This window comes from Haliotis rubra, unplaced genomic scaffold, assembly GCF_003918875.1.
Source record: "Haliotis rubra isolate DU_JTF1 unplaced genomic scaffold, ASM391887v1 Scf107, whole genome shotgun sequence".
Taxonomy (NCBI): Eukaryota; Metazoa; Mollusca; class Gastropoda; order Lepetellida; family Haliotidae; genus Haliotis; species Haliotis rubra.
Genome location: NW_025764970.1, coordinates 163,269 through 235,357, shown reverse-complemented (window position 1 = coordinate 235,357; position 72,089 = coordinate 163,269). Strand labels below are relative to the sequence as shown.

Genomic DNA, 72,089 nt, shown 5'->3' with positions numbered 1-72,089 from the left:
TTGGTGCTACATGATATGCTTCACACTGTCATTGTACCTTTTGTTTCACAAACTGTTTTCATTATCTACATGTGAAGGGCAGGATACTGGCACTGACCAACGGTCTGACATTCACACGAGACGGATTATTCAGATTGATTGTGTTTAGAGTTTTGAACGCTAATATCACCTGTAGCTATATACAGTTTATATCATACCACACAAAAAGTATATCTAGATCAGGGAATTATCAAGAATCCCAGACTTTAGCTATATACAGTTTATATCATACCACACAATAAGTGTATCTAGATCAGGGAATTATCAAGAATCCCAGACTTTAGCTATATACAGTTTATATCATACCACACAATAAGTGTATCTAGATCAGGGAATTATCAAGAATCCCAGACTTTAGCTATATACAGTTTATATCATACCACACAATAAGTGTATCTAGATCAGGGAATTATCAAGAATCCCAGACTTTAGGTACCCATACAGGCAAATTGTGAAAACAATGGAATTTCATTCAAAATATAATTAGTTAAAGTCCTTATTTCTTAACTTCAAAGGTATTTTACATCACATTTTAACACTGCATTAAATGTAATAATGTTCAACTAATCATGAACTTGTCTTCTTCTTTCTTGGTACCATTATCAGAGAAACAGACAAATGCTTATTACACAAATTCCACAATCAAGGTGCAGGACTATTAGGGAAACAGTCACTTCAACCAAGTCATGAAATTAGTTACATCTGTAGTCAAATGCATTGAGAAATCTGGATTCCAGTTTGGGCAGTAAACTAACATTAGGTGTCATTTCAGGGCTTCTGTCTGAGCCGGTCTGTATAACCCCTACGTGCTGTATGATATTGCAGGCTTCAGCTAGCCTTAAATAAGTCTGCCACGCAAGCCTGAAACAAATTTTTCCAATACTGCCAATGCAAGTCTAGAATATGTCACAAGTCCAGATTTCTGAAAATGAAAAAAGTCTCCACGCTCTGTATCATTATATTTTATCCATATAATTTAGGAACTGTTTTGCTGTGAAAATATGTTCATTTCAGAGAGTAGATGTCAGTCTAAGCTAGCCTTTGGAGAAGTGTACCACTATGGACTGCTTATTATGGGGACTACCTGCTTCATATTGTAAAAGGTGTTGCTGGGAGCCTATTTTTAAAATGCCAGTCATGTATGATTTCCACTCTTTAACTTTATCAAGATATTGAACATTTAAACTAAACTGTTTATAATTCATCCTCAAGTTGGGAACATATATTTTACTTTCTTGTTAACATGTCATCGATCACAGAAAATTTAATATTCTTTCAACCCCTTGAATTTGCATAACTGAAAAAAATATTTGATCCAAACAAGGGCATAAGTATAAGGTATATTTTTGCATTAAATTCACATCTCATTTGCAGCACTCCAGCATTAATGAAACCCTTGTATCGTGACTGCATTATATTACTACAACCAATTAAACCCTTGTATCATGACTGCATTATATTACTGCAACCAATGAAACCCTTGTATCATGACTGCATTATATTACTGCAACCAATGAAACCCTTGTATCGTGACTGCATTATATTACTACAACCAATGAAACCCTTGTATCGTGACTGCATTATATTACTACAACCATTGAAATCCTTGTATCCTGACTGCATTATATTACTACAACCAATGAAACCCTTGTATCATGACTGCATTATATTACTACAACCAATGAAACCCTTGTATCAACCCTTGTACTGCATTACATTACTACAACCAATGAAACCCTTGTATCATGACTGCATTATATTACTACAACCAATGAAACCCTTGTATCATGACTGCATTATATTACTACAACCAATGAAACCCTTGTATCGTGACTGCATTATATTACTACAACCAATGAAACCCTTGTATCGTGAATGCATTATATTACTACAACCATTGAAATCCTTGTATCGTGACTGCATTATATTACTACAACCAATGAAACCCTTGTATCATGACTGCATTATATTACTACAAACAATGAAACCCTTGTATCGTGACTGCATTATATTACTGCATATTACTGAAACCCTGTTGTAACAGTGTATAACATTTCTCTTTTGTTCAACTGTCTTTAAAATACAAACAAAAACAGCCCTGAAAGCACTTCCTTGTCAGAAATTGAAACTTATCATTAAAACCTAAGGCTTATGGCCTTGCTTGGGAGTTTTCAGATACATGTAATTTTGTTTTAGGGTCATGTTAAATCCATTAAAGAGATTTTTTTCTCTAAAGATCCTCTCCCTGCATCAGATCAGACGGATAGGCTTCAACATGGATATTTGAAGTACAAGCAGGATGTGAACATGAAGGCTGGTCATTAAGTGCAACAATATGTTATTAAATATATAGTCGTGGTATTATCCCATTGGTAATCTGGGACATATCATGTTATAAACAAAATATGATGTCAAACCATTAAATAAGGACATTTGCATGCACTTCACACATCATAACACATGCTTAGTCGATAACTTAGTGTCATAATGTTTCGTAACAGCTTTCAATACTTTCTCATGCCTGTTTTTTCCCCATCGCATTGAGGATATAATAAAACAACTATTAAACATAGTGCAAGATGTGAAAGTAACTTGAAATGTATTGATGTACTCTGTGTTCCAAATTATGATCAGGGTTTATTCTATTTTCAAACATTTCTGTTCGATGATTCAAAACTATCAGCATTAAACTCACCTGAAATTACGCATATGGCAGTATAAACAAATGTCATGCATTGTAATGCATAACAATGAGATCGCATGACTTATATCTAATCAATACCAACATTTCACGATCCACCTAACAGCAAGGTACCAGTAGTTATATCCTAACACAGGTGTGGTCCACAGAATGAGAGAGGCTTCAGTGAGTTTTAGATTTGAAATAAAAATATAATTGTATAATTATTTGCAAATTATGTAATTGTAATACGAAAAAAATATTCACAAATTTATCCGATCGTGAGCATCCTTAGATGGCGATCTATAGCTCAGTCAATCACACTTGACAGTTAAAAAAATATTGTTTTCTTGTAACCGTCAAGGTCTGTGGCCACTCCTTCATAGAAACGTACTTACAAGGGAAATGTTTTACCATTCCGACGGTTTTTTTTATCAAAAACATCTGTTTTAGACCGGCGATGTTAAATATCATACAGCTGCCGTTCTATCACAGAATGCATAACACAAGCCCTATAAAAGCAAGCCAGTTTGTTCAATAAATTTCATGGCAATCAAGAACCTTCAAGACAATTAATGCACTTTATAACACTATTCACAATACCAAACACCGAGCCCTATTTCCGGAAAGGGATGGACACCAAGCTTGTAATAAACACAATATCATAATTTAGGGAATATACCATATATCGCAACAAGCGGGATAAAAATAGATTCCAGCGTGTATCAGTGTCACTGTGTGGATCACGCGATTCAGTCACCGTCGGCTGTGAGCGACAACTTGAAGTAACACAACAAATCATTATAAACAAGGTAATTGCCATCATACACAATGATTGACTTGGGACCAGTACAGGTGTGAATAAAATTTGTGTCACCTACCTTTGGCGGCCTCCATTGCTGTAAATGCAACGTGCTTTTGGACTGACTACGCATGCGCGTCGTGACCAAGCCAGCAAGTGTAAACAGACCAGCTGTTTTCATTACAACAGCAGAATCTACACTCCTTGTCAGGCTTGCGACATTTCCTTCTCAGAACATTTGTTTAAAGCATGTTCTGAGTCTGTAAGCGGCATTAATTGTACTACCAATGGAACGTGATCCAAGGAAAACTGGTGGATAATTCTACAATAACTAAATTTAGCAATTTAAATGCAGGCGTGTGTGAGATGGAAATGGATAAAGGAAGGTTATTTTATTGTTGTAATATTCATAAACCGCATTTACGACCAGGCTTTGATATTGAATAAATTCCTGTATTGTTATATGGTCAGATTCAACTTGCAGATATGAATTACCTGTGACAATGACCAACTAGGACAATATAGGACCACCCGTAAATTACCTCACAACACCATTTTCCTTGTATTACACACAATTGTTTTATTCAGTTTGGTTCACGACCATGGAGGACTAGGTTTGTTTGACTGGCATTTAAGAAGTTGATGAATAATAAGAGAGGTATGATAGCCTACTTTATGGACGACAGAATCTATTATATTGTGATGCGACGTTTCGGTATAGATTTCTTTAAAGTTGTCAAGCAAATGTCAATGTCACTGAAAATGATTTGTCCACTCTTCTTGACAACGGTGAAAGAATCTACACCGAAGCATAATATAATAAAGAAATTGTCATCCATAAACATAGGCGGATCCGGAAATTTTCAAAATGGGGGAAGGGGAGGGGTCAACTCCTGAACCCCACCTTGGCTCTGCCATTGCAAAACATTAACTTCAATGTGGTCTTTAGTTATTTTCAGAGAGGGGGGGGGGGACCTCTGACACCCCCACCCCCGATAAAGTATCATATCTTTCTTAAGACTATGTTTGTTTGCTATTTTTGGGCGGTCCAGGCAAATGTTTTGATATAAGCTTTTCATGTCCCTCTTGATTGTCTTCACCAAAATGTATTATCACCATAACAGGATATTTAACACAAGAGACGGATGTATGAAATCCTTCAGGAAGATTGTTTTAGATTTGTCAAGCATGCGTCCTTTTATTGTATCCTGGTTTTAAACTTATCGGAGTGGAATGTAACAGGATGATAGTTTTGTGTAAAATGGACTTGAAAATATTCCGTCACCTCTTTGAATAAACATTTAACAATAACTAATGTTAGTTAGTTTAGTTTTACGCCGCTCTCAGCAATATTCCAGCTATATGGCGACGGTCTGTAAACAATCGAGTCTAGACCAGACAATCCAGTGATAAACTGGGATATAATGACATGTGTCAACCAAGTCAGCGAGCCAGACCACCAGATACCGTTAGTGCCTCTTACGACAAACATAGGTTACTGAAGATCAATTCTAACCCGGATCTTCACGGGTGATGATAACCAGAAAATGTGAATGGCGTGTGAGGGAGTGGTAGAGAACCTGACGAGACTGTGACGGAAACATGTGTTACATCAAATGTGGAATGGAGGAAGGTGGTCCACAGAATGTTATACAATCCTAACACCAATGTTACCAACCTTAATTTGACAGTTCAGAAGTTGAAATCAGTGAGTGAATTTAGTTGTACGCCGCTTTTAGCAATATTCCAGCAATATCACAGCGGGGGACACCAGAAATGGGCTTCACTCATTGTACCCATGTCGGGAATCGAACCCGGGTCTTCGGCGTGACGATCGAACGCTTTAACCACTAGGCTACCCCACCGCCCCTCTAACCAGTATACTCTTAATCGTTTGTATTCTCACACTCACTTGTATATTTAGATATGACTTTCAGAATGTGTTCCAACCATGCATGTACTGGTGGTATATTCGCATTAGCCTTAATCTCGGCAGGTCTTCGTGGTCTTACAGCGTGGACCTCAGGGTCAGTGTCACTCACTACTATGTGAGTCAACTGGGCGTGAAGGATACAGTGGCTTCTGAATAGAATAGTGTACATATACCATGAAAGATGGCGACACTTGGAGACTAGAGCACAGTCTGCTTGCTACAGAATGACGTCATGGCGTCCACCGACTGCACACTATCCACCACCGGTTTGTGAATCACAGTTTGATATGGTTAGCGGTACACAGCGGTGTGTAAATATTAGAGTATGGACCAGACAATCCAGTGATCAACAGCATGAGCAATCATCTACGCAATGACCTGTATAGTGGAGCAGCAGTCTTATAAGTCGCTTAGGTTTTGACATACCCAAACCAGCACAACCATATTTTCTAATGTTGTCAGAAATGTTTCTCTTCCAACTGTAATGAAAACCCATGATGACATTTATCAAAACGATGGCGTTTTGAGAAAATGCTAATTTCTTATCCCTACCTCATATCAGGTTACGCCTTTATGAGACCCGTGAAGATTCGGGCTAGAATCGGTCTTCAGCAACCAATGCTTGTCGTTGGAGGCGAGTAACGGGATCGGGTGGTCAGGCTCGCTGACTTGGTTGACACAGGTCACCATAAGTCAAATGCGTAGATCGCTGCTGTTGATCACTGGATTGTTCGGTTCACAGACCGCTGGAATATTGCCGAGTGTGGCCTTAAAGAACCAAGCCTCTATGTGTGTGTTCCAACACGAAATGGTCGGGATGTATTGGAATCCACAAGCATAAAGACATAGGTATGGTTATCCACATCAAGCAGAGGTATATATGACTACTTCCTGTGTTTGCAGAGCAATAAGGAATCATTGCTGTTCTATGATGATTTGATGCAACAATTATAGAAATGTTATTTTGCAACTTTTGTACAATCTTATTTCCTAAACGCTTGTATCTTTTTGTGGAAGCATATGAGTGTCCTAATTCTTAGGGGTGAAACGGTATACCTCTGTATTAGTAGAACCGCGGTATTTTGCCTTCGGTTCGGTTTACCGAAATGCAATCCAAAAATTCGATTTTCGTGCCGTCATTTTGTTAACCTGTTTAAACCTTTTCTAAAATGTCTAGAAATCGAATCATTTTGTCAAATGTATGCATTTCTTTGCTGGGTGGCGGCTATTTCCCCAGAAGTAAGTTCTCATATACCGAAACGCACAGAACCGAAGGCCTTGTACGGCAATACATACCGTACTGTGGTAAGAGCGTACCGTATCAACCCTACTAATTCTGCTAGACGGGAAAACTGAATATATATACACTCAATAGAGCAAACAGTATAAAAAGTCTGATTTTAGGCATATTATACGTTTTGAAATTATATCTGCTCAACACAAAATGAAGCAAAACACACCCAAAACATTTACAAGGCTCCCAAAAGAAAACGCATCAGTATGCCAGCCTTCGAGTCAGTACTTTTGAAAGTTGCAGTTGAAAGGCTTGTTATAATCAAACAACTTCCTGTCCCCTGCTACTGAAAAACGAAGGACATGGCATCCATATTTAAGAAACACCAAATATTGTAATGTTCCGGTCGGAAATATCAAATAGTGTTATTATCATTTAACTCTATATATCTATAAACTACTGGACAAAAGAAAGTTAGCACTTTTAAAGTAATTGTATAAAAACAAACAAACGCTGGTACTGGTTTGAACCCAAACAGAAAACATTCGCCAAAACGTAATATGGTCCCGATAACAAGGCAGCTGTCCGTAAACTTCATACACATCTTGCATTTTTCAAAACGTGAAAAAAGTAATTGTGTGAAACTGGTCCAAATGAACGTACATGATTATTGCATAAATACCGATGTTGAACAAAGCAAACATGCAGTAACCTAAAAAACCCACCACGAATATGTCAAGACGTTCGCAAGCGCAACGAGACAGGACGATCGGCATGGTCAATAATTGGGCTTCACAACGTCAGCTGACAAGAACCTTCAACTGCAGTAGGCCGACATCAGCAAATTGATAAACCGCTACCAGCAAACAGGCCAGACCCAAGACCACCCATGATCGGGAAGACCTAGAGTCACGACACTGGTCGAAGTTGAATGCTGTCGTGATGGACTTAACTGTGAAGACAACCAAAACCAATGTACTTAAGGGTGCGGGAGGGAGAACTGGCTGGACACTTAGAGGTTCAGCTCTTGTCTGATGATTTCTGGTTTGTACCATGACAACACGGGACTCCACAAGGACCCAAAATGTTATATCTCATGCTGGCTAGATTGACACAAACAAGGCACCTCGGTACCATGCAGAAGGAGCGTCTGCGAAGAAGGTGGAATACAGATATGAAATAAATGTCACGATGTTTCAGAAAGCCAGAATTGATCCGTTTGAGCCATTTGCAGAATCTTCTACTCATCTGGCGAACTTTGCAACTGGAGCAGTTGCCCCTCCACCAATGAAAGGCAGCACGTGCAATGCCTAATAAAACAGTGCCCCCACAGCAAGTTTCATTGCTGATCGCTTCATATTTCCTAAAGGATGTCAGCAAGAATAGCCAATATGATCCAATCTCTAGGTCAGCAACCAAGACTATGTCAGACAATGGTTAAACAGAGGGGCGATGCAACTTAAAGTGCTTGCAGTGAATGCAAACAAGAAAGTGCCTCTCAAGCAAGTTCTGTCCTTTGAAAATGTTCCAGTGCTCCATGTAAGGTAGCAGAACTGGATTAACAATCATCCGAAGATGTGATGCCTTAGTAGTGTGCTGGGCATACAGATGCTGTATACACCTATCTATCAGCATACACAGGATATCTACCAGAGACAAGACAGAATGTGTTTGTTTGACATCATGAAAGGTCACTCCCGTTAAAAGATGGGTGAAGACCAAGGCCATCTCTACCATTTGAAAGCAGATGGCGGCACAAAACAAAGCCAACTTGTAACGGTATTACAGTGGGTTTATATGACGGACTCCAGAGCTACTAGAGGAAGGGCAGATGTTATCTGTCAGTGGCGTCCAGGAGGTAAAATCCATATCTTTCACAGAAGGCGTAATAGATGTTGACTTTCTTTTCTCTGACCAGGAAAAAAAAGTGGAAGAACAATACTCCTGCGGCGGAAGATGGTGCTTGGCGCTAATGTCTGTGTCCTGTTGGTACACCATCGACCAACAAACAAAGTAAAGGAAGTTTTCTTCTTGACAGGAAGCCACTGACGAGAACCACACCCAACTGACCTGCTACATCCTTGTACACATAAACAATATATGATCTGCACAGCATGGCTTAACAGAAGGTGCTACTGTCAGTCTATTGTATGACTTAATGTGACACTGTTAGAATCGATCTTCAGTAACCCAGTAACGGGGTCGGGTGGTCAGGCTCGCTGACGTGGTTGACATGTCATCGTATCCCAAATGTGTAGATCGATGCTCATGCTGTTAATCACTGGATTGTCTGGTCCAGACTCGATTATTTACAGACAGCCGCCACATAACTGGGATATTGCTGAGTGTGCCATAAAACTAAAATCACTTGGGAATGGTACACTGGAACTTGAGGTTGGCGAAAGCTGTTTTCGCGTTGCGGAACACATGTCTAAAAATAGATTGAAACATAAGTTTATTTGCTATTTTGGTCCAGTAAAAATATATTTATTGCTTACTGATCTCTATATGAACTGACACTTTTATATTCCACTGCTTTGCCATGAGTAAACCCTGTACATGATGTACACAAATGTACTTACAACTGATATGCCCATCTACAACTGATATGCCCATCTACAACTCATATGCCCATCTACAACTCATATGCCCATCTAAACCACAGACAAAAGGATTCATAAGTATCTATAGGGTAAGGGTGAAAAACCCTGATCTTTTTTCAAAACGCCATCATTTTACAGAATGTCATTATGGGTTTTCAGAATCAGTAATAAAGGGCATCAAATTGTACCACAAGAGAAAATGAGGTTATGTTACTTGGGTATCCCCTCTATAGGTGACCCTTGCTGCTCCACAAACAGGTGAGTACATTGTTGATGATGTTGATGAAGCACGACTACAAAAAGAAACATGTAGGCAGTATTCTGTTACTCTCAGCGTCCTCGCAAGTGACAGGTATCAATTATTTTTTTGCCTATCCTTTCCATATCAATGAGAAGACAGTGTCCACCAATCACCGAACATTTACTTTGAAACTGATTTCCTACGAATGAATGAATGCATGAATGAATGATAATTGATTTGTATAGCGCTTGGTTTCCAGACTGGACATGACTGCACAACGGCGTTTGTTGAAGTGAGGGGGCGGTGGGGTAGCCTAGTGGTTAAAGCGTTGGCTCGTCACGCCGAAGACCCGGGTTCGATTCCCCACATGGGCACAATGTGTTAAGCCCATTTCTGTTTTTCCCCGCTGTGATATTGCTGGAATATTGCTAAAAGCGGGGTAAAACTAAACTCAGTCAGTCAGTTGAAGTGAGCGGAAAAAAGATATGTCTTACGAAGTTGGCGATCTTCTGTTTAACTGGCGGCGTATTAAAGTTGGTAAGTAACAGTAATGGCAAGACAGTTTATTGATGATAACTTTTATATTATTATTTTGTTGCGACGTTTCCATATTTTCCTCATACCGTTGTCAGGTAAGAGTGAAATATGACAGCACGGATCAGACGTATCAAAGGAACAATAACAAACAGACAAAACACACAACCAAACAACATGAGGTAGTGGAAGGAGAGGATCGGTGACAACACCGGATGACGGCTGGTTGATCCAGGAACGACAGAAAGAAGTCACCTATACCATCAGGGTACACCGGTAGGTGGCGTGTTGTTTTATCAGTCGCTTCATCTCCTCTCCTTCTCAGGACAATTAATGGCCGACCTCGGGCTGCTGCGAATTACGATGTCATAACAAGTTGTGTTACCTTTACCAGGGATACTCTACAACATATATAGTCTCCCTGCCCTTACGTAACTGCAGCTGGCGATGACGTTATACGCATCCAAGTAAAGACGCCAATACAAGGAGGTGATTAATCTCTTTGGTCTGCAGAGTGGAATCACATTACATTATTGTGTTACACCATTGCTGGCCAAAACGGCATATCTGAATACCTACTCACACGTAATTAATGCAAATTTACGGCAGAACTTCTGTCAGTGTGTATCATATTATCGGGTTAATGTCTCGCCACCGCGTCACGAAAGCCACTCAGTGTTTGCTATCCTTCAAAGCCAAGGTTTATGTACTCGCAAATAACACCTTGCACGTACAAACTGGTAGTGATGATATCTTTAGCCATCTATATTGCCTCTCTATATTGCAGCATCCGTGTCAAAGGTCATGCAATTAAATTGTCCCAAGTCAAATAATAATCTCAGCTCCCTCAGAAGTAAATTTTATGAACAATACTTGTTGACTGTATGACTTCCATGTTTAACCTGTATCTTTACATATTGGGAGGAGCGGCGGGGTACCCCACACTGAAGACCCGCGTTTGATGTGTACTATGTGTGAAGCCCATTTCTGGTATCCCCTTCCGTGATATTGCTGGAATATTGCTAAAAGCGGCGTAAAACCATACTCACTCACTCACTTATATATTATCATCACGTGTTTAAATACAACATATCTTCCTAGTTTTGGGCGTGATATGCTAATGATGGATATCAGTTACAAATAGGTACAATATCGTTTGGAAATCCCCGTTACAAAACAGTCACATGAGAGTGAACCGTCGGTTCCTCATTTCGTCATCGCAGCCGTTGCTAAGGAACAAAGCTGAACACTCGCTTGTGTTATCTTTGTCGTGTACATGTATTTATAATTGTTTTGATAACGTTTGTATAAGAATGCCATTGTGTAATCACCTTGTGGAATCACTTTGCGCCATGCATGCCGGCACAAAACGACCTCTCAGGGCGTGTTACAGCTTGATATAAAGATATGTACCAAAACTAAAGTGGAATATTTATAACAAAATATAAGTATTGACCTGAACACTGACCTCATCGTCACACCCACCTCATATCCCGGGGTTTGGCCGCTCTCTAGGACACATTGTGTGTTTCATTATGTTTTGTTTGGTGTTTAACGCCTCACTCAGCCATATTCCAACCATCTGGAGGCGGTCTGTGAATATTCTAGTCTTGACCAAATATTCCAGTGATCATCAGCATGAACCTCGATCTATGCAACTGGGACACCACCACCCGATCCCGTTAAGCGCCTCTTACAAGCATGAGTTACTTCACGGGTGTTTCATTGTGTAGATGTGTCACTCATGAAATATTACTATTTTTAAAATTCAAATTAAATATGAAATATTCCAAATTCAGCATTCAGCATGGTGACATTCAGTATGAAACATGGAGGTATTCAGTATGAAGCATGGAGGTATTCAGTATGAAGCATGGAGGTATTCAGTATGAAAAAAGGAGGTATTCAGTATGAAGCATGGAGGTATTCAGTATGAAACATGGAGGTATTCAATATGAAGCATGGAGGTATTCAGTATGAAGCATGGAGGTATTCAGTATGAAGCATGGAGGTATTCAGTATGAAGCATGGAGGTATTCAGTATGAAGCATGGAGGTATTCAATATGAAACATGGAGGTATTCAGTATGAAGCATGGAGGTATCCAGTATGAAGTATGGAGGTATTCAATATGAAACATGGAGGTATTCAGTATGAAGCATGGAGGTATTCAGTATGAAGCATGGAGGTATTCAATATGAAATATGGAGGTATTCAGTATGAAGCATGGAGGTATTCAGTATGAAGCATGGAGGTATTCAGTATGAAACATGGAGGTATTCAGTATGAAACATGGAGGTATTCAGTATGAAGCATGTAGGTATTCAATATGAAACATGGAGGTATTCAGTATGAAGCATGGAGGTATTCAATATGAAACATGGAGGTATTCAGTATAAAGCATGGAGGTATTCAATATGAAACATGGAGGTATTCAGTATGAAACATGGAGGTATTCAGTATGAAGCATGGAGGTATTCAATATGAAACATGGAGGTATTCAGTATGAAACATGGAGGTATTCAGTATGAAACATGGAGGTATTCAGTATGAAACATGGAGGTATTCAGTATGAACCATGGAGGTATTCAGTATGAAGCATGGAGGTATTCAGGATGAAGCATGGATGTATTTGAGTTAGTCTCCTGAAGTATAAACGTCTGGTTCGAGTTAGTCTTCTGAAGTATAAACGTCTGCTTCGAGTTAGTCTTCTGAAGTATAATCGTCTGGTTCGAGTAAGTCTCCTGAAGTATAATCGTCTGGTTCGAGTTAGTCTCCTGAAGTATAATCGTCTGGTTCGAGTTAGTCTCCTGAAGCATAAACGTCTGGTTCGAGTTAGTCTCCTGAAGTATAAACGTCTGGTTCGAGTTAGTCTCCTGAAGTATTAACGTCTGGTTCGAGTTAGTCTCCTGAAGTATAATCGTCTGGTTCGAGTTAGTCTCCTTAAGTATAATCGTCTGGTTCGAGTTAGTCTCCTGAAGTATAAACGCATGGTTCGAGTTAGTCTCCTGAAGTATAAACGCATGGTTCGAGTTAGTCTCCTGAAATATAATCGTCTGGTTCGAGTTTAGTCTCTGCTTCGAGTTAGTCTCCTGGAAGTATAAACGCATGCTTCGAGTCTCCTGAGTAATCGTCTGGTTCGAGTTAGTCTCCTTAAGTATAATCGTCTGAAGTCTCCTGAAGTAAAACGCATGGTTCGAGTTAGTCTCCTGAATGGTTCGATATAATCGTCTGCTTCGAGTTAGTCTCCTGAAGTATAATCGTCTGGTTCGAGTTAGTCTCCTTAAGTTAAATCGTCTGGTTCGAGTTAGTCTCCTGAAGTATAAACGCATGGTTCGAGTTAGTCTCCTGAAGCATATACGCATGGTTCGAGTTAGTCTCCTGAAGCATATACGCATGGTTCGAGTTAGTCTCCTGAAGTATAAACGTCTGCTTCGAGTTAGTCTCCTGAAGTATAAACGTCTGGTTCGAGTTAGTCTCCTGAAGTATAATCGTCTGGTTCGAGTTAGTCTCCTGAAGTATAACGCATGGTACGAGTTAGTCTCCTGAAGCATAAACGTCTGGTTCGAGTTAGTCTTCTGAAGTATAAACGTCTGGTTCGAGTTAGTCTCCTGGCTAGCTATTCTCGAAACGTTCGTAGCCCTACGAACTTCTTAAGCCCATTCTTAACACATTGGCTACGAGCAAAGTTAAGAATTCTTAGGGCTACGAACGTTTCGAGAATAAGGCGCAGAAGTATAAACGTCTGGTTCGAGTTAGTCTCCTGAACTATAAACGTCTGGTTCGAGTTAGTCTCCTGAAGTATAATCGTCTGGTTCGAGTTAGTCACCTGAAGTATAAACGTCTGGTTCGAGTTAGTCTCCTGAAGCATTTTCATCATGTTTTTGCAAACGATTTACATAAACTTGTTTGCACCACTGTCGCTTTTTCCTTGCATATACGCCCGGAACTGTTGCCAAGGTATTCCACACTCAGAAATGTTAAATTAACTGCAGGCGTGCAATGAATCAAATTTTAATAATGGATAGCAGATGAAACAGTGTACAGATACCCTGTAATTCTTATTAATTATGAATAGTTCGCGGGGAAGCTGTACCGGGTGACCGCGACCGCACCCATTCATTGCCATGAACGAGGACAGTAGGTATCAATTTCTATATTATATATTATTTCAGAAATGTACTATATACTACAACAAATACTGTCAGCTTGATAAAAAATGTGTCTTTTTGTCGAGTAACCCCGAGTGTTTCCCGAGCGCAAACGTTGCCAGGTTACAGGTAGCTCCGTCAATATCACTGCGTCCATTAATTGTACTGTATGTATCAAACACCTGTCCTTCAAACCAAACACTATCTCTATCAAACACCTGTTCTTCAAACCATACACTATCTCTATCGAACATCTGTTCTTCAAACCATACACTATCTCTATTGAACACTTGTTCTTCAAACCATACACTATCTCTATTGAACACTTGTTCTTCAAACCATACACTATCTCTATTGAACACTTGGTCTTCAAACCATACACTATCTCTATCGAACAGATGTTCTTTAAACCATGCACTGTATGCATCGAAACACTATCTCTATTGAACACTTGTTCTTCAACCAAACACTATCTCTATTGAACACTTGTTCTTCAAACCATACACTATCTCTACGGAACACCTGTTCTTCAAACCATACACTATCTCTATTGAACACTTGTTCTTCAAACCAAACACTCTCTCTGTCGAACAGATGTTCTTTAAACCATGCACTGTATGCATCGAAACACTATATCTATTGAAAACTTGTTCTTCAACCAAACACTATCTCTATTGAACACCTGTTCTTCAAACCATACACTATCGCTATTGAACACTTGCTCTTCAAACCATACACTGTATGCATCGAAACACAATCTCTATTGAACACTTGTTCTTCAACCAAACACTATCTCTATTGAACACTTGTTCTTCAAACCATACACTATCTCTATTGAACACTTGTTCTTCAAACCATACACTATCTCTACGGAACACCTGTTCTTCAAACCATACACTATCTCTATTGAACAACTGTTCTTCAACCAAACACTATCTCTATTGAACACTATCTTCTCTATTGAATCACACTTGTTCTTCAAACCATACACTGTATGCATCGAAACACTATATCTATTGAAAACACTACACTCTCTATTGAACACTTGTTCTTCAAACCATACACATGTTCTTTAAACCATGCACTGTATGCATCGAAACACTATCTCTATTGAACACTTGTTCTTCAACCAAACACTATCTCTATTGAACACTTGTTCTTCAAACCATACACTATCTCTATTGAACACTTGTTCTTCAAACCATACACTATCTCTACGGAACACCTGTTCTTCAAACCATACACTATCTCTATTGAACAACTGTTCTTCAACCAAACACTATCTCTATTGAACACTTGTTCTTCAAACCATACACTGTATGCATCGAAACACTATCGCTATTGAACACTTGTTCTTCAAACCAACACTATCTCTATTTGTTCTTCAAACCATACACTATCTCTGAACACTTGTTCTTCAAACATACACTATCTCTATTGAACACTTGTTCTTCAAACCATACACTATCTCTCTGTCAGACACTTTTTAAACCATTCAAACCTATTAAACACACTATCTCTATTGAACACTTGTTCTTCAACCAAACACTATCTCTATTGAACACCTTGTTCTTCAAACCATGTTCTTCTAAACCATATCTCTATTGAACACTTGTTCTTCAAACCATACATCACATGTTCTTTAAACCATGCACTGTATGCATCTCTATTGAACACTTGTTCTTCAACCAAACACTATCTCTATTGAACACTTGTTCTTCAAACCATACACTATCTCTATTGAACACTTGTTCTTCAAACCATACACTATCTTCAAACCATGTTCTTTTAGAAGCCATGCACTGTATGAATCATATCTATTGAACACTTGTTCTTCAACCAAACACTATCTCTATTGAACACCTGTTCTTCAAACTATCTCTATTGAACATACACTATCTTCAACCAAACACTCTATTGAACACTATCTTTATTGAACACTTGTTCTTCAAACCATCTTCAAACCAAACACTGTATCTCTATCTCTATTGAACACTTGTTCTTCAAATGTTCTTCAACCAAACACTATCTCTATTGAACACTTGTTCTATCTCTATTGAACACATGCTTCTTCAAACCATACTGTATGCACTTGTTCTTCAAAACCAACACTCTATATCACTATTGAACAAACCATCTTGTTGTTCTTCATCCAAACACTATCTCTATTGAACACTTGTTCTTCAAAAACACTATACTACAAACACTATCTCTAAACACTATCTCTATTGAACACCTGTTCTTCAAACCATACACTATCTCTATTGAACACTTGTTCTTCAAACCATACACTATCTCTATTGAACACTTGTTCTTCAATCCATACACTATCTCTATTGAACAACTGTTCTTTAAACCATACACTATCTCTGTTGAACACTTGTTCTTCAAACCATACACTATCTCTATCGAACACTTGTTCTTCAAACTATACACTATCTCTATTGAACAACTGTTCTTTAAACCATACACTATCTCTATTGAACACTTGTTCTTCAAACCATACACTATCTCTTTCGAACACCTGATTCTTTAAACCATACACTATCTCTATTGATCACTTGTTCTTTAAACCATGGACTGTATGCATCGAAACATGTCCTTCAAATAATTCATTGTTTGAATAAAAAAACTGTTTCTTAAACCATGCACTGTCTGTAAGAAAAAACTGTTCTTCAAACCGAGCACTGTTTGTATCGAACACCTGTCCTTCAATAAATGCATTGCATGTATCTAAAAACTGTTCTTTAAATCACGCACTGTCTGTATCGAATACCTATTCTTCAAACATGCACTGTCTGTATCGAACACCTGTCCTTCAATAAATGCACTGTCTGTATAGAACAACTGTCCTTCAAACCATGCATTTTCTGAATCGAACAACTGTCCCTCAAACCATGCACTGTCTGAATCAAAAGCATGTTCTTCAAACCATGGATTGTGTGTATCGAGCAACAGTTCTTCAAACCATGGATTGTGTGTATCGAGCAACAGTCCCTCAAACCATGGACTGTGTGTATCGAGCAACAGTCCTTCAAGCCATGGACTGTGTGTATCGACTGGACTGTGTGGACTGTGTGTATCGAGCAACAGTCCTTCAAACCATGGACTGTGTGTCGAGCAACAGTCGACTGCAACAACAGTCCTTCAAACCATGGACTGTGTGTATCGAGCAACAGTCCTTCAAACCATGGACTGTGTGTATCGAGCAACAGTCCTTCAAACCATGGACTGTGTGTATCGAGCAACAGTCCTTCAAACCATGGACTGTGTGTATCGAGCAACAGTCCTTCAAACCATGGACTGTGTGTATCGAGCAACAGTCCTTCAAACCATGGACTGTGTGTATCGAGCAACAGTCCAACAGTCCTTCAAACCATGGACTGTGTGTATCGAGCAACAGTCCTTCAAACCATGGACTGTGTGTATCGAGCAACAGTCCTTCAAACCATGGACTGTGTGTATCGAGCAACAGTCCCTCAAACCATGGACTGTGTGTATCGAGCAACAGTCCTTCAAACCATGGACTGTGTGTATCGAGCAACAGTCCTTCAAACCATGGACTGTGTGTATCGAGCAACAGTCCTTCAAACCATGGACTGTGTGTATATCGAGCAACAGTCCTTCAAACCATGGACTGTGTGTATCGAGCAACAGTCCTTCAAATGGACTGTGTGTATGGACTGTGTGTGGATCGAGTATCGAACAACAGTCCTTCAAACCATGGACTGTGTGTATCGAGCAACAGTCCTTCAAACCATGGACTGTGTGTATCGAGCAACAGTGTGTATCGAGCAACAGTCTTCAAACAGTCCATGGGACTGTGTGTATCGAGCAACAGTCCTTCAAACCATGGACTGTGTGTATCGAGCAACAGTCCTTCAAACCATGGACTGTGTGTATCGAGCAACAGTCCTTCAAACATGAGCAACTGTGTGTATCGAGCAACAGTCCTTCAAACCATGGACTGTGTGTATCGAGCAACAGTCCTTCAAACCATGGACTGTGTGTATCGAGCAACAGTCCTTCAAACCATGGACTGTGTGTATCGAGCAACAGTCCTTCAAACCATGGACTGTGTGTATCGAGCAACAGTCCTTCAAACCATGGACTGTGTGTATCGAGCAACAGTCCTTCAAACCATGGACTGTGTGTATCGAGCAACAGTCCTTCAAACCATGGACTGTGTGTATCGAGCAACAGTCCTTCAAACCATGGACTGTGTGTATCGAGCAACAGTCCTTCAAACCATGGACTGTGTGTATCGAGCGAGCAACAGTCCTTCAAACCATGGACTGTGTGTATCGAGCAACAGTCCTTCAAACCATGGACTGTGTGTATCGAGCAACAGTCCTTCAAACCATGGACTGTGTGTATCGAGCAACAGTCCTTCAAACCATGGACTGTGTGTATCGAGCAACAGTCCTTCAAACCATGGACTGTGTGTATCGAGCAACAGTCCTTCAAACCATGGACTGTGTGTATCGAGCAACAGTCCTTCAAACCATGGACTGTGTGTATCGAGCAACAGTCCTTCAAACCATGGACTGTGTGTATCGAGCAACAGTCCTTCAAACCATGGACTGTGTGTATCGAGCAACAGTCCTTCAAACCATGGACTGTGTGTATCGAGCAACAGTCCTTCAAACCATGGACTGTGTGTATCGAGCAACAGTCCTTCAAACCATGGACTGTGTGTATCGAGCAACAGTCCTTCAAACCATGGATCTGTGGACTGTATCGAGCAACAGTCCTTCAAACCATGGACTGTGTGTATCGAGCAACAGTCCTTCAAACCATGGACTGTGTGTATCGAGCAACAGTCCCATGGACTGTGTGTATCAAACCATGGACTGTGTGTATCGAGCAACAGTCCTTCAAACCATGGACTGTGTGTATCGAGCAACAGTCCTTCAAACCATGGACTGTGTGTATCGAGCAACAGTCCTTCAAACCATGGACTGTGTGTATCGAGAGCAACAGTCCTTCAAACCATGGACTGTGTGTATCGAGCAACAGTCCTTCAAACCATGGACTGTGTGTATCGAGCAACAGTCCTTCAAACCATGGACTGTGTGTATCGAGCAACAGTCGAGCAACAGTTCAAACCATGGACTGTGTGTATCGAGCAACAACCCTCAAACCATGGACTGTGTGTATCGAGCAACAGTCCTTCAAACCATGGACTGTGTGTATCGAGCAACAGTCCTTCAAACCAAATCGAAAGCAACAGTCATGGACTGTGTGTATCGAGCAACAGTCCTTCAAACCATGGACTGTGTGTATCGAGCAACAGTCCTCAAACCATGGACTGTGTGTATCGAGCAACAGTCCTTCAAACCATGGACTGTGTGAGCAACAGTCCTTCAAACCATGGAACAGTCCTTCAAACCATGGACTGTGTGTATCGAGCAACAGTCCTTCAAACCATGGACTGTGTGTATCGAGCAACAGTCCTTCAAACCATGGACTGTGTGTATCGAGCAACAGTCCCTCAAACCATGGACTGTGTGTATCGAGCAACAGTCCTTCAAACCATGGACTGTGACAGTCCTTCAAACCATGGTGTGTGTATCGAGCAACAGTCCTTCAAACAACTGTGTGTATCGAGCAACCATGGACTGTGTGTATCGAGCAACAGTCCTTCAAACCATGGACTGTGTGTATCGAGCAACAGTCCCTCAAACCATGGACTGTGTGTATCGAGCAACAGTCCTTCAAACCATGGACTGTGTGTATCGAGCAACAGTCCTTCAAACCATGGACTGTGTGTATCGAGCAACAGTCCTTCAAACCATGGACTGTGTGTATCGAGCAACAGTCCTTCAAACCATGGACTGTGTGTGGACTGATCGAGCAACAGTCCTTCAAACCATGGACTGTGTGTATCGAGCAACAGTCCTTCAAACCATGGACTGTGTGTATCGAGCAACAGTCCTTCAAACCATGGACTGTGTGTATCGAGCAACAGTCCTTCAAACCATGGACTGTGTGTATCGAGCAACAGTCCTTCAAACCATGGACTGTGTGTATCGAGCAACAGTCCTTCAAACCATGGACTGTGTGTATCGAGCAACAGTCCTTCAAACCATGGACTGTGTGTATCGAGCAACAGTCCTTCAAACCATGGACTGTGTGTATCGAGCAACAGTCCTTCAAACCATGGACTGTGTGTATCGAGCAACAGTCCTTCAAACCATGGACTGTGTGTATCGAGCAACAGTCCTTCAAACCATGGACTGTGTGTATCGAGCAACAGTCCTGTGTGTATCGAAACCATGGACTGTGTGTATCGAGCAACAGTCCTTCAAACCATGGACTGTGTGTATCGAGCAACAGTCCTTCAAACCATGGACTGTGTGTATCGAGCAACAGTCCTTCAAACCATGGACTGTGTGTATCGAGCAACAGTCCTTCAAACCATGGACTGTGTGTATCGAGCAACAGTCCTTCAAACCATGGACTGTGTGTATCGAGCAACAGTCCTTCAAACCATGGACTGTGTGTATCGAGCAACAGTCCTTCAAACCATGGACTGTGTGTATCGAGCAACAGTCCTTCAAACCATGGACTGTGTGTATCGAGCAACAGTCCTTCAAACCATGGACTGTGTGTATCGAGCAACAGTCCTTCAAACCATGGACTGTGTGTATCGAGCAACAGTCCTTCAAACCATGGACTGTGTGTATCGAGCAACAGTCCTTCAAACCATGGACTGTGTGTATCGAGCAACAGTCCCTCAAACCATGGACTGTGTGTATCGAGCAACAGTCCTTCAAACCATGGACTGTGTGTATCGAGCAACAGTCCTTCAAACCATGGACTGTGTGTATCGAGCAACAGTCCTTCAAACCATGGACTGTGTGTATCGAGCAACAGTCCTTCAAACCATGGACTGTGTGTATCGGGCAACAGTCCTTCAAACCATGGACTGTGTGTATCGAGCAACAGTCCTTCAAACCATGGACTGTCCGGATCGAATATCTGTTTTAAACCATGCACTGTATGTATCGAAAGCATGTTCTTCAGACCGTTTACTGGAATTATGCACTGTTCGTACTTGTAGTGTATGTATAGAAAACATACGAAAAATACGTCTCTGTATCTCGAACTTTAAACATGAAATTAGTACGGAAAGTGTAAGAGGCTCTGCGCCGAAAGGTGGCTACCATCAGCAAGACCTGAACGTGCAGAATGTGCAGTAAACGTTGGGCGCGTATTGATGAGTTGATCACGATTTGACCTACTTTCAAATATGCATTTAATGATTTTAACAGATGTAGTTTTGTTTTTTTCTTCAACCAGGATAGCGTTGTTTGGGGAGACTTAGCCAGCACGAAGTACTCGTATATACTCACCTCTCTGTTTGGTCGGATAGGTTTGGTCGGATAGGTTTGGTTGGATAGGTTTTGATCAATTATTAGGATATGACAACCACATGAAACGGACACTTTTTTTTTAAATGTGCCCGCTTAAGGTTCTCCGTGTTGAAACCTTAGTTTGTGAAAAGGATTTAACAAACCAATCTGGGTAAAAATAGAAAAAGTTTCTGGATTGATCTCCAAACGTCAATATAGATGCCGGCTTAGAAGACTAAGCTAGCTTCCTGTGGGAAGTGGGGGTTTCAGTAACAACCAGTGATATGTACGTGCAATGACAGTGTCAATCACGACAACCAGAGTTATATCAGTGACAGTGACAGTGTCAATCACGACAACCAGAGTTATATCAGTGACAGTGACAGTGTCAATCACGACAACCAGAGTTATATCAGTGACAGTGACAGTGTCAATCACAACCAGAGTTATATCAGTGACAGTGACAGTGTTAATCACGACATCCAGAGTTATATCAGTGTCAATGACGTGTTAATCACGACAACCAGAGTTATATCAGTGACAGTCACGACAGTGAGTTATATCAATCACGACAACCAGAGTTATATTGACAGTGTCAATGACGTGAGTTAATCATGTTAATCACGACATCCAGAGTTATATCAGTGTCAATGACGTGTTAATCACGACAACCAGAGTTATATCAGTGACAGTGACAGTGTCAATCACGACAACCAGAGTTTGACAGTGTCAATGACGTGTTAATCATGACAACCAGAGTTATATCAGTGACAGTGACAGTGTCAATCACGACAACCAGAGTTATATCAGTGTCAATGACGTGTTAATCATGACAACCAGAAATATAAAAGTGACTTAGGACAGACACGTGTCAATCTTGACAACCAGGGATATATCGGATCGTCACCTATTTACGGGTATGGAAACAATCCAACGGCACCTCGCGTCAGCAGGTATTTCATAAGCACTTGCTTGATAACAGCATTAGCACCTACGCCGAAACGTCGCACTCATTGCAAGAAAGAGTTGACTATCCATAAAACTTGGTTTTCCTCCATCTTTACAACTTCTGAAATGCCTCTCAAAGAACTAATTTCACAAGGCGTTTCTTCAGCTTGTTACGCAGTCAATCCGGGCTGCAACATTTGTTTTGTATGACTATAATTGGAACATAGTCCAGCAGGCCAGAGTCTGGAACAGCTAATGAACCTATAACATTGCCGATATTTGCCGACTCTCTACTTCATAAGGAATGATCCGCATCTTTTGCAAGGCATTCTCTTTCCAAGGATAGTTCTGCCTAGGCATTTGTCCGCACCAAACAGGGCTTTCATATTAAGATTGACCCGGCATGCCCCATTCCTCTGAGTTAGAGGATATCCCGAGACAACGCATAGCTACGACCTGGGATTCATCAGTTGTTTTATCAGGATTCTCATCTCACCCTTTTGCATCTATGAAGAAAGCATCTTTATCATATTCATCATGAACGAATGCTTTCCTTATGATATTAGCTGGGGTTGCATGCTTTGGACGTACGCTCGCAGTATTGAGTTCCCTGCAAAGAATCAAAAGTCATTGATGGGAATTGGGACAGCGAGCATTTACTTTTCCAGCTGATGCGTCTGCATTGGATCTTGATCTACCGGTCCTGCTTTACCCACGACCTTCACTGGTTATCTCCCAATGTATTCGTCTACCATGTACGCCTAGTCTCCTTCTGTGGGTTAGTTGCCTGATAGAGAATTAAGTCACGTTTACACCGAAAAAGGTTTTGACGTTTTACAGGAGATTGACCAGTAGAGCAGTCACAACTAAGGGTAAGTTACCTTTCCATCTATCACCTGACGTCGGTTGATGTGGACCAGTAGAGCAGTCACAACTAAGGGTAAGTTACCTTTCCATCTATCACCTGACGTCGGTTGATGTGGACCAGTAGAGCAGTCACAACTAAGGGTAAGTTACCTTTCCATCTATCACCTGACGTCGGTTGATGTGGACCAGTAGAGCAGTCACAACTAAGGGTAAACCTTTCCATCTATCACCTTTTGATGTCCCATCAGTACAACTCATCTATCACCTGACGTCGGTTGATGTGGACCAGTAGAGCAGTCACAACTAAGGGTAAGTTACCTTTCCATCTATCACCTGACGTCGGTTGATGTGGACCAGTAGAGCAGTCACAACTAAGGGTAAGTTACCTTTCCATCTATCACCTGACGTCGGTTGATGTGGACCAGAGCAGTCACAACTAAGAGTAAAGTCTATGGACCAGTAGAGCAGTCACATCCACCTGACGTCGGTTGATGTGGACCAGTAGAGCAGTCACAACTAAGGGTAAGTTACCTTTCCATCTATCACCTGACGTCGGTTGATGTGGACCACAACTAAGACGTCACCTGACGTCGGTTGGTGGACCAGTGACGTGGTTGATGTGGACCAGTAGAGCAGTCACAACTAAGGGTAAGTTACCTTTCCATCTATCACCTGACGTCGGTTGATGTGGACCAGTAGAGCAGTCACAACTAAGGGTAAGTTACCTTTCCATCTATCACCTGACGTCGGTTGATGTGGACCAGTAGAGCAGTCACAACTAAGGGTAAGTTACCTTTCCATCTATCACCTGACGTCGGTTGATGTGGACCTGGAAACATTAATTTTCTTTCTGCCTTCAGTGAGTAAAACTCCTCAGATGGTAGACTACAGCTAAAATCAGAAGCTAGTTACATCCAATCAGGGAAACAACATCCTTTCACAATTGAGTAGACAGGATATGAATCGGAAGTGGCGTCATTATGACGTCATCAGAAGTCCCGTTGACAGGAAATATTCCACCATAGTATTAGGTACAGCAGCAAGAAGCGTTCTCAAGTGTTATCACAACAACCAAACGCAGGTCTCTTTGTCTTATCAGTTAACATACAGACCGCTCGGAAGACTACCAGGAAGAGGCGACACAAAACCTTTTAAATTATCCAAGTGTCGGGAAAACGGCACTCAAGTGTTAGCAGTTATGTAGTTTTTTAAGAATTATTGTTATTGCTCATAATGTCCAAGTTTCAGAAAGTCCAGTATGTCCCGGGAAAGGTCATTTACGACAATTCCATTCTCTTGATAAATCGCTTTCAGTATGGCAGTCGTGGACTATTCGGCAATCCGCTTATCTCGAACAAAGGGTAAGTCTTCATGTTGTCGATGGCACAAAGAAGAGGATGAGTATGGTCCTTGCGCAGCTTTTAGCAATATTCTACTAAACGCACGCCAATATAATACCCTTTTTTATGTATAGGAAAAAATGAAGCTGAGCCTAATCTTGACAAAACCATCATCCAATGTCCATCAACACTCGTTACCTGTACTGTACACCCAACATTACGAATGGTTGACATTAGACACGTATGCTAAAGTATGTGAGAAGTACAACATATACCTGGTTCACCGTCTATCATTTTCCACCGATGACAAATAATCTAGACTAGACAAACCGATGACACATACAAGACAATACAGCGATCAACAGCATGAGCATCGATCTACGCAAGTCACCGATCGCGTTAGTCGTCTCTTACGACAAGCATGGGTTGCTGAAGACCAATTCTAACCTGGATCTTCGCGGGTTCATGTCCTAGTGGGCGGACTGTGAAGAAAAAGCCTTGAGTACGTAACACCGTAACTGGACAGACAAGAAACATGACTGTTCACCTGCTCGTGGATCTGCCTCTTTAAAAATCCTACCACATTATTATGAATTTCCACCATATACGGTGTAAATGTAGATACAGTTATGTTAGCTTCAAAGAGATGTCGGCGCTATAACTTTAAAAGAATATTGTGTATGTTTATACTTAACGAAATGAAATACTGAACAAAGTCGCGGTGCCACATTCTGCTACCTTTCTTGCTAGTTTGGAGAGGCAGACAATATCTTTGTACAATGCTTTACGACCGACAGATTCGTGAAGTTCGCTTTTTGAACAAGGTTCGCCGTTCTTGCTTGAATAGCAAACGTAGAAATATGTAACAAAAATGAAGTAATCGGCACTTCTGGTTTGCATTTTTAAAATCAATCAAAATTACGAACGTCAATATAGACAAAACGCCGGGTGTACGTGACTGTATTGCAGAACTAACATATTTCTTCAGTACATTTCCTGTGGGATCTGCACATTGATTTAAGCCGGGAAGCAATGAACCCGCGGGACACAGCTGAAAATAAAACACGTACATCCCCCACAGCTGATTGATTTGGTTTTCTCTCAGCCTTTTCATACCACTTTTGTTGAATTATGACAAATATTTACTTATTTCAGGCTGTTATCCAACACCGCGTGCTACGTCTTGGTCGTCCATATATCTGCCGTTTACGGATTGATGAATCTCGTCAGTGTGCGTCCCAGCAAACACGGACATGTCACTTGTGCGGTAAGGGGAGATTACTCAGTGCTCGAAATCGTCTGGCACTTCCCATCGTGTTTGAGTGATGCAATTGGTCCGATTGGAAGCATGTTTTATACGCAAGTGCTCTTTATCCCATGGGAATCCGATGCTGGACAATCCCGAGTTCCCCCTCCGTGCTTCTACCAGCAGCTGATTGGTTTGCATAGTCTACTGCGTGTCCAGTGGTCTCAAACAATACGGCCAATAGTGTACCCTGCAGCACGGGGAACATGTGCGGCCCTGAGGCCCGTTCCACAAAAGTCAAAGTATGGCACATTATCGCTAAAGTAGCTTTATGAAATGGGCTCCCACAAAGCGGCCTCATTGCAGTGGTGAACATCGTAAGTCCACATAGGCGGATCCAGGAGGGGGTGCGCATCCCTCCTCTTGTCCTGAAAGTTTGTTCAATGACCATTGAAACTCGGGTGAAAATGAAGTGTGCAACCCCCCTATTTCTCAATAGTGTGCGCGCGCGCACACGCACGCACGCACGCACGCACACACGCACGCACACACACCACACACACCACACCACACCACACCAGACCACACGACACCGCACCCCACACCCCTTTTTTCTTCAAAAGGCTGCATCCGACCCTGGTCCAATACCATAACAACGTACGATGATTGTAGTTCAAAGATTGCTTTGTGGAATGGGGACTAGGTCGGCCTTGTTTAACAAAGCGATCTTAGCGTTCAGACTGTCGTAGCTCTATGTTAAAGTATGGGAATTGCAATAATCGCAGCGTAATGGTTGCTTTGTGGTTACTGTCCCTAGACAAACAAACAATTCTTGGCCCAACAGTGATCTAATTCCCATGCCTTAACGTAGAACTACGACGTACGTAGCACTGGCCTTACATTGTACAGCGGAGCGCGATGTCTCTGACGTCACAACACGACAGTTACGTCCCTGAGCCGTGTTCCCGGTTAGCTACGTGGACCTCACAACCACAAGACTATCGGTACAGACAGGCGTGTTCCCGGTTAGCTACGTGGACCTCACAACCACAAGACTATCGATACAGACAGCCGTGTTCCCGGTTAGCTACGTGGACCTCACAACCACAAGACTATCGATACAGACAGCCGTGTTCCCGGTTAGCTACGCGGACCTCACAACCACAAGACTATCGATACAGACAGCCGTGTTCCCGGTTAGCTACGCGGACCTCACAACCACAAGACTATCGATACAGACAGCCGTGTTCCCGGTTAGCTACGCGGACCTCACACAACCACAAGACTATCGATACAGACAGCCGTGTTCCCGGTTAGCTACGCGGACCTCACAACCACAAGACTATCGATACAGACAGCCGTGTTCCCGGTTAGCTACGCGGACCTCACAAACCACAAGACTATCGATACAGACAGCCGTGTTCCCGGTTAGCTACGCGGACCTCACAACCACAACACTATCGATACAGACAGCCGTGTTCCCGGTTAGCTACGCGGACCTCACAACCACAACCACAACACTATCGATACAGACAGCCGTGTTCCCGGTTAGCTACGCGGACCTCACAACCACAACACTATCGATACAGACAGCCGTGTTCCCGGTTAGCTACGCGGACCTCACAACCACAACACTATCGATACAGACAGCCGTGTTCCCGGTTAGCTACGCGGACTATCGATCAGACAAGCTACGTGGACCACAACACTATCGATACAGACAGCCGTGTTCCCGGTTAGCTACGCGGACCTCACAACCACAACACTATCGATACAGACAGCCGTGTTCCCGGTTAGCTACGCGGACCTCACAACCACAACAGACAGGCGTGTTCCCGGTGTTACGTGGACCTCACAACCACAACACTATCGATACAGACAGCCGTGTTCCCGGTTAGCTACGCGGACCTCACAACCACAAGACTATCGATACAGACAGCCGTGTTCCCGGTTAGCTACGCGGACCTCACAACCACAACACTATCGATACAGACAGCCGTGTTCCCGGTTAGCTACGCGGACCTCACAACCACAACACTATCGATACAGACAGCCGTGTTCCCGGTTAGCTACGCGGACCTCACAACCACAACACTATCGATACAGACAGCCGTGTTCCCGGTTAGCTACGCGGACCTCACAACCACAAGACTATCGATACAGACAGCCGTGTTCCCGGTTAGCTACGCGGACCTCACAACCACAACACTATCGATACAGACAGCCGTGTTCCCGGTTAGCTACGCGGACCTCACAACCACAACACTATCGATACAGACAGCCGTGTTCCCGGTTAGCTACGCGGACCTCACAACCACAACACTATCGATACAGACAGCCGTGTTCCCGGTTAGCTACGCGGACCCCACAACCACAAGACTATCGATACAGACAGGCGTTTTCAACAGTTTCACTGCAGCATTCTCCCATGCCGCGGGGCGACATTGTGTGTATTATGACAATTATGAATGTATTAAGCAAATATGATAATTACTTTAATAATATGCTTAAGTAAACCTAACGGGCCATTTAGCATATCAAATATCAGTGTGTTGATAATGAGCAATCATCCTTTTATCATATATGTCAAATGATCACACATCTTGGCTACTCAGTTTTGACGGGAGTCTTGAAAGGGCGGTATACAGGGGACTTGCCAATAAACAGTCACACAGCAAATCCTTCCGAATATATTTTGTGTATTTTTAAAACATAAATATCAATCTCACGGTCAGTGATACCACATATTTTACAATGAAGATATTTCTTATTTATCTACATGACACCTTTTACAATGTCTACAGTTGGAAAAATCCATTTCGTTTCAGCACAGTATAAGCGTTACGTGTACAACGGAAGAATCCAGTTCTGTTGAATAAAGGTCTCAGTTATGTAAGGGACACAAAGTCTTGTCTGGAAAGCAGAATTCCGCGGTTCGATTCCCTCCCTTGCCTCCTACTGCCAAAAGTGATGGTACACATTGTTTCCCTGCCTGGCGCTCGGTATAAAGGGGATAAACATGGACAGGCCTGCAGAAAAAACAAACTTGGCATCCGGGGGTCAAACCCTTTTACACCTGACCCATTAAACAAAGGTGAGGGGTGGAGCGTCGCAGTGCAGTAGACGGAGTGCACGTTCAACACATTGTTGTCAGTTGGCCACGAGGACACTTATCATACAGTGTAACAGCATCATCATCATCATCATCATCATCATCATCATCATCATCATCATCATCAACAACAACAACCGCCCATCCCCCCATTGTTAACGACTGCTCGGATTATGTATACGGTTGATACAGCGTGTCGTCAGACCATGACAAGTGGTCCCCCTTTCAGTGTCTGGGAGGCAGGTAATGACCTAAACAGATGCTGATACGTGTCCTGGACAAAACGCCCAGCCATTGTTCCCACAACAAGTTCAAAAACGATAGTTACAGGTAACAATCGGACCTCCGCACACTGTGCTGGTCATGGATCATCCGAACGGATAGAGTGGTCAGGCTCGTTGCTTGGTTGATTGTGCGTCATCATCGTATCCTGACGGCGTGAATTGTTGCTCATGATATCACCCACGAGATTGTAGGCTTCAGTCTTGACTATTTACAGACCGCATACAGCAGTTGAGTAGTTTTATACACAATGAAGCCTCGCGAGACCTAACGGTACCGTTCCGATTAACACTCGTCCGGTTTATCAATTATCCATGTTTACGAGGTATGTTTATAGAAAGCATAATGTACGTGTGTACGCCCTCAAAGAGTTAGATTAGGGTTTGATAGCTGGCAGACCAATGTTTATTTGTTTACTTTAGCATTACTCAAGCTATATGACGAGGTTACGTAAATAAAAGAGTATGGACAAGATGTGCACAACAGTTTTCTGTGGTGCGATTACATGCATCGTGTGAGTCAGAGATACGTTATTGTCGCCTCTTACGCCAAGCATCGGTTGCTGAAGACCAATTCTAACTTGGATCTTAAGTGGCTGCAGAACGATGTTAAGCTGAAGCATGTAAGCCAGATGCGGATCCAAGATGTTGAGGACTTGGCCGAGTGGACAATAAAAGAGGAAAGGTGTCTGCCCCACCCACAACCACCACCATCCCCATCCCAGCCCAGAACACCACAACCACCCCACCCTCAACCCCCCAGGATTCTCTATAGTCTTAACGCATGTGGTGTAAATCTCCATGGTTTGATTTTACATTAGTGCCAAAAGCACGGCTATGTCGTCAACAACGCGGTGTCGATGGGTGGTGGTTGTAAAGGATGAGGAATAGTTGGAATGTCGTCGACAATCCTCAGATGCTCTGTCGTGGGCTGATGAACCCCACCACCTCAGCTGGAATACTCTGGGGCGCCAAGACGCGCAGTTAATGAGGCGACTTTACAGATAAATAAAAACATCCAGCAATTACAGCGTGATAGCTGCTGACCCCAACGCACGAAGACCTCTCAACAGTTGGTTTGTTCTGGGGTCAGTCGGAGAATACCAAATACACAACACGCAATACGAACGGCAGTTTAACACCTAAGTCAGTAATATATCAGTTTCATCGTGCAATAAATAATGAACGAATGAATGAATGGATGAAATTTATAGTCACATCGGCATGATTTTAGCCGTATCTTGACTGGTGTAATAAATAAATGATCGTTGTTGTCCCAAGCGAACTAGTGGCTGATCGCATGGAAAACAATGCCATACTCAATATTTGATGTGTATATGTTACATTGAAAGCCGCTGTGTATTGTAGCGTATGAAGAATTGAAAATAGGGTGATGCAAACTAGTGGCTGATACCACGAGCAAATATCCCCTTCCGTCAGACTACACAATCATTCAGGCCGGTCCTCGATTATCCAGCGATGTAAAGACACATTCTGTTATGCATGACAAGAGCATGGATACCTGAAGATCCGGGTTAGAAATGATCTTCAGTAACCCATGCTTGTATAGGCGGGTAACGGGATCGGGTGGTCAGGCTTGCTGACTTGGTTCACACGTATTATCGTATCCCAGTTGCGTAGATTGATGCTCATGCTGTTGATCACTGGATTGCCTGGTCCAGATTAATTACAGACCGCCACCATATAGCTGGAATATTGCTGAGTGCGGCGTTAAAAAACAAACCATCCTACCAACCACCCATAAGAGGATGGGTGCACGATACACTGGATGATCTGGGTTGCCTGTCACCACTAGGGTTGACTTGCACAAAGCGACCCTAGCGCTCCGACGATCGCAACTCCCATCTTTCAACATAGGGTTACGGTCGTCGCAGTTAAATAGATCGCTTCGTGCAGGTGGAGCCTCAGTCAACCCTTATGGCGTGATGGGGTACTGGTGACCTATCCTCACCTGGAACCTGGACGGCAACAAGCACGTCATACAACACGATGTTGCTTGGTGCACACAGAACCAGCGGACTAAGTTATAATGCAGCAGTCAGTGTCAGGTTGCATAGTTATAACAGGCATATACCACATTCTGAGTTGTTCGACTGACAGTGAGAACATGTCCGCTTCAGTTACAAGATTCAGTTACGTTTATCTGTCAATTGATCTTGAAATGTCGGAATAGGTCACTGGGAATCATTAACCACTTAATCACAAGGTTAAGCAATAAATATTGATTCAAATGAAAAACCGTGTTACAAGATTTGAACAAACCACTTGAAGAACTATGTCTCTCTCCCCCTAATAATAATGATAATAAGTCAATTTGTATGGCGGCCTAAATCCAATCACCAGGTGGCTTCTCATTCAAAACACTCTCCTTCTCTCTCACACACACACGCGTGCACGCACCATGTACTCACACACACACGCGCACCACCTTCAACCATGTGTACAGACCATCCCAATCCCTACTATCTGCAACACCTACACTCGACACAATGAGTGTTCACAACACATGCTCATCACGATAAATGACAAAAACATCAATAACTCCCTGTCACAGTTGACCTAAGTATGCATGATATAAACATTCCTCAAAGCAAACAGTAGGTGCTTGGATTTGTATAAGCAGATCGATACTCTCTGGACGCTAGAGAAGCGTACCACTGGCCACCTAAGGATGTAAAGTATGAACCGGGAGCTTCTAAATGTCCTTTAACCATCTGCTACAGGAAGCGTGCGGCGGCGGATAGCACAGTTTGTACAGCGTTAACACTCACTGATGATAGTAGGGTGTCTATAAGAAATGTAATGGCAGTGTAATCAATAGTAATTAGAACACTACACTAAAATTAATTAACGATATTGGTGAATTAATGCAGTACTGCTTATGGAGAATTCCGCTGGTGGGAGATGTATTACTTGAAGCACCTGTATTATGTCAGGATCTCATGTGCTGCGGGCGAGAGAAACCGTCGAATCAGCAGAGGTGCACAGGACTGTTGGCGGCGTTGTACGCCACCTGATGGGAGCGTTGTATGTAAGTGTCGGTCAGACGGGACAGAGCACATGTGACAATGTTGTTATATCGATCGGTGGCTGCTGCGTTTGGGCGCATTGTCATGTCAAACGTGACGCTCTGAGTCATGACAGGCATGTAATTAATAGTCGTGTTAATCAAGAGAGCGGTATTCTGACACACGAGGTTTCCGTTCAGGGCAGTAGGGGTTTTCCTTTAGCATAGTAGACAGGGGACATGTCGAACATGACCGCTCTTCCTTCAGGACAGACACAGAGATATATCAGTGACATGACATGTCATGCATGACAGTAGCCAATGGAACCTGAAATATAGCAGTTACAGTGTCAAACATGACAACCATGGCTACACCAGTGGGGAATACTGGCGATGCCGCGTTCTTCACAGTGGGAGACACAGAAACCAGAGCTATATCAGCGACATGACAAGTCATGACAACCGAATATATATCAGTCATATGTCAATCCCAAATAGTGACAGTGCCCGTATCACTGATGACATCTACAGTTTTATCATCCATAACTGTGTTCCACTGGAGCTATTGCATGTGTGAGATTTTGTACAATGCTTTGACATAATCAATTAAATGACTCACAATTCTATGACGCCATACACTTGATGACGTCACAATGCTATGACATCACTGCACTGCACATTTTTCACTGAAAACTATTGAAGAGTGATACATTTGATAAATAGAATCAACTTTTTGTCTTCTGATATCAAAGATATCAACACTCGTTGATAAAAGTAAAAATATTTGTAACTTTATCAACTCGTGTTGATATAATTGATATCAGTAGACACTTGGGTGAGATACTGTATATATCAGTGCAGTGCACACTTTTAACATGACAGAAACGGCTGGGTGAGACAGACTATTAGTTGGGAAGTCATAGCGTCCTTCGTGTATTTCATACATATACCTTTAGACATTATCTTCTGTATACAGAGAGCGATTTATTTTCCATTTCATGTTTACAGTGTCTTATGCTACCAGATGTTCAGCACTATACACACTGTGCATATGGAGCAAGACATAAGTACATCAGATATCCCTAACAACCCCCACAGTTATTGGCATAGTTTTGGAATATAGTTTTGGTTTTAAAATTGGGTGAATTTATTACGTTATCATAAATATATCTTCTTGATGCACCATGATCTACTTTGTACTTTCTCCTAAATATGAACAATGTATGTGAAGTGTCATATGCCTATAATCTGAACCGTCTTTTGTTTACTTTACATATGGTAAAACAGATTGACTGATGCCAGCCTGCTAATGTATGTGCATATCTGCGTGAATACCTATCTGTACCTTATATTTACCAAGTAATTGAAAGGAAAAACATGTACATCGTCACATATATGACTATATTATTTATGTTGCAGAGTGAGAAAAAATGGAAATAATAAAAAAAAATATTTAAAAAAAGTAATAAAATATCTTCTCGCCATGACCAGCATAAAACATTATGAGTCCATGCAATAAACAGACGACTGTTCCAAATACTGAAGATTCTTAGCAATGCATTCAACAACACTTGAGTACTAGTATGCTAATACATACACATTTGAATGTGCCGATGTTTAAAAACTCGCAATTACTGAAGTGCACATAGCGTCTTCTCGGCTGGGATTGAGTCATGTATGTACTCAAGGAATTACTTGAGGTAGTCTGGCATGTTCCCAACAACCTGACCTTGTCCTTTGCAAGTTTCTACCTAACCCAAAACTTCAGGCCTACACATAAAACCTTGTTATGTAAGTGAGATTTGGATTTTTGCTTGTTGTTTTGTTTGTTTTGCTTGGTGCTCAGCAGTATTACAGCTAACGGCTAGGCTTATAGAACTGTAGAAGTGGGATACTGTGTATATACCTAGAGACGATAGTGAGCGAGGTTTGCTTGGTGGTCAGCAGTATTACAGCTAACGGCTAGGCTTAGAAGTGGGATATCTATGTATATACCTAGAGACGACAGTGAGCGAGGTTTGGTTAACGGTGCTTTGAACAGTTTTTAGACGTGTCAGCTTAGTAGGCCAGACGTTTACCACGCGCGACTAACTAGCACAACTATGGTGCAGACAAACCAGGACACATTACCTGGATTCAAACCCACGGAATCTGTGTCCGGCATACCAAAGAGACGTACAACTGCAGACCTGTGAAGGTTTAGCTTGGATGATCAACGTCTTTGTCGAAAATGAAAACAACTTAAAACTAGTTTACATAATATACACATGACGTCATCCCAGCTCTGTTCCACTTGAAACAAATAGAGAAAGGTATAGTGTAATACAGGCTTGTAGACAAAATATATTCAGTATTTAGACCACTGGGCCTGATACGCAATACAGTCATTCAGATTACATCCAGCAGGATTTGCTTAGACACGCATAGTCAGACAATCATTATTATGCTAGCAATAATAGCTATTTGAATAAGCATGTAGCATTTACAGACGGTTAGAATTGGTCGTACAGCAACCCGTGCTTGTCGAAAGAGGCGACTAACGGGATCGGGTGGTCCGGCTCGCTAAATTGGCAGATCGATGCTCATTATGTTGATCACTGGATTGTCTGTTCCAGACTTGATTATTTATCAGTACCAAAGCGCCAGTACCATAGCGTCATAAGGCTATATCAACAATATATTGATTTAATGGCGGTTACAAGGTTGCAGACGCTTGCTGTCGACTTACAGTATAGAGATCGACATCACACTAGAGGTTTATGTACATGTGGGGATGCTTGTTCTAAACAAATAAGAAATTTACCGTTATCTGGCTAAAGCCAAAGGGCAGGCCGCCATCTCGTCCGCCTGTAGAGGTTATCTCCCAATTGACAGACACCCAATTGACAGACACCCATTTGACAGACACCCAATTGACAGACACTGAACTAGAAGGTTAATCATGTAGGGTAATACCTACGGGTATAATGGAACAATCCACTGTCTTGTGAGTAGAGCAGGGTGAGCTTGAAAAAGGTTCGTTATTGAGAAGTTTGATTGTGGGTAAATAAACCTTTGTTGTGATTAAATAATAATGATTTCTGGGGACACACACATACTGGATAACACCATCGTGTGCGTGTGTGCGTGCGTGCGTGCGTGTGTGTGTGTGTGTGTGTGTGTGTGTGCAATGACGTGCGGTGTCAACCAGGAAATTGGGCCTGATCACCCGATCTCGCTTCTTACTGGAATCCCAAACAACAACAAGAAACACACCCAAAACAAAATCCCTAAAACAACAACAACAACAACAACAACAAAAAAGGGTCTAAATACTTTCTTGGGGACTATATCAGTTTGTTCTACATCCCAGATCAACTTAGACCAGGGAGACTATATAAGGCCCTGTTGTAGAGTATCCCTGCTTAGACTAACAACTAGTCTCTGAAATGAACATATTTAACAGAAAAAAGGCTCACAGTAAAAAAAATATAATAAAAAGGAGCCCTGAGACTTTCTTCATTTTCAGCCTGAAGCTGTGGAAATCTAGACATGTTCTAGACTTGCGTGGGATTTCTTGGATATGTTTGCTTCAGGGTCTGTATGACAGACTAAGATCAACTGAACGCAGCAGTAAGCTCTCCAGTGCTGCAATGTAAGTTTTATCTCGTCCGCCGAGTGTGGTTTGTAAACAACAAACAAAACAATTATATCTCGTTTCCAGCAGTGTATTTATTAAATACGACAGTGCCACGTCAGGCGATTATTGCGTGTAACCTCTTTCCGATTAAACTTGCCCGAAAAAGTTAAAAGGTATTGTTTATATTGATGTACATTCGACGCAGGCGCCCTATTGGGGCTATGTGGCTGACAACGGACAGGCCGAGGGCACAGTTGACACTAATGCCAGAATACTCTTGGAAACTAAGCCAAAAGCGCCGTCCGAGTTATATCATTGGGCCAATTAGTGAAAAACAGCCACAATTATCAATGTACAAACAAGAAAATAGCAGAAAAAATATAAATGCATGTGTGTTTAATGTATTAGCGGACGACATCCGGTTTGTCGATAAGAATGGGGGACACTTGGGCATGGAAACAAAGTTAATTTCCCCCCGATTACATGAGCTCGAGCTGATAACAGAGTGAGTGAGTGAGTTTTAGTTTTACGCCGCACTCAGCAATATTCCAGCTATATGGCAGCGGTCTGTAAATAATCGAGTCTGGAGCAGACAATCCAGTGATCAACAGCATGAGCATCGATCTGCGCAATTGGGAACGGATGACATGTGTCAACCAAGTCAGCGAGCCTGACCACCCGATCCCGTTAGTCGCCTCGTACGACAAGCATGGGTTACTGAAGGTTCATTCTAACCCGGACCTTCACAGGTGTGAAAACAGAGACCAAATATCGCTATGTTAATGGAAAGAAAAATCGCGACAGAATAAATACCAAGGCAAGGGGAGAGTGCTTCATATGTTTATACAGTACGTTGTTTTTTCTTTTGGGATCCATAAGGCCATTGATCAGTCAATCGACGCACTTGAAAGGAACTGTGAGGTTGGAAAATCAATTTGTTGACACCTCATGATGTTTTGTGTCAGATCATCAATAAAACAATCCAATTAATGTTGTCGGCATTTCAAAACATATGTTGTATTCGATCTACTGTGAATTTGAAGGCGTGTATCAATCTAAATCGGTCGTAATAATTTCATCGTCTTTTGGTTTCACAGTGGAACGAGCTTCACAATGTCGGGGACACCGACGAGATTTTTAATGCGCTTCATGTGTGTGTGGGAATGATTAAAGGGACTTAATCGACCCTAAATTATAGTTGTCTACCCTTGTTGATAGGGGGCGCTTCACGCACTGTAGCCTCATTCCAATATCACAACCCAAAACCATGCCGGCGATAATAGTGCTAAGTATGTACGATTTTCTGTGATATTCTGATGTATGCGACGTTTTACTTTGTGTCATTAGTTTAATTAATGTCATGTTTTCCTTTCAGACCAGAACACGAGGCGGGAATCTGGCCGTAAGGTCCAGCTCGGTAACATAAACGCCGGAAAGGTGAGTCGCGTGTTTCTGTATGGTGATCGCCATTGACATTCCGAGCACATGGAGACGGTTCCAGAACATTCCCATTTTGGCTTTTTACTCACCACATGCCCATGTATGACGTCAACTATAATTTGTATTTCCCAATTATGACGTTGTATTCCATCTATCAAACACAAATTAAATGACCATAGTTACATATAAAGGATGTCATTAGAAAGATGCATGCAAACGCACGCTACTAAGTGAGGTGATGAGATCATGTGCATACACGCATCAATACGATTTCATGATTACATATATAATGACATTGCTTGTAAAGTATGTGGGGTTTTCATTTGTATCCCATTTTGTATGCTTTTGAGTCAGAGTTTAATTATCAACCTGTTCACAGATTCCTGACTCAATTGTTTAAACTAAATTAAATATTTTTATCAAAATACTTCACATTCAAGTCATTGAGAGTCTGAGACCCTCCTAAATTCTCTGATAGTAGATACTCAGTAGTTGTGGAGTGAACAATGGACCATACATTTCTAATGAAGGGTGCTTGATTTCTTTTATTGAGATTAGATGAGCTTAGTCCTAGTATCGAGCTGTATTATACCAATCAGTACTTCATTACCATTGTATCAAAGTGTCATATCAAAGTAAAGCATCAGATTTTAATGAGATTCAATCAGCTCGAGCCTCAGCATAGCCATATGTTGAATTGAATCGCCTAATGCAAGTGCTGAAGCTTGAATAGATGATCAAATTGATTGTTCTGGAAAGTTAAAGTAATGTTTATCTGCTGGAATGTATAATTTAAAAAAATATGAAGAGGTAACTCTTGCACATGGTGGACCATGGTAAATAGCTTGTTTTTTCAATGTTATGTCCACACAGTTCTTTGCTTTGCATGGTTTCATTGAATTGAGAACCTTGAATTGAGAAGCCAGTCTAGGAGCTTCACTTACTGGAAGCAACTTAATGTGTAATCAATAAAGATATACATTTCACATGGAGAAAATAAAGACATTTCAATAGGCCATTGATATTCCAGAGATTCCCAGTTAATGATATTAATATGTGATAATCGGCCCTTTCTTCATTCACTGTACTCATTTGCTGCACTACCCATGAAATCTTATATTGCCATCAAGATGTGAACTTTCAGGTTAAATTCTGTTCTGTCGTCTCTTTAATAATTGTATAGTAATTATTAATAACCCATAATCTGACATGTCTGTGATTGTTCTTATCAGTGATATTACTGAAGCTGTAATTTTTGTTGTTCTAGGCCATTGCAGATGTCATAAGAACATGTCTTGGTCCTCGGGCAATGTTGAAGGTAAGTACTTTAATATACCAAAAATTAAACTTGTTCAGTTCACCATAATAGTCCTTTACCTTCCCAGTAATGGATGAATGACTACCACATTGGGACAAGGCATGAACTTTTATTTGACCTGACTGATCATGCAATAAATCTTTGACAAATGCCTCTAATGTAAGCCTCCTTGGCATGCAAATTTAAAAATAAAGTATTTTGTGAAAATATGGATTGTTTACTGTTATTTTCCTAGGTTCATATGAATTGCGATAATGTAAATCTTAATAAGTATGAAAGCCTTTTTATTGTGTCTATAACAGCATAAATTTGGGTTAAACTTAACTCCAAATTTGGATTTCATACTGACATTTGCTGCAGATCTGATGCCAACTCTAGGTCTCTAAGCAAGTGTAGATAACTCCTTTCACTTAACTAGCACATCATGCAATCACTTTGAACCTGTTATTGTTCATAATTTCCTTGCTATAATGTTCCAAAATAAGAATTCTCTACAGAATTCATTACGTCAAGGGTCACTTGTTATACTAGCCATTACCATGATCATGGACAAACTTCTCCCACACACTTTTAATGTATAACGATTATCTATTGTGTTAAGCATATTTCCATTGGTCTTGTACTAAATTAGTGTTGGGAATAAAATGTCATAATTGAATAGAACAAACTTTATGGATAACAACTTCTTTTTATTATGCCATTGATGTCATTTCAGGTTCATTACCGTTGTCACCTTGACAACGGTCAATCTGTCAAAAATAATTGGTTCCATAAAGTTTGTTTTATGAAAATGCCATTGATTTGGTTCATTAATGCACAAAAATATAAGCGAAATGAAATTTGTTAATGCACAAAAATATAAGGAAAACGTACTTATTATTATTATTTTTTTTTGGGCTAAATTTCACATCTTTAAAGGATGACTAGTATGTTAGGAACATAAAATTCTTGATGTATTTAAGATAAATTCATTGATGACTTGGAACAAGCTTGTAGTGCTTATGAAATGTAACAGACAAAACCAACCTTGTGAAAAATATTGTTGATGAAAACAAGTGTTCCAGAATTGTTTGTGTTCGATTATGAGAAAACATGATCGATTGCTTGGTCGTTTAGTCGTTTATTTCAATTAATCGGACCTCCACTAGGAGAAATCCAGGAGCTTCAACTGTGTTTCCATATCAGATTTTGTCTTTGATATAGGGGCAGTGGGGTAGCCTAATGGTTAAGGCGTTTGCTCGTCACGCTGCAGATCCTGTTCGATTCCCCACGTGGACATAATGTGTGAAGCTCATTTCTGGTGTCCCCTGCCGTGATATTGTTGGAATATTGCTAAAAGCGGAGTAAAATTATACTCAGTCAGTCTTTAAATATATTAAGTGAGGAGTTGATGTCATGGTTTGAAAATTATTGAACTGGTTGCCTGTCATGCAGAAAAAAACATATTTACTGTTTTCATGATATTTAAATATTTAATGCATTTACCTTGTAAGGTACAACTGTTTAAATTGAATGAGGGTGGGTGATTGGCAGGGATTTACAGGACGCGAATTCCTGCGTCCTATACGCATAAAAATTTACAATGGACGCAACAAAATTTATATGATTGTCCACAGGGATTCAGAAAAAGTCCAAATACTTTTTTGTAAAAATTCCAATCAAGTGACAATAAGTTATCACTGAGTTTGCTACTAGCTGGGTTATGGTATTATTTGCAATTTAATTACTGTAACATTGTAATGATCATGATAAACGATACAGTAACAGTATTAGTAATAATATTGAAGTGTCTAGGACCCCTGAGTCCCAGGGACCCTCAAATACTAGACTCCATGAAAATCTCTGATTGGTGTCCATTTGTCTAAGGTGTTGTGTAGAGTTGCTTCCCCTGGCATGCCAGAAACACATTGGGGTTTGAATCCCTGATTATGTCAAACTATGCTCCACCATTTCATGGAAGTGGTAATCTTATAAAACCGGTATAGCTTCAGGATTTTCCAGGTGAAACACCATGAATAAACTGGAATACAGTTCAAGGCAGTGATTTACTTTTTTCACTTAATCACTCTCATTCTGAACGGAAAAATTCATTTCACAATAATTCCCGACTGCAATATGTTTTCTGCTTTGCATGGACAAATGTTTGGTCATTTAAAAGCATATTTGAGACATTTAATATAAACCTTATAGTTTTACAACAGTTTTCTAGTGGACAGGTGTATTCATCAGAGTTGTAATGATGTTTAATCACATGTCAGATTGATGACAGCAACTTTAATGAATTTTGTGTTCTTTAATGTGTTTTGAGTGTAATATGTCGACTCACGAAGTTGAAGTGCTGAGTTTATAAGGCTTAATATATATATATATTGTTTTGTAATTAAGTAACTCGTGCTTTGGACATGTTGGACCAATGGCTGAATGCATGACAATTTACTGACAGAGTTATTTCCCTTAGCATGGATCCAGGGCCTAAGGACTCGGGTTTGGATCCTCAAATTGACTTGATTGTGACTGAAATTTGTCTGTATCATACCTATGTTTGCCAGTGTCATCACTTAAGCAAAAGGCTAAACCTGAATCAGTCCGTAATAACCTCCCATATCAAGTCAACACCATGAGGTATATCTTGTATACCCTTCTAAACAATCATAAATTCAAAATGTTTGCTATGAAATAATCGTCCATATTTCTCATTGTTATAAACTTTGACATTCAATATATAAAATGTATTTTTATTTTATTTTTTTCACTGTTGATTTATTCAAATTAATCCTAGAATCACTGAGTTAGTTGTGAATATTGGATAAAATGGGGTCAGGGGTCAAGTTAATGATTTCCCAAACTCTGATCATTACTGATGAATTAATCTGATTAAGGCATAATATTTGTCCTTTTAATAAGATGGAGTCATATGGATGATAGTTTTCTGTTTTTCAAGTGGTTAGCGTTGTGTATTATTAGTCAGTCATGCTTATGAAAGTTGACTACTGTTTACAAGTAATTCTGCAATCATTTTTGCAACAGCGACTACAGCAGAAAATAGCAATTATTTGAAGAGTTTTCCCTAGATCCATTGTAAATGGTCATTTATTCTATATCGAAAATGAACTAGAATGGAAACAGGTCAGATACACTTTTGCCATGTGGAGGGCACGAGTCAATTTCATGCAACATTGCATTAATTCATTCAAACTTTTTAAATTAATATTGTAATCTAAATACGTGTAATTTTGTTAGGAATAAATTATATGGTAGCTTCCCTGGGGGCTGATGGTTAGTATTATTGAGAGAAATGCATTATGTTGTTTTTAGAGAAATGTGGTGTGACATTCTGCCTTTAATGACTGCATGGGTTGTTTTAGGCATGAAGTCTTCTGGGTTTGAAGGATTATTGTGATAATAGAATGTTTTGTTGCTGATTGTGATTGCTGTAAACAGTGATGAGTTTGAGTAAATTCATGAATAAAACTGATGTGCCAGATGACAAACATAAGACTGTGACTGTACAATGAACACTTTTTAACTGGAAAGTGTAATACCAGGATTGTTTTGTTTACCTTGGTATAGATTTGGTGATGTGCTAATTCTGGTGGCGCATGCTCTTAGTCTTAACATGGAAAATGTCATAAATTATTGAAAGCATCAATAGTGTGCTTCCCTTTTCAAGGCTCTAATTTTTTGGAAAAAACTTTACTTTCCAAATATGTTTTAAAATGGAGCAAGAAATCAGTTCAGTGGACCCCAAACACCAGGAAGAGCATTGGTCTGATCAGTTGATCATTTGAAATAGTTGACAGGGTTAACCTTTCTTTAGTTTGTGTCATACAGACCCTGAAACAAACACAACCAATGCAGCCCATGTAAGTGTAGATTATGTGGCAGGTCTAGATTGCCACAGTGAAACTGAAGAAAGTCTCTGGGCTCTTTTTGTTAATATATTTTAATGAATATAATATAGGAACTGTTTTCTGTAAAATATGTTCATATCAGACTAAATGTTAGTCCAACCTTTGATAATCCTGTATAATCATGGTAAGGACAGCTGATGGGATTTATGTGTAACTTTGTAATCTTACTTCAATTGTGAAATTAATCCCACTAAGATATTCTTTGTCCCGGTTGTTTTTGAGACAAGTAGAGGTACCAAAGTATTTCTCTTGTCAAGTCAGCATTATTGAATAGGTCATGTTCTGTATCTTGTATTTCAATAATCGGTGCTCTTTGCTTTAGGTGTGTCCATGTCCCTTTAGTGTGAAGTGTCTTAGCCATTACACAGGGTGAGGTCCACTGCTGAAGCCATATTTGGTCAGTAATCAAGTCCAATGCAGCTCAATTAACTGCTACCCTATGATCAATATTTTGATCACTGTTACCCCATGGCTCAGTTTAGAACGTTTAACATTTGTGGAATCAATCCTGGGATGTATGGTTGTATGAGATGGTAAGCATGGTAAGTGTTTACTGGGGCAAGTCTTCAGCTCATGAGTTCACAGCCTCTAAACTTCATTATGACTTGGACCCCTTAGTGTTGGGAATTGGTTGAAATCTCACAATTGATGATTGCTTCAATACCAACGAACAATCATCGACAAAAATTGGTTAGCGTCATTTTTCAGATTTTCCTATCCAGGTTGTTATTGCAGATATGTATCACATGATGCAATTTGCTACTTTCAAGTGATGACTAATATATCATGAACATAAACTTTCCGGAGTCTTCAAGAAATATTCAGTCATGTTTTTTCAGTTAGTGAAGTGAGTTTTCTAAGAATTAAACACGTTTTCAGGCCCTGACAACTTCAACGATATGTTCCATTGTCAAGTATTTCAAAGACAAAGCAGTAGTTCTAAAATCGCTTATGTTCGATTATGAGAAAATGTGATCGATTGCTTGGTCGTTTGGTCACTGTGACCAATTTTCGATTATTTAAATTAATCAGAACACCACTACTCCTTACTAATTTACTTTATTGGATAACTGTTTGCTTCAAGAGTTACTGAAGTGAGTTTTGTGTTGCTGATCAAATTTGCGCTGCACATAATATTGTCTCGCCAGATGTCATAACAGGGCTTTTAGCCGATTGCTAAGGTTTCCAAGTAGACGGTTTGATGATCAATATGCTAGCAATTTAGTGGCTGGGTTCTAAGCTATATCAAGGTGATATTGAATACCTGTACTTGAAGGTGGATGCCCTTAATGCACTAATGGACATGCCTTCACAGTTGAAATCAACATAGTGAGTGAAGTTTAGGTTAGTTTTTACGCCACTTTTAGTAATATTCAGCACTATCTCAGTGGGGGGACTCCAAATTTGGGCTTCACACACTGTACCCATGTGGGAAATCGAACCTGGGTCTTTGGCGTGACGAACGCTTTTACCACTAGGCTACCCCATTGCCCCAAAGTACATACCTGTTCAGTTGATGTATTGCTGTGCAGTAAATGATCATTATTTTAGTATATGACAATTGCTCTTTCACGTTTAATGTGGGCCACTTTTCTAGGACATTAACTGTTTTTGGTTATAGAATATCCAAAAAACCTTTCAAGTCTGGAAGTGATTAGTAAATGGTTCTGTCAAAAGTAGCTTAGATGATGAAAATGTCCATAAGATGTTTGTCTTCAAGTCACTGCTACTTATGAATTTCAGTTATTTTGAGACCTGTCTGTTTTCCATAGATCTTCTGCATCCCCAGCTGAGCTAAGATTTTGTAATGGCTATATGATTTAGTCAGGAGGACCAGCAGTAAATCACATGGGGTGGTATCGAGCATAATCAGGCAAAATAAGTGGCCGTGGAGGAAGTTCTGACATGGTCCTGTCCTGAGAATGGTGATGGTAATCAATCTTTAATCTGGTGCTTGCTTCATGAAGCCATGATAGACATCACATGTCTGGAGTAATGTAGCACATTATATGGAGTCTGTAGAAGATGCTGACCTCAGGCTGGGGGTGAACATCAGAGCAGTCCTTGAATCATATTGTCTGTCACACAGGCCCTGAAACTTGTTCACTCTTGGCCTGATATGTCTGAAATCATGTACTACTATGACAGTTGACTCTACTCTTTCCTCCTCTTTCACCTTGACAAAATATTTTGGAAGCAGATGAGTGCTCAAATCAGTTTTCCATATGGACAACAATTCCTCCATTATATTTGCACCATTGACTGTACCCGAGAGAACTCAGTGGATGCAGTTCCGTGTACTAAAGTAAACACCTGGGAACGTCCGATGAAACCTCACGGCCAAGTAATTGTTTTGTGTCTGTGTGTATGGCAGTGTTGATACAGCAATCATTCTGTGACATGCCGGTAGAAGCGGAACTGTAAACACAGGGTATTGATTGTAGCCTGCTTGATAATGATGAAGCATGGAATCTGATACCTCTGCATATTTCATAAAGTACTGGGGCCAAATGTCACAAGAATTCTCTTGGAAGCAGGATCCAAGTGGACCTTGTGATTACTTGATTACTAAATTATCTACACACATGGTTAGGGATGGGTTTGGACCAATCATGCAGGTCAATACTACTGTCACAGGGGTTCAAATCACTGTTTGGACAATAATTTAAAAAAATAAATATCTAGACTTTTGCAATCCTATATTGTTTTTATATGTTATGATTAACATATATTTCAAATTTGAACGAAATCGGTGAAGAAATGAATATTTTAGAAAATTATGCCGCTACAATCGTTACATAGAATACTCAAGGGTGACACTCGTGTTGCTAAAAACCTGATTGAAAACTGGACAGCCTGAATATTTTAACGTGTGGTTCAATCAAACCTTACATTTTTCACAAAAAATTGTTGAGCTTGTAGGTCATTCTTTACCTTTCTGCTCATCGTATTCAACTGCATTTCATATTTGACCACTAACCCTCACATTAGCTCTACCCTCTGCTTTGAACAAACGTCTGGCCTCTCTTTGGTAAACATTGACAGTTTCTGTAGATTTTCTTGGTGACTTGGAAACAGAAAACGTCTCAGTCTGGTTCCCGGGACCTGCTGTGCTAACGCTTCGACACATGCATCTGAATGACCTCACTGATTCAATATTGTCCGCATCTTTATTTTAGTAAATGTGATGACGAAAATATTGCCATTCATGTCCTTGTCTTCCGTCGTTACATGGTAGGTTTAGCGGATACATGTTTCGATCGCCTGGTGAAATAGCTCGGGAAAGTGTTTAGATCCGTATGAATGTATTTTTGTTATCAATATGAACAGCCGTGTATTATCTATTTTCTTTTCTAATGCATAATGATCAAGTTCAATCCATTGTTTTTTTATTGTGGGTGTGCTTGTAAAATTGTCGACTGTCAGTGACATAATACAGAAACATAAATGTCTTATCTTGAGTTACTTTGGCACATATCATTTGTGGAAAAAATTACCCATTTACAGCTGGGTGGACTGGGAGACAAAAGTCACAGCACTTTGTCCAAGTTTACTGCACGTTGCTGTACCCACAACTAGGTGTTTGCACGTATTCATGTGGCCACCATCTGGTCATCTACCAACAAATTCGTGGGTTCTTTTAAGTGCACAGGGTTGTGTACTGTACACTAGGGGTTGTGATGACACTGAAAGAGTCTGCACACAAAGTTGACTCCAAGGTTTTTTTCACCCGGTTTATATATATCAGAGTTATGTGATTTTCCATATCCAGTAGATAACACGCAGTTGGTCTGATGTGTAATCAACTTCTCTGCAGCATCACGCAGATGTTGCCATACCATGAATATATTATATTGAAATGATATGTGCCAAATTAATAAAAATAATACATATATTCTTTATTATTATTACATTTTTGAAAGCACATGCATTGTTAAAAGAACATGGTTGAATAAATCAGTTATGTGTTTCAAACGTATTCTATTAATCAGCAGGTCTATTTATTATCAGTTATGTAATGTGGTATACAACCATTTTCAAGTTAAAATTACTGGGCGTTTATTTCCAGCATACAACAGAATGGGACCAAATCCTTGAATTATGGCGTCATCAAATTTGCTAAAATAAAGATGCTATTTTAAAGTTCTATATTCAGTCAATGTGGTCGTTCAGATTCATGTTTTATGTGTACGATTTCGAAACAATAGCGAGCTGACACGATCTGTATCAATGTCGGTGTTGCAGATGGGGTCTGTGTTTACGATTTGTGTGAAACTGCATAAATAACGTGTCCGTTCACTAAAAGATTTACTGAAACTGTCAATGTTTACCGAAGAGATGCCAGACATTTGTTCAAAGCAGGGGATTAGTGCTAATGCGAGGGTCAGTGGTCAAATATGAAATGCAGTTAGACAAACTTAATACGATGAACAGAAATGTTCAAGCTCAACACAAAATTTTGTGAAAACGTAAGGTTCGATTGAGCCGCACGTTAAAATATTTAGGCTGTCCGGTTTTCAATCAGGTTTTTAGCATCGCAAGTATCTCCCTTGAGCATTTTATGTAACAAGTGTAGCGGTATAATTTTCTAAAATATTCATTTCTTCACCGATTTCATTCAAATTTGAAATATATGTTAATCATAACATATGAAAACAATATACAATTGCAAAAATCAAGATTTTTATTTTTAAAAATTATTGTCCAAACAGTGATTTGAACCTCTGTGGTCATGAGAATGTTGTTGAAGTTGAGATTGCAAAAAGTTGTATTTTTCTGAACACTAGAATTTATATCATGAAAGTTGATATCCTGAATGAAATTTGAGTTGTAACTTGGCTTTTAAATGATTGCTATTAAATGCTCATAAGAAGTGAATAAATGTTGGCAATTTAAGTTGAAGGAGCCCTGGCATGATTTTCAAAATACTGTTGAACCTTAGTAGCCTGTACATGCTGTACGACTTGACTAAGCCCAATTGGATAATATCTTCATTATCTTGAACAATGAAGGGGCAACACCTAGTTGTATACAATTTGTTGCAACGAATTGCTAGTCTGGGTAACTTGTGACAACTTTCATTACTTTATTTAGTGAAATTTGCTGTAAGGATTGATTTTGAGTAGAAGATATGTTGACCAACTTGAAAGTATCCATGATGTAATCCTGAATAACATAGAGCGTAACAATATCCCTTGCTGGACCGTGAGATAAGTGGCATAGTAACGCAGCATTGTTAGGAGTGTTCCAATGGTGGCCTATGTGATGGTACTGAGAAACTATGATACCAGATTCTCGCTTCTCAGAGGCTAAACTGTAGGGATCTGGAATACTAATTGTAGTTCCAGTTTTGCAGAAGCCTTATTTGCTGAGTGCAGGTTACTCGTTTGAGGACAAGCTATTAGGTACCTCACTCTCAGATGGGACTCCAATCAAACAAGTGGATGAAAAAAGTTTAATCCCCAAGATAACATGTAACTCTTTCAACATATTCAAGAATTAAGTCAGTGTCATTTGGATCTAAACTTTTAAATTGATCTAAGGTGACCTAATGACTGTCCCAGTTATCACTGGCAGTGTTTGAATCTCGGCATGAAACCTAAGAAGTCCTGGTTAATAACCTTAGAACCTGTTGGAACACCTGTTGAACATGCTGAACACTTGTTGATTGATCTGGTTGTTAACTTAAGATGTCAACTGTTCTGTCATGTATCGGTTTGTGTTAATGACATACACCACAAGTCAGTATGTCGTGAAACCCTTGAGGACTTAAAATTGGTCATCAGCAAGCCATGCTTATCCTAAGAAGTTTATTGCATCATTTGGTTGGATTCGTTTACTTGGTTGATAAGGTCAAAGTATCCTATTGTGTTGATTCATGCTCGTGATGTCAATCACCGTATGTGAATAAGCTATGACAGAAAAGAACTATAACCCTTTAACGTCATCAATGGTTGAAGTATCCTATTGTGTTGATGGATGCTCATGTCAGTCACTGGTTGCCAATAAGCTACGACAGGAAAGAACTATAACCCTGTAACGTCATCAATGGTTGAAGTATCCTATTGTGTTGATGGATGCTCGTGATGTCAGTCACTGGTTGCCAATAAGCTATGACAGGAAAGAACTATAACCCTTTAATGTCTTCAAAGGTTCAAGTATCCTATTGTGTTGATGGATGCTCATGATGTCAGTCACTGGTTGCCAATAAGCTACGACAGGAAAGAACTATAACCCTGTAACGTCATCAATGGAATGTCATTTGATATGAAGGGTAATTTGTATCTATATTGATTTTCATAAACAATTGTCACATTAACATGTTCATTTTATTACATTTTCTATGGATGGACATTTTATTGGTAATAAAATTTACATGCAAACATGAATAAGGATTCCCTACAGGCTACTATTTTAAAGGGTGTTAAACTTGATTTAATGTGGTTCAGTCACAAGCATACCTGACTATATAGAAGTCATACTTACCCTCTCCTTTTTCCAGATGGAATTGTTGTTTTAACATTTCTAAAAGTTAAATACCCAGAACATAGAGACAACAGACTAAGGCAGCTGATCAACTACTCTTCAAATAGTTGAAACAGACCAAAGTCTCTGAATGTGGCTTTCTACCAAACATGGAGTGAAAATGTACTAAATACACCCAGTCAAACAGTATCCATAACCCGACCTAGTTGTATACTTCTATATCATGATAATCACGCCATTGTTCTTGGATGATGTTGAGGTGAAATAAATAACATGCCAGATTTTTGTCATATTTGACTTTTTGAATACAAATGTTTTAATTAGTGGCCTCAAATTTGACAGGTTTGTGCCAAGTGAACCATATTATTGATCTGTTATATTTACCTAAACTTCTGTATGCCTTTATAGTTACTCAGTCACAGTTGCTTTATCGGATGTAGGAATGGTACGGAAGTGAACATGAACATTGTTGTGTAAACAGGAAAATGATCAACAATTTGTACCCACCTAGGCCACAGCAAGGGAGCATTGTCGTCACTAGTAGAGATGTTGGTGAGGGATGAGGAAGCAGTGCGTGTACTTTGTCCCAGTAATGCCACGACTTTGTGGCGCAGTTATCACAAGTAGCTTCTGATCATGTCATGGGAAGATGATTTAGGTTGACTTAATTGATCAGTCAATTTATCCCATTTGTTATCCATGGCAACAGTGGGTGGCGGTCCGGTGCCCTGGCATAACTTTGCATCCTGGTATGTGCTGTTGTGTCCCCACCTGTATGAGATGTGTTTAGCCTGCAAGCAGTGCTGATCAATACTTCAGATTTATCACCCCACTCCACACTATTACAAGTCCTCCACACTTCTGTGTCCTGTTCTGCTGGGTGTACAGTCATGTGTTAGTGATGCTGTGGAGACCAGGGAATTGCCAACTTCAGTAGTCGAGAGAAAATGACTGTTTCATTCATTAATTACTGATTCAATGTCAGTAACACAGAAATCTGATTTTAGGAGGTAAAAGGATTTTGCTGACTTTTTTTAGCTATTAATAGTTAATTCTTTTGATAATGTCATGGACATTAGTATTGAGACTTGGTGTAGGATGTATAGTTGTGGACAACAGGCAAAGGAACGGACATGTGTGCAAATTGAATTGCTCACGTTGATCCCACATGGATAAATCTATGAATGAAACATGTACGTGGATTTGATCTGTTCCTTTGTATTGTCTCTATTATGGAATCATGTTCAGGTCATTAAGTATACAAGCTAGTGGAGTACTTGTGATTCCCGATGACAGAGACAGGTAGACTATCGTGCTGCATCAGTATTGATGTCCCTGTATCTGTAGACTATCGTGCTGTCCCTGTATCTGTAGACTATCGATCAGATTGACCCTGTATCTGTAGACTATCGTGCTGTATCAGTATTGATGTCCCTGTATCTGTAGACTATCGTGCTGTATCAGTATTGATGTCCCTGTATCTGTAGACTATCGTGCTGTATCGGTATTGATGTCCCTGTATCTGTAGACTATCGTGCTGTATCGGTATTGATGTCCCTGTATCTGTAGACTATCTGTATCGTGTATCAGTATTGATGTCCCTGTATCTGTAGACTATCGTGCTGTATCAGTATTGATGTCCCTGTATCTGTAGACTATCGTGCTGTATCGGTATTGATGTCCCTGTATCTGTAGACTATCGTGCTGTATCGGTATTGATGTCCCTGTATCTGTAGACTATCGTGCTGTATCGGTATTGATGTCCCTGTATCTGTAGACTATCGTGCTGTATCAGTATTGATGTCCCTGTATCTGTAGACTATCGCGGCTGTATCAGTATTGATGTCCCTGTATCTGTAGACTATCGCAAGGTATCAGTATTGATGTCTGTATCGGACTATTGATGTCCCTGTGTCTGTAGACTATCGTGGCTGTATCTATTGATGTCCCTGTATCTGTAGATATCAGTATTGATGTCCCTGTATGTATCAGTATTGATGTCCCTGTATCTGTAGACTATCGTGGTTGTATCAGTATTGATGTCCCTGTATTGATGTCCCTGTATCTGTAGACTATCGTGCTGTATCAGTATTGATGTCCCCTGTGTATCTGTAGACTATCGTGCTGTATCAGTATTGATGTCCCTGTATCTGTAGACTATCGTGCTGTATCAGTATTGATGTCCCTGTATCTGTGGACTATCGTGCTGTATCAGTATTGATGTCCCTGTATCTGTAGACTATCGTGCTGTATCGGTATTGATGTCCCTGTGTCTGTAGACTATCGTGCTGTATCGGTATTGATGTCCCTGTGTCTGTAGACTATCGTGCTGTATCGGTATTGATGTCCCTGTGTCTGTTTACCTCACTGTCATTGTCTTGGGTCATCACAGCATCAAACAAAGGCAAATACACACTTTCTTCCATCTCGCAGTGGATGCTGTCTCTTTGGCACAGATGGGTATTAGGTAGTTACCGTATATTACCGTCTATAAGCCGAATTTTGAGGACCAAAAAAAGCAGTCTGTAGAAGGGGTTGTCTTATCCATGGGTTACGCTTTCGTCAAACTTTTTTCCAGGGGTAAGAAAACATCGTATCACTTCGCGGGAACAAACAACAGAAGATGACTTTGTCAGTAGAGACGTCAAGTTTACAATTAAACATCACTTGACAAGATTATTTACCTTTTAAGATCTAAGTTGTTTTTGCTGGGCATTGTATTATTTGCAGGGATTAAGATTACAGTGTGTATCTGAGCTGGAAATAGCAATCAGCTGTGCACGTTTCCCGGTGATCAAGTTCAAACATGCAAAATAATATAACGAAACGAATTCTGACGCAGTCATCAGTAAAATATAATACAGAATACTTTTATTTAACCCAAAGAAATATATCCTAGCATTGTGTAATTTTAATTAGTTTTTGCTCTATAAATTAATTAAGATTAAGATTAAGATTACCGTGTGTATTTGAGCCGGAAATAGCAATCAGCAGCAAACAAGTTAAGTGTTAAGTGTCTGACCAAGCTGGTAGTGTGTCATCCTAACTAGTGTGTAGGGTACCGGGTATCTGTGTAGGGTGTAGGGTATGTGTGCTAGTAACGGTCGTCTGATTATTTACAGACTGCTGCCATATAGCTGGAATATTGCTGAGTGTGGCATTAAACAGCTAACAAACAACTAAAGAACTGTTTATTACAGGTTTGATTATGTATTAATCAGTTAAAGTCCTCTCTTGTGTGATATTGTGGACAAAAATATCAGTACAAATGTTTTTGATAGTGTGATCATTATTTTCATGACTTGTGCTAAACATGTTGAACTATAAAGCTGGATTACTTTGTCAATGACAAGTTTTATTCTGCGTACTGTTAAAACATGGTTTTTGTGCTTGTATGGACTTTGAGACTTGTGAATTGGTAACCATTTCGATGAAGAAAACTGTTGTTGCTGCCTTGGCAAGCAGCCTAACAGTGTGTATACCAAAATGAATGACTTTATAGTTTCCATTGGTTTGGATGTGTTGAAGGGGACATAAAAATGGCTTGCCGTTGGTCTGCAGGCATGCAACTAGGAAACAGTGATGTCTTGTGTAGATGTTGCTGTGTTATTGTTGCTATAGAAACAAGGGAAGCAATCCTTCCATGTCGGCCGTATTCTGGCATGGTCATCGCTTACTTCTCTAACATGAACTACAGTGACCTCATTAGTTGACAATTTGACATTGCGAAATAAATTGGAACTGGAAAAAAATGTAGTAACAATGGAATGGTTTGTTTGTTAAGTACAACAAGTATTTCCAAAAGTTATTTGTCAGGATGGTGGGTAGCCTGGTGTAAAGACCTGGGTTCAATTCCCCACATGGGTTCCACATATGAACCCAAATCCGTTGTTCACCTGCAGGGATATATTGTTAACAGCGACATAAACAGTGTGCGAAATAGTTTCCAAATTTCGCTAACCAGGCGGACTAGCTATGCCTGAAAGTTACTAGCCCACAAAATTATTCACTGGCCAGAAATTTGAGTGTAGACGCTGGTTTCATCATTAAGCTGCAAATATGATAAACATTTTTATTGGGCCATAATCTTGCATGATTTAAAAGCGTATTATAACTTAACGAGTCGGAGAGAGTGATATACATGTATTAACAAAATGACCCCATGAAAATTCACCAGCCAGGCGGGCCAATGACTGTGGAGATTTTGGCCCGACTGGATTTTTTCTAGCGGGCTAGTGGTTATTTCAAACACTGGACATAAAACCATACTCATACTGTCAAGTTTGTGATATCCAGTCCATGTACATAGCCAGTTGAGCACATACTCATCCTGATGCTCCAGGATACATGTGCTCCTTGTTTGAGTGTTTTATGAAGTAACACATTGATTAATCAATTGGTATTGTCTGCTTGTAGATGCTGATGGACCCAATGGGTGGGATTGTAATGACCAACGATGGAAACGCCATTCTTCGTGAGGTAAGCACTTCATGTGGAACATCAGATAGTGTCACATGCCATAGACATTGATTGACTGTTCATGGTTATGACAGATGTTTGTATCAATAGGAGTACATCACCATTGTTTTCCTTTATGTTAAAAAATGCCCTTCGTTGATTTTGTATTTCCTGTTTGTATACTGCCAATAGTTTGTGTAAACATTGTAACAACATGAAAAAACCCAACCATCTTCATATTCATAACAATTTAAAACGTTCCATATGTATGTGTTACTCATAAAATATTTACATGCGCTAAAGTAGCTGCCATCTTTGATAATCTTAATAACAGTATGTCACAAAACTTTCCATATGCAGTTAGGTTGTTTTCAGCCACTCAAAATGCAAATTTTCCATGACTTAACTCCCCAACTGATCGAGTCATTTCAGAACAGTTCTTAATATGAATTTGCTAACTTATGGGATTGACCTGTGACCCATGTATGGCATGACGGCATGACCAGTGCCCATATGTTTGCCTTCAAAATCTGCACTGCAGGCGATTCTTCAGTAATGATTAGTTGTCATAGTAGAGGACTTGTATGTAAATTAATCCATTGCCATCACAATCCCAACTCCCAGTTCCACTGCAATTAAAATGTGTAAAACACCCTTAAAATCATGTTTTACCCATAACAACTCGAAATTCATTTAAACTTGAAAAGGCCCTAATTGCCAATGATTTGCCATAAGGTCAAGTTAATCATTTCACAGGAAACTGTTACACAAAAACTACCTTGCAAAGACTCTGTGTATTCATTAATCTCCATCGCGAAGCAAAACTTTCCCAGCAGAGCGATGTAGCTATGAGTTGTTTACCCATGAAGATCAGTCCCATGTCCAACTAGTGTAATATATATTCAGCTATTTTTTATCTGTTTTTATAGTTCCATAAAATTGTTTATTGGCTTGAACATTGATGGCTGACAATCTGTAAGAACCCTGAGCAGGATTTGTAACTGGACACAACAAATGTCTGACACCCAGTTTGTTTGGTGTCCTCGTTTCATACATCCTGTTTCATGGTGGGGAAATATTGATATGTATCTTCTGGTGTGTAACATGCAGAGTATGTCTGTACTGATGGATCAAAGCAACCATAACAGAAATAATGTCTCACATGTCTTTGGCTTGATGAAAATGATCTTAACAGACAATAATTTTCCTTGATTATATCTTGCCCTTAATAAGTTGAGGCTTATTTCCTACTGCTATGGGGCAGTGGGGTAGCCTAATGGTTAAAGCGTTGGCTTGTCATGCCGAAGACCCGGTTTCGAATCCCCACATGGGTACAATGTTTGAAGCCCATTTCTGGTGTCCCCTGCCGTGATGTTGCTGGAATATTGCTAAAACTAAAAGCGGCGTAAAACCAAACTCAGTTAGTCAGTCAGTCAGTCCTACTGCTATAGTAATGTGCAGCATAGTGTGATGCATCAGATATAGCAATATTTACAAATGTAGCTGGCCCTTAACATCTTTGAATAGTATATAAAGACATTTTGGACAAAGTTTGGGTTAGGTTGGTTGGTGAATAAGATAATTTGGTTAAAAGATGTTTGACAAATGGCACTGCTTGGTTGTAAACAGCTTGCATGTCCAAGTGTGGAGGTATAACAGTCTGGCACTTCTTTGTGTTGCCATGACAATGATGCACAATCTTGCGTGACCATGAACTGTATGGAAATAATCTGTGTTGAACATTTCTTGTAAGTTATCATCTGTAGGAGTGAACCCATATGTTTATGTATAATCACCTGATTCTTGTAAGTGGCTTGCTTGGAAGCAATAATTTGTAGTTGAAATAGGGGCTAGTATTGAATTTCTGATAATTTTCCAATTACTGGGAAAAGTGTCTGACAGTGTTTCTGTTTATGGGTTGGGTAGAGGTGGAAATGTTCCTTGATTATAGTGAATCAGTTTCATTTCCGTAGATATGATAACAGATTCTGATCAATGGGCAGACAAGTGATGTTTTTTCTGTGGTCTGCAATATTTCAGCTGCTTCTCTATAATTTTCAAGTAATCAAGTTTCAGAACATGCTAGCAATGAGCAATGATCAACACCATTAGTTTGAGATGAATCTCAAGTAATGAAATAGACAAGCCTCATGTCTATTACACTGAGACTGGTAAAACTTAGGAGTGCTTATCTACCAAATATCTGGTAATTTTACATACATAACAAGCTCTTGGCAAACAGCATTTGATCAAATGTTTCTACCCTTGAATAAAGCACCTAACACGTGTTACCACCAGACATGTTTACCACCAGACATGTTTTACCACCAGACATGTTTTACCACCAGACATGTTTTACCACCTAACACGTGTTACCACCAGACATGTTTTACCACCTAACACGTGTTACCACCAGACATGTTTTACCACCAGACATGTTTTACCACCTGATAGTCATTAGTTGTAACAAAGCAAGGTTTTTGAAGCTGTTCTGGAATGCCCAAGTTCTTCAATGTACAGAAATGGAAATTTAGCCTTCAGATGATTTAAAGTGGATTTCCCGTATCTTTGTTAAACAGGCCAGGATGTGCAGCTTCTATGAATGCTTGATGTTGGCAGATGCAGATAGATCAATAAAGATCGTATTTTGTGAGACCCTCATCGGCTAGTTATGGTTTTGGCATTATGAAGTGCTCATAAAATCACAGCTTCCGTTGAAAAATGACAAACTATAACCCATGAACATCTTAATGTCGAAGTGTTTTGTTAATTTGGATTCACATTTTATGGAGAGACTCACTTGCAAAGTAAAGGATCAATATCTATTTATAGAATCTATTATGTTTTTTTAAACAATTCAGCATTTGTGTTTAGTGATTGAATATTTTTGAAAATATTTATTGCCTTTGAGTCTGTCAGGAAGTTTGTATGTTTTGAAAATGTTGGTTATTAGAGTGTTCACATTGTGACATGTCAACTGAAACAGAAAAAATACCTGTTCAACTGTTGAGTGGCCCTTGCATATTTTGAGGACTGGTGGAGTTGTTGGGTAGCCAAATGGTTCTGGTACTTGCTCATAATGCCATCCTTGGGTTTGACTCCTTGTGTAATATGTAAGACTATGTTTGGTATCCTTGCTGTGCAATTCTCTGTAGTAATGCTGAAACCCAGCCCACCTTACTCACTCACTACATGTTGGAGCTTACTAAACGAATGTCAAGTGATATATAAATATGTGTAGTGGTGGACCCTATTCATGTGCTATCAAGCTGTTTTTCTTGTTCCAAACTCTTATTTTCCCATTTTCTCTGTGTTTTCTCGATATGAGTGCAGTTTTGTTCACCCACTTTTTCTCCTTATTTGTACCAGTGTTAGCAACATGTACAAGGGGAAGTAACTGCCTGTCCTGTTTCAGATTAATGTCCAGCATCCTGCTGCCAAGTCTATGATTGAGGTTGCCCGCACACAAGACGAAGAGACTGGAGACGGAACCAAATCTGTCATCATCCTCGGTGAGTTGTCATGGTGTTTGCTGTTGCTGTGGTAATGTACCAGAGAAGTTGCAGTAAAATATCCTGTTTGAAAACAGGAAGGATTGTAACTGTTGTTTCGAAATACAAAATCACTGGGATCTTTCCAGTTTGCTTGTATTGGAAGTGATTGAATAGGAGGGTCCTCAGATGAAATGTAGCATTGAGAGATGATGATCCTCAAGGATCTAAATAGCCATGGTATATACCACATATGCTGAAGTTGACAGAAAATGAAAACATGTGATGTAAATGTTATTGGGTTGTCAGACGTGTCAACACTTCAAACAATTTGAAGTATATGCTGAACTTTTTGTTATCTACATGGTTTAAATGCTAATCAGTTGTCGTATTTGTGCAGTGATAATCATTTGTTTTACTTTCAATTATAGCTGGTGAGGTATTGTCTGTAGCTCACCCTTTCCTGCTTCAACAAATGCACCCAACTGTGATAATATCTGCGTTCAGACAGGCCCTCGAGGACATGCTGGAGATCCTACACAACAAAATCAGGTCAGTTTGAGTAAATGTTGCACAAAAAATTGGCACTTACAGTTACCTTGTGCCCTTTAAAGGGATATTGATTTGTACATGATTTGTTACAGGTTAATTGAGAGTCTAATCTATGTGACTGTTTGGATTAAGGTGACCTTAACTGCTTGACCGATTGAATTGCTGATACTGGATGCATAAAATGCATTCAATCGTGATGATGAAGATAATGATGGGGATGATGGGGATGATGGTGATGGTGGTGGTGGTGGTGATGATGATGGTGATGGTAATGATGAAGATGATGATGATGTAGGAGTATTGTGTTGTAATGACCACTGTTTGTGATTCAGTGTACCCATCGACACCTCAGACAGAGAACAGATGCTGAAGATTATCAAGAGCTGTCTAGGAACAAAGTTCATCAGTAAATGGTAATGGGACTCTACAGTTATGTTTCATGTTTTTCTCCTTCATTCAGGTTGACATTATTTTCCTGTAAAAAGGTCTTGCACTGGATAAGAACTTTCATTTCTTGCAAATAGGTTTGTAAATGACTACACATAAATCTCAATTACCATGTCTGTATAACAAGAAGAAACATAGTTCTAATGAAAACAGTTTCGTTAATTAGTGCATTGTTTAGAATTTTACGTATTCTCTTTTCAAGTGAGATATATTAAGCCAGTTTTTGTAGCTAGTTTAAACTATGTATTCTCTTACAGGATGGACATGGCCTGTCAAATAGCCCTTGATGCCACACAAACCGTTGCCTTGGAAGAAAATGGGCGTAAAGAGATTGATATTAAGAGATATGCAAAAGTAGAAAAGGTATATATGAAGGCATATATAAACCATGCATAGTTTCATCCCACCATTTCAAAATGTTCAGAAGGGTAATCCTCACTTAATAGATATTTACGTTGTTGAAAGACTTACAGTTCATGTGAAGAATGCTAATTACATGGCCAAGAAGATTCCTTGAAGCTGAAGGTAAAGTTTAATTGTTGTGCAGCTGAAGGTCAAGTTTAATTGTTGTTCAGCTGAAGGTCATGTTTAATTGTTGTTCAGCTGAAGGTCATGTTTAATTGTTGTTCAGCTGAAGTTGGGATAGTAGTGATACTATCTCACATTTTTTTTGTCTACAAGTTGGTAACAAGTACTTTGTCAGCTTTGTGTATGTCGGTATGTATGTGCTTTTGTGTCTGAGTGTCTGTTTTTGAATATATGTGGATATTGTATGTTCATATTTCTTCATATCATCATGTATTTCAGATCCCTGGTGGCCTAATTGAAGAATCTAAAGTGTTAAATGGAATTATGGTCAACAAGGATGTTGTTCATCCAAAAATGAAAAGGTACAGTTTTTATTTCAAACATTTGAGCCTGTTAGCCTGTAATGTATAGAAATTAAAGTTCATGCAATAGCTAGCACTGGTAATTTCAAGATTCCTAGATGGCGCAATGTCAGAATAACTCTTCAGTACTTGTAAAATGTCGGGAGGGTGGGCTAACCGAGTGGTTAAAGCATTCGCGTATCACGGCAAAGACCCGGGTTCGATTCCCCAATTGGGTATTATGTGTGAAGCCTATTTTTGGTGTCCCCTGCCAGGATATTGCTGAATTATTGCTAAAAGCGACATAAAACTAAACTCGCTCACTCGCTCTAAGAATGTCTATGAAATAAAGCTTTGTATTGCGGAGCTTTGTCATTAGATTGTATTCTAACAGCGAAGTCCCGTTTTTTTATTCCCACACAAGTGCTTATGAACCTAATTCCTGGTAAAATTCAACAGACTTCGCTCACTCACTCAAAAATAATTTATTAACATTTATATTTTATTTTCAGGAGAATAGAAAACCCAAGAATAGTTCTACTTGACTGCAATTTAGAATACAAGAAAGGTGAAAGTGTGGTAAGTGTCCTTGTTAGCAGTACAACCTTGGTGTTATACTGACAATGTACCTGCTGGACTGTACATGCATTGGAAAGGGAATTTGTGCATTGGAGGAAGATATATTTCAAAGTGTGAGAACTTGATTTCTGTGATATATACTCAGCTGCAAAAAAACCTGTCAGTACGAATTCAAAATGAGATAGGCACTGTAATCAAATCATTACAGAAATGGACATAAGCAGATCAAAAACATTTTTTGTGTACAATATCTTGACACATCAATGGATAACTCAGCACAATTCCAAGACATTACGTGAATGTTTGAAGTCCATTCAGACTCTTGACTTCAGTATCTAGTGTGACCACCATGAGCGGCAATAACTGCAGCACAGCGTCTATACATGGAGTGCACCAATCTATTGATGAAGGTCATTGGCACCTGGAACCACACTCTAAGAAAGGCCTGGCGCAATAAATCAGCTGTGTTCGGCCTTGGTATGACTTTATTCAGTCTCCTCTGAATTTCATCCCAAAGATGTTCAATTGGGTTGAAATCAGGACTAAGGGCTGGCCACTTCATAATGTTGACACCGTTCTGCTGGGGAAGTCCCGTGTAGCTCTGGCAGTATGGGCCCGGGCGTTATAATGCTGGAAAATGTTGTTCCGGTGACGTGCGAAATGTGGAATGACAGGGTGTCTGAGAGCCTGGTCGATGTAGCGCACCGCTGTGATGCCACCTCCTCTCCCTGGACGAAGGTTCTGGAACACCACAGGACCCACTCTCTGGTTCAGGCCTATTCCACCCCATACCATGATGCTTGCACCTCCCAATGAGTCTCTTTCCATAACACATTGGTCTGAGTAACGCTGGCCACATCGTCGCCATATTCTTGTTCTGCCATCTGCAGTTGATACGCAGTACCGACTCTCATCTGTGAATAGAACACTTCTCCGTTGCCTGTATCACCAGTTTTGGTCTTGTAGGGCAAACTGTAGACGTTCACGCCGATGACGAGGGGTGAGGATAGGTAAGGTCTACTGCAATGGAGGTTCCCGCTGTTAAGACGTCAGCGTGCGTACTGTATCAGTACTGATTGGTCTTCTGTGTGTTCCCACTGTCTGGCGTGCTGTTTCAGATGCCTGCATGAAGGAATTCTGTACATGCTGTCGTTCATCATGGCGATCTTGTCGTCTTGTGGTCACCCTTGGTCTGCCAGTATGGGGGCGATCATTGTGGTGTTGGTGGCTCGGAAAAGTTGGTGCAACCTGTAGATGGTCGAAACGTTGACCTGGAAATGATTGGCAACGGCTTGTGCAGTGTGGCCAGCTTCAAGTCTTCCTAGCACCTGGTTCCTGCTGACGTTGTAATGTGAATGTTTCAACCAGGTATGGGAGTGCATTTTATAGGGCTGGTCCTTGTGAACAGCACGTGCAGCATGAGTTGCATGAAAAACATGGAGAACATGGTACCTCAGGTTGCGTCTTTGAGACCATTTCCTGGTTTCCATTCTGAGTTTGGGATGGAATGTTGGAGATGTTGTCAAAAATATACAACCAAAACATTAAATGAGTTTAGTTATCCATTTCTGCGAAGGAAAATTCCAAACTGACGATTCTTTTGCTGCTTAGTATATATTTATTTATTCATGTAAATGTACCTTCGGTGCTATCATTTGGTTGTGTAATTGAAGGGTCCTGGTTCATTACTAATTCGTTCTGATTTGTTTCAGACAAACATTGAAATTACAAAGGAAGAGGATTTTGTGTAAGTGTTTCTACTGAATCTAGGTTTTGAGTGGGAGAATACATCCGCCAGCATCCAGCTCTTGTGAAATAAGTGTTAGATGGAAAACATGACACTGCTTTATTAGTGACTACTGTAAACGTATTATATTTCGCGCAGGTTTTATTTTTGCGCTTTTCGCGCAAAACATTTTAGCGCGAAAATTTATACACCACGAATAAACCTGTCGTTCATTCAGTCTAGCCACGCTCGCCCCTGAGTTGTTACCATAACACATCACGTTTGAAGACAGAAATCAACGGGAATCTTAAAATGATGACTGATCATACTTAACTGTCGCTGTAATGGATTTCCCAAAACATAATTAAATAATGAGCCAAATCCCATTGCCGAATTAGCGAAAACAGCAATGTGTGTTGTGGCCGCCATGGAAATTGGTCACATGACAGATGGTTTGATACAAAACAGATTACCGTGAAACTACTCGGAAAGAAATAATACAGCAGTATTTTATTTATTCATTAAGATTTTATTCACCAGTACATCATGAAGCGAATAGTCACTAACCCTCAATCATCTCATTCACAACAACCCGGCTTGTTTGAAATCACAAAGAGCTTCATATACAGTATAAGTTAATTCGTCAAATCGTCAGAATTCGGAACATAAGACTGATGTGTTTTTCATCTCTTCTGGGAGTAAACGGATTACTGTGTACTAGTATATCGCACAGATAGAGATTTCCTGTGAGTAAGCAATAAACGCCGCCTGACAGGTTAAGCCACTCTGGGTTTTTTCACTGCTATTAGTGGCGGCCAAAGAGACAGCTGGCAGTTCCGGCAATTACTGATTGCGCGAATAATTGACCGCGCGATGTAGTCTAAACTGTCAATTCCGCGAAAATTGCACCACGCGAAAATAAGTACGTTTACAGTATCTCAAAATGGGTGGGCTTAAACATTTATGGTCATAAAAATGAATGCTCATTTCTATGATGTAACTGTAGTGACCCCCAATTTGTGATCCTTTATCCTTTCCACTTATTGTAAACTGTTGATTAAGTACTGTTCAGGCAGATCAGGTTAGAATTTGGTCTTCATTAACCAATGCTCATTGTAGGAAGTTTCAAACAGGGTCAAGTAGTCAGGCCTGCTTACTTTCAGGATCCGTGTCATTTAGATGGATTTGGTAGATTGATGTTCATAATATCGGTCACTGGATTATCTGGCCCAGACAAATACTTCAAGGCAGCATCATGTTGCTAAGAAGGGAATAACATAAACAAGTCACGAATCAATGAAATCTCTCAATCTTACCTGATGCTCCATGTGTTGACAGGAAGATTCTGCAGCTGGAGGAAGAGTTTGTGAAGAAGGCGTGTGATGAGGTGCTGGCGGTGAAGCCTGACCTGGTCATCACAGAGAAGGGGGTGTCCGATCTCGCTCAACACTTCTTTGTGAAGGCAGGGGTTAGCGTTATCAGGAGAGTCCGGAAGACAGACAACAATAGGATAGCAAGGTAACAACCATATGTTCATGTCTGCTGTATGATGAAGTTGATTATTGTATACATGTATTTGTAAGGAGTGGTGCCTTCTGTAGCCTAAACTAGACTTGTATCGCTTCAGATTTACTTCAGATAGACCTTTCATTGTGAGGGGCTTATTGAAGTAATATTGGCATGTAATAGTCTTGAAAGTATACTGTGATCCCTTAGTGTGATAAGTGTTTAATACTTCATGTTATAAGAAGTCTTTGTGATTGGCATCTAGCTATGCACTGTAGGTCTGTTGGAGTTATGTCCCTTGGATTGTAGCTACAACCATTAATCATTGAATAAAGAAGATGTGCAATATATTTATTTAGTTGAAAGTTTGTTTAGCTCACCTCCTGACATTAAGGGTATTGGTGATGTTTCAGGGCATGTGGAGCTGTCATAGCAAACCGAACTGATGAACTGAAGGAGGAGGATGTGGGCACAGGTTGTGGCTTGTTTGAGATCAAGAAGATTGGCGATGAGTAAGTATGCCAACATTTTGCCCTTTGCCCTTTCCTGAAAGAATATTAGAGTGATTTGAATTATACTGTAGACTCCTCAGGTATGGTTTGTTTGGTGACCAGTGGATGCAGATTTTGCGGGAAATCTTTGCACATTTCTGTAAGCATGTCTTTTTTTCTTCTTTGGTACGTTTGCTGTACAGTAGTAGATAACAAGAACTAGACTGAGTTGACTGGTACTGACATAAGCTGATAAAGTGGGAGACTTAATGTTGCCTCATGGTTAGATTGTTGTTTAGTCTGTAACATAGTTGTATAATGCAGGATGGTGTGAAACAACACCAGACACTATCACTATAACTCTAATGCTAATTTTCATCTCTCCCATGTTCTCTGTGATCATGTCCACCATGGAAGGTTGTTGTGTAAGTTTGTGAAAATTTTGTCAGGAAAGTGACCATCCTCTGGAGAGTACCAAGGGTGTCAGAGTCTTTCTCAGCTCTGCCTCTCATACACTCTCCCTCTCCTACACCAACTGCCGACACATCAGCTACAGGCAAGCCCCTGCCTTGTCCTGGGAGTGATGGTCAGCTTACACTAGGCTTATCAGTAATGTCCGTAGTCTCAAGTCCCATCAAACTTTTTGTCAGACCATATCTAATGAGGAAGGGCGTGTCCAGTGAACATTTTGTTGGTGATCATATCTTATGTAAATTCATTTATTTAGAAACTTGAATCTCTTTCATTCCATAACTGTATCGGTAACATTGTTGATGTATTTATTGAGCATGAAAGTAGCTTAATTGCTTCTTTGGAAACAGATGAGAATATTCTGCTTGGCATGCTAGGTAGGGCAGTCTCATGACATCCCCATCAGTGGAGACAAACATTTAATAATCAGTCATATACCACCCATCAACTGCTTTGGACTTGTGCCTCTGTATCTCATTGTGTCTCTTATCAGTGACATGTTTAATGTAGAATATTCATTGTATATATCATGAAAGGGGTGAAAGTGTATGGATGTCGACTTCTGTAATATGAAGGACACATTACAGAAGCTGACTTCCAGAAATATTTACAATTTTTGTGTATCACTTCTAAATGCCATTCAGACCCGTGAAGGTCCTGGTTAGAATGAACCTTCAGTAACCCATGCCTGTCGTAAGAGGCGACCAACGGGATCGGATGGTCAGGCTCGCTGGCTTGGTTGACACATATCGTTGGTTCCCATTTGCACAGATCGATGTTCATGCTGTTGATCACTGGCTTGTCTGGTCCAGGCTCGATTATTTACAGACCGCTGCCATATTGCTGAGTGTGGCGTAAAACTAAACTCACTCACTCTAAATGCCATTCAAAGACTTTAAAGACCATGTATGTTAATGATTTTTATTATATTGAACTAGAAAAGTATAAGGGCTAGTTGCGACCATAAATAAATACAGAGACAACTGTAATCCAAAATGCATTTTAAAGATAACCATGACTGGAGAGTACCAAGGGTGTCAGAGTCTCTCTCAGCTCTGCCTCTCATACACTCTCCTACATCAACATCTGACACATCAGCTACAGGCAAGCACCTGCCTTGTCCTGGGATTGATGGTCAGCTTACACTACTATCAAAGTTGCACGTCAATGTGTAAAGTGTTTACTCAGTGATGACAGCCAGATTATTATTTCAGCTACTTCACATTCTTGACGGAGTGCAAGGAGCCCAAGGCTTGCACCATCCTCTTGCGGGGGGCCAGTAAGGACATCTTGCATGAAGTGGAGCGTAACCTTCAGGATGCCATGAATGTGGCCCGAAATGTCCTCCTGGAACCCACTCTGGCCCCAGGCGGTGGCGCCACAGAAATGGCCCTTGCACAGGTTTGTCTCACACTACTGCTACAAAACTAATCACTTCAGAATCAATAGAAAATGTTGCAAGAAGCCCCAGCAGTCAGACTGAAAGGCTTCTGTTGTAGTTTGTGTAAATTGTTTAAGTCTGATGGAGTGACTGCACTACCATGTTAGTGGTGAATCATCAGTGCAACTAATTCAATATCATTAATGCATCTTGTGTAGTCATTAAATGTTGGATGTACATCAGTACCTTCCTACAAGCTTAAGACCTTCGGTCACAGATCCTTCTCACACACTGCTGCGGTCTTGTGGAACTCTTTACCCTTTGACCTGAAGCTCGCACCAACTCGGGACTCCTTTAAAAGCCATCTCAAAATGCACCTTTTCATTCAGTTCTATGACTCATAAACAGCTCACTCTTACTGTACATATTGTTTTAATTGTAGCACCATGAGCATGTTTACGAACGTGGATTTGTGCGCACTATAAATAGGCACTATTATTATTATTATCACAAAATGTGATTAAGCCGAAACCAAGTTTCTTTGTCGCAGTGACAGTTAATGGGTTCATGATTTTGAAATTATATATGTTTTTTTTTTACTGTTCATGACAATACCTTTCTTATGGTCCTTTAGGCTCTGAATGAAAAGGCAAAGAGCATCACAGGGGTACACCAGTGGCCATACCGGGCAATCTCTCGTGCTCTGGAGGTGACACCAAGGACTCTCATCCAGAACTGTGGGGCCAATACCATCAGGACTATCACAGCTCTCAGGGTACTTTAACTGTTTCATATCTACAGTTGGTTATGAGCTTGTTCCATATTCAGCTGACCTCAAATACAACTTTGCTGACACAAATAACAAGCAGTTATTAGAAAGATGTAATGTTTATTGATGAATTATAAGTATGTTAGTTCATGTGGATGGTGATATAAGAACAAGCTCACCCAACCAACACCACACATTTTTTAACCTATAAAGTCTGCCTGCTAAAGAACTAAATTCAATTTTAACCTTTGAAAAATCGCTTATTTGGATATTACATCATAATCTTCCTGATATTCATTTTTTAATTTCTTATTGTGATATTGAAGTCATAATGAAGTAAATACTGAAAGAAATTCACATGCAGACGTGGTAAATGCCTTGTTCCTCCTCCAGGCGAAGCATGCAAAGGGCGACAGTGTGACCTGGGGAATTGATGGCGAGACAGGCGCCATCGTCGACATGAAGCAGTTTGGTGTCTGGGAACCAGTCACTGTCAAGAATCAAGTGTTCAAGACTGCAATTGAGGTTGGTGATACTTGTGTGTCTCCTCTGGCTCCTGTAGTAGATGTTGTCAGGTGCATCAGCTTCTGATTGTCATGACACGGAGCACTACAACTTTCCTCTAGTTCTCTTGTTATATGGCATGGCTGAAATATTGCCAACTGTTGGTCACCCTCAATGTCAATCATAGTCATTTTCTTGTCTGGAAATGACTATTTGCAGCCCATTAGATTCAATTCCAGCTTTGTAGATAATTGAAATATATGGGCTAATTGAAACTGGACCAGACAATCCAGTGACTGATATCAACAGCTATTCATGTTGTTGCCCTATGATGACACAAGGTGAACCAAGTCCCTGTGTGACCACCTCATCCATTAAGTTGCCCCTGGTTACCAGTGTAGGTTGTGTAGACAGAATCCAAACTGCTCCCTAAGGGACTAATATGGAAACTTTTCAAGATGGCATTCACCCCAACTCTGTCACTAACGTTGCTACTCTACCATGCAGACGGCAGTTCTACTGTTGAGGATCGACGACATCGTGTCGGGCGTAAAGAAACAGGGAGGTGATGCAGCCGCTGCCCAGTCCGCTGCCCCCCAGGCGTCAGAGGGCCCTGAGCCCTGAGCCCTCCCCACCCTCAGCTTCCATAACAGCTCCACCTGACCTGGGTTCGGCATGGTTGTCATCATTGTCACAGCATCAACATTTCTCCACCAGTGTACATCAACGACTCTATTGATGTCTCCAACATTTAACTGTGGGAAGCACAAGGCTTCTAGTCTCAATTCATACACTATTTGATTAAGCAGAAACATTGAGCAATAAGATGGAATTTTTATTTTGCTCTGGTGAAAGACTCTTAAGAATCTGAAATGAGTGTTAACATGGATGAATTAGCTCTCTGAACAATGTTGCCATCATAATATGCTTTTCATAATTCATGCCATCATCAAATATTCACTCCATTGCACATGTCAATATTTTCTTGTCTCTATGACATCAGAGTTAAAGTGTCCAAATGCAATTATCAGCCAATGCAAGAACATCGCCTTTGTCCAACTTGGTTATCTTGTCATGTGAGTTCTTATGATTCCATGTCTCAGCCAAATATGAAGAATATTGAATTGTACTGTATGGCATTTCCTTCTATTCTTGATTCTATCCATGTACATTATGCTGGCAATGGGGAAATGTATTGAGCAGACAGAAGTGGGTTGTAATAATGTATTTATATTGATCAAAAGTTGTCACTAGAAAAAAGTTCTCCCTTTCTGTGGTTGCCATGGCATCACTTGTCACCAGGTTCCCGTGGCAACCATTGGATGAAGTGTGCTGTACCGTTTATTTCTTGCTTTCATCATGTCAAGTGCTATTCTATTGTTTATTATTGCCCAGGCCGTATCAGAAACACTGTCTTGGGCTGTACTTGTTTTTGTATACAAAGCAAAAAAACAGTCAAATAAACCAAAAATGTTCTATCTGTCTTAGTTGTGTCATAATTGGCCCCTGGTGTGGAGTTATATTATTAGAAAACTCTGACCTATACTTGCCTAGCAAGCTAAAAACTACAGTCCGTTTGAGTCAGATTCGGACCGATGAATTGCAAATTTTGAAACGGACCGATGAATTGCAAATTTTATCTTTGTACAAAATTGCCACATAAATATATATAGTACACATGTTTATCATTTACTAATACCCAACAGCTTTCTTATATTTGAAAATTTTCCGGACTCCACCAAAAAAGTTCTTTAAGTTCATTAAAATTTTGACACACTTCACTATTTGTTACGAGGGAGGAGTGCAGAGAAAGGGACAGCCAGGTGTTACAGAAGCACGTGCACAAGTGCCCACCAAGTTATTGATTCATTAGCCTGTGCTGTGCCGTCTCCATCCTTTCTCGCACACCTGGCTGTCCCTTTCTATGCACTCCTCCCTCGTAACAAATAGTGAACTGTGTCAAAATTTTAATGATAGTTTCTTAAAGAACTTTTTTGGTGGAGTCCGGAAAATTTTCAAATATAAGAAAGCTGTTGGGTATTAGTAAATGATAAACATGTGTACTATATATATTTATGTGGCAATTTTGTACAATGATAAAATTTGCAATTCATCGGTCCGTATCTGACTCAAACGGACAGTACCATACACTTGCGTTAAAATGTTTGTGAAATGGTATGCATGTGCTAATAATGTCTTTATTATGAATAGATCTTACTGGAATTGAACCACAAACTTAAGTGGGGTGGTGGGGTAGCCTAATGGTTAAGGCATCCACTTGTCAAGCTGAAGACTGGGGTTTGATTCCCCACATGGGTACAATGTGTGAAGCCCATTTCTGGTGTTGCTGGAATATTGCTAAAAGCGATGTAAAACTCCACTCACTAACTCTCACAAACTGCAGTACTGGAATCTTGACCATTATGGATTCAATTTATGCTGATTCGCGGCAGATATGCATAAGCTAACAGACTTCTTTGATACTGCTAATACCTTGGAAGCTGACCCTGTTTTCTATTCTTGCGTATAATTGGACCCCAGTTAACTGTTCTGTTCATAATGAGCGACTTCATTAGTAAGGTCAGGCTTATTATTCATAATATCAATGTCTACGGTCTGGTCCACAAGCAGTTACTGAATTTGCTTGGTGCTTCCTGAGCTGGGACTAGGTGATAACCTTGGATCTCACCATAAAGCCTGGATAGGAAGACCACCTCCGTGGTGTAGTGGTTAGAGCGTCCGCCCGGAGTGCGGAAGGTCGCGGGTTCGATCCCCTAACGCGTCATACCAAAAGACGTTAAAATATGGTACTTGTTGGTCCCTGCCTGGCGCTCGGCATTAATGAGTACAACAAGGACTGGTCGGCTCGGAGTCAGTATAATGTGTCTGAGTGGGGTATTCATGCTTCACTGCAGCATGGTATCTCAGTGGGCTAGCACTATAAAACCTGCTTAAGTCTGGGCTAGTACAAGCAGCCGCAACACCTACACACGCATGCACGTCATCATATGAGCGAAATATTCTCAAGCACGACGTTAAACCCAATTCCACCACCACCACCACCTGGATAGGAGCAAGGTCTGTATTGCGAACTATGAGACTGCTCACGAAATCATGACACGACATAGCCGAATTTGTTGTCTTCTTGTTTGCAACATACTGTATGAGGCCAATACCAGCTGATACGCCAATCTCTCCTTTGAAGGACGAACCAGATGAAGGAACTCAGAATTCATCAATTTCAGTGAATTGTTTGCAGGTTGTTCATCCCTGAGAAGCAAGATGTCACACAGAGAATTGTCTTGGTATACCTCGAACCCTTTCCGGAACATAATTATGCGTCTGAAGATACACATTTTTCACCAACATAAAAACCTTCGGCGTCCGTTTATAGAAATGTTTTAATCCAATGTTATTTCCCATGGTTTGACATCACATTGTCTCCCATTAAAGATAAGCAATTCAAATTCGTCATGCGGTATTTTAACTTTGGCTGAAAAATAATTTCTTAAAGGTACAAATGACGAATGATGGATCTTCTTCCAGGTGAAAACTTGGCATTTATTGTTCTGCCAGATTTCTTCCTGTTAACATATTGGCATAAGCTGATATATCACATATACCAGGTATGTTGATCAAACAATTAATGTAGGGATGTTTGCATGTAAATGAGGTCACGCACTTGATCTGAACAGCCACAAACTGGTAAGTGTAAAACTTGTTTGATTAGTTGTCCCCCGTCGCAACGCAAAACGGAGGACTATGTATTCAGCGGCGTCCGTACGTCCGTACGTACGTACGTCCCGAGTCTTGTTAACGCGATATCTCATGAACTGTTGCACCCAATGTCTTCAAATTTGGTGACAGCCTACATTGGGGGATTATGCAGACACCAGTCGATTTGGGTGACCTTGACCTTATTTTCAAGGTCACCACGACACTTTGACCACTTTTCAAACTCTTGTTAACGTGATATCTCATGCACTGTTGTACCCAGTGTCTTCAAATTTGGTGACAGCCTACATTGGGGGATTACGCAGACACCACTGTATTTAGGTGACCTTGACCTTATTTTCAAGGTCACCACGACACTTTGAACACTTTATAAACTCTTCTTAACACGGCATCTCATCGACTGTTGTACCCAATGTCTTCAAATTTGGTGACAGGCTACATTGGGGGATTATGCAGACACCAGTTGATTTTGGGTGACCTTGACCTTATTTTCAAGGTCACCACGACACTTTTCACACTTTCAACTCTTGTTAACGCGATATCTCATGGACTGTTGTACCCAATGTCATCAAATTTGGTGACAGTTTACATTGGGGTATTACACAGACACCAGTTTATTTGGGTGACCTTGACCTTATCTTCAAGGTCACCATGATACTTTGACCGCTTTTTAAAGGCGATATCTCATAAAACATTGCACCCAATGTTTTCAAGTATGTTGACAGCCTACATTGGGTGATTATGCAGACACCAGTCATTTCAGGCATCTTGTATGTGACTCAAAAATTAAAAGTAGTAAATATAGATATTCCATTCTTTAGCGGCGGTGGACATTGCCACATCAGTGGCAAACACTTGTTTTGATACAGTTAATCGGTTGGCCGACATAAGGGACATAACTCTTGAGTGGTTTATTCCTGGAGAGGGACCTGACCCTCCTTCACCTAACCACTTCATCTGTTTGTTTGAATGGTGAGCTGGCCATTTAGAAATTGTTATGAAAGTCTTTATACGAATTATTATGAAAGTTATGTTATATAATATATGAAAGATGTTTGTAGCGTACTCAACATTTGGTTTTAATCTTTTCATAGTTCGTCTAACTGCAGACTACACATGATCAAATTAAATATGGAGGGGCGATCTTTTGAAATTCGAGAAAATATTGTATATAATCTATGAAAATCTTGGTGAATCAAGGTAAATATTGACCATTTGTTTAAAGACATAAATGTAATTAACAGCGGTGGGGAAAACTGAGAGACGAAAAACCTTTTCTTTACCACGTAAGGATGGAAATTGAGAGCTTGCTGACGATGGGAAACAAATGCGGTCAGCCAGGGTGTATGTAGATTATTATTGTTGTTGCCTTGTTATAAAACTTGTTGGTTTTAGATGAATCAGTTCCGATTTTAGTGTCAGGGTTTGAAATCTACCTTTTCGATATCCCATGCATACGTTCAGATTGACAACATGCAATGGACGCCGTGGTGACCGTGGAGAAACGTAATGTTTTGGGTAGGGATGTTCGAACACACGACCACCAGGGCATTGCTCCGTAAGGTGCCATAAATGAAGAGACCAATTCGGTATACTAACAGGTCAAAGAGGGAATCAAGATAATCTGTGTACAATATTTATATCTTAAAACGTAAAGGTCGACAGGATGACAAATGAAATTAATTAACACAGATCACCATCCACTGCCAGGGGCGTAGCTACCATTGTAAAACAAAGCCCGGGCTTACACTTGATTGTTGCTAAAAAGGTTGGGCAAGCCCTCGATACGATCTAATATAAAGCTTTGCAACCTATCGGGCTTACACGAAAAAATTGGCTTGCTACGCGCCTGACTGCCTATATTAGCCGAAATATACAATAAACTATGTTTAAAACGAATTGTTCTTGTGTCCGGTCATTTGCCGTATATGAGTCAACAA

General features: G+C 40.4%; 1 protein-coding gene across 1 annotated transcript; it reads left to right on the top strand.

Moving 5' to 3' along the window:
* The first annotated feature begins 37,165 nt into the window (after positions 1-37,165).
* Positions 37,166-67,894, top strand: LOC124279400 (T-complex protein 1 subunit gamma-like). Its single transcript, XM_046715223.1, has 17 exons — positions 37,166-37,304; positions 37,391-37,452; positions 38,723-38,773; positions 53,587-53,649; positions 57,044-57,140; positions 57,551-57,671; positions 58,004-58,084; positions 58,376-58,481; positions 58,926-59,008; positions 59,500-59,566; positions 61,279-61,313; positions 62,631-62,810; positions 63,212-63,310; positions 64,975-65,161; positions 65,776-65,916; positions 66,304-66,435; positions 66,922-67,894. Exons 1-17 carry the CDS (start codon positions 37,283-37,285, stop codon positions 67,036-67,038), a joined length of 1,644 nt encoding a protein of 547 aa, XP_046571179.1. The 5' UTR covers positions 37,166-37,282; the 3' UTR covers positions 67,039-67,894.
* The last annotated feature ends 4,195 nt before the right edge of the window (positions 67,895-72,089 follow it).

Bases quoted from the DNA above. Each gene is read 5' to 3' on its own strand.
- LOC124279400 (XM_046715223.1), top strand. From the start codon at position 37,283: ATGCCGGCGATAATAGTGCTAA. The intron at 37,453-38,722 runs GTGAGTCGCGTG...TTGTTGTTCTAG, and splicing joins GTAACATAAACGCCGGAAAG to GCCATTGCAGATGTCATAAG. The intron at 59,009-59,499 runs GTACAGTTTTTA...TTTTATTTTCAG, and splicing joins GTTCATCCAAAAATGAAAAG to GAGAATAGAAAACCCAAGAA.